The 72,089-nt window shown below is 36.3% G+C and overlaps 3 protein-coding genes, 2 long non-coding RNA genes and 1 pseudogene across 6 annotated transcripts; 4 read left to right on the forward strand and 2 right to left on the reverse strand.

Annotated features, from left to right (window-relative positions):
• Positions 1-17,431: 17,431 nt before the first annotated feature.
• Positions 17,432-21,283, reverse strand: LOC110911190 (annotated as a pseudogene).
• Positions 21,284-27,144: 5,861 nt separating this feature from the next.
• LOC110911193 (glutathione S-transferase T3-like) lies at positions 27,145-28,359 on the reverse strand. Its single transcript, XM_035983919.1, has 2 exons — positions 28,095-28,359; positions 27,145-27,881 (listed from the first exon to the last, which is right to left on the reverse strand). The coding sequence occupies exons 1-2, from the start codon at positions 28,357-28,359 to the stop codon at positions 27,145-27,147; spliced, it is 1,002 nt and encodes a 333-aa protein (XP_035839812.1).
• Positions 28,360-29,070: 711 nt separating this feature from the next.
• LOC110909868 (protein NRT1/ PTR FAMILY 5.10) lies at positions 29,071-31,319 on the forward strand. Its single transcript, XM_022154609.2, has 3 exons — positions 29,071-29,215; positions 29,329-29,543; positions 30,462-31,319. The coding sequence occupies exons 1-3, from the start codon at positions 29,086-29,088 to the stop codon at positions 30,825-30,827; spliced, it is 711 nt and encodes a 236-aa protein (XP_022010301.2). The 5' UTR covers positions 29,071-29,085; the 3' UTR covers positions 30,828-31,319.
• A 5,719-nt stretch (positions 31,320-37,038) lies between these two features.
• On the forward strand, positions 37,039-37,953 carry LOC110911194 (protein NRT1/ PTR FAMILY 5.5). Its single transcript, XM_022155795.1, has one exon. The coding sequence runs from the start codon at positions 37,039-37,041 to the stop codon at positions 37,951-37,953; it is 915 nt and encodes a 304-aa protein (XP_022011487.1).
• A 16,166-nt stretch (positions 37,954-54,119) lies between these two features.
• On the forward strand, positions 54,120-54,561 carry LOC118487333. Its single transcript, XR_004881403.1, has 2 exons — positions 54,120-54,242; positions 54,328-54,561. It is a non-coding gene; the product is annotated as an uncharacterized LOC118487333 (long non-coding RNA).
• A 6,517-nt stretch (positions 54,562-61,078) lies between these two features.
• On the forward strand, positions 61,079-61,994 carry LOC110913038. 2 transcript variants are annotated; one of them, XR_002578338.2, is made up of 4 exons: positions 61,079-61,313; positions 61,399-61,529; positions 61,629-61,812; positions 61,896-61,994. It is a non-coding gene; the product is annotated as an uncharacterized LOC110913038 (long non-coding RNA). The 2 variants fall into 2 exon arrangements; XR_004881404.1 differs by having other exon boundaries at positions 61,223-61,309.
• Positions 61,995-72,089: the final 10,095 nt, after the last annotated feature.

The following is a 72,089-nucleotide window of genomic DNA, read 5'->3' on the forward strand; positions in this document are numbered from 1 at the left end:
ACGGGTAGCCAAAAGAGTCATATACAAGTTCCCTGAGATAATATGCTTTAAATATGATATAATATCAGCAAGTTATGTTCTATTATGCCCCGAATAAATTTAAACTCAATTTATGCCTTATAAGGGCATTTTGGTCATTTAAAAGATTATAAAAGAGTTAAATTGGAAATCTGAGTTACAGGTCTGAGTTATACAGTAAATATACTTAATTTGACTTATTATAACAGTAGGGTATGACCCATATACAAAACTTATCATTTAAAATCAAACTATGCACCTTAGGGGTATTTTGGTAATTTCACAAGGGCTTAAACGGTCAAAACTGGAAATCTGAGTTCAAAACTTATACTTACTGTTATTTTATAAAAATATGCTAAATACATCAGTAGGTATAATCCTTATATGTTTAATATGGGTATAACGCATACTATGCGTTAAAAACGCTTAGAAAGGCGATTTAGAGCCGTTTCCGGGTTTCCAAAAGAAAGCTGAGATTTTTATATTTCCAGAATGCTCAAAATAATTTATTTAACAAATAAAATCAGTAGAAAAAGGTTTGGGGTCAAAAGGATGCATAAAACTCATTTTATGGCTTAAAAGGTCAAAACCGGTATTAACCGAATCAACTTAGAGACCTATGATACGATCAGCCAAAAATTAAATAAAAATCTTCAAAAATCCCAAAATATTATATATCATCAGTGGGTAAAAAGTTTTATATCAAAAAGTGGCCTTAAATAGGTTATACGCTAAATGCGCCGTTTATTTAACATAAAGCTATAGTTTTACGATATCGGCCATAACTCTTAATCTGGACCTCAAACTGATATCAAATTTTTGGTGCAAGTTTATAAATCAGTAATAAAGGTTTCTACTCTTTCACTTTTTCAAAAATCACGCTTTATAGCAAAAGGGGCAAAATAGTCATATTTAAGCTTAAATCGGTAACATGCATATGAATCGGACAAGTGTTGAACCAAGTTGTATAATCTCAGAGAGTTATACTTATATGAAAACTGGTCCAAAATAAGCTCTAAAGCAGATCTAAAACATGCATGCACGGATCCGAGTCGAGAGTCAAAGAAAAAGTCATTTTATAAGACTTTCGGTTCCGATCCGGGTTTATACTAAAAATTGTCGAGTTGATTATGATAAAACATATTCTTACCTTATTTACAAAGTTATTTTGATGATCAAACAGGTTGCATGTGATCTACACTGTTAATTATGCTAAATTTTGCAAAAACCCATTCTGTTGACTTTTTAAGAAAAGCTTTGACTCGACAATCATCATGCTTAAAGTGGGAATCTGAAAATACCCTTTTAAGGGTTTGTTACCCACATAAATACCTACGTGTAGGTACTTTTAATTCGAGAAATGACTGAGTAATTTCCGTTTAATCTCAAAGTCAAACTTAAATCACGATGGTTTAACTTTTGATTAAATAACTAAGCTAGAACGAATTAGAGAGGGTTAGGGATACTTACAACAGCCTTAATTACGATTACGGATCATTAGAAAGCCTGAGTTTGATCAGAGATCTTCAGAATTGTGAAATGCAAGTGAAGTATCAAGAGATCTTAGCTCCTTTATATAGTTTTCGGGACCTCACGAGATCGCGACATGTGTCGGGAGACCATATCCAGATCATGGCAAGTGTTGGGTGGTTTTATCATACCATGTGCCACCCCTAGAATCGAGTTGGTGGTATTTGGAACTAGTTTGCACATGAAGACAGCTGGAAACAGGCTGTTATAAGTTGTTTCTGCATCTGATCAGGCCATGCGGCCCGCTTAGAGAACCCAGGAAAGCCATGCGGGCCGCCTGGATGTATATAACAGCAACAGCAGCTTTAACTTATGACAGAAATGGTCCCTGCAAGTCTTTAATGACATTTAAGGCACGTTCAAGGCCCGTTATCCTCATTTTAAGGTTCCACCATGATATTTAAATATAGGGGACCTGAAACATGTTCAAAAACATGTCGGACAACGGTTCGTTTGGCCGTATGGTCACGATATGCGTCGAATTACGACGAAACACGGACGGATGCTAAAAACGAACCAAACGACGCGACGAAAGGGATTTTATCAAGGCGATCACTAAAATAAAATATTTTAGTGCTTAGATAAATTTTTGGGTGTCCGGGGATATTCAGAATGTGAGATATGCGCGAAAGTGCAAACTTGTGCCCTTTTTGACACTTTTAGTCCCTGAATGACATAAAAGTTTATTTTTGCGCACCGAACTCCTCTAAGCCTATACATAAGCTATAGGAATGATAATTAGGGCATGTTTAACTCATGGACACTTTCCGGAAGGTCCGTTTCCATATGAATCGACATACTTTTACAGTTTGACGCAAATAGTCCTTAAATTGCGCAAAGTAGCGCGAAATGCCGTTTAATGTTATTCAAGCCTTCCATGACCCATATTTATCCTTACCAAGCATATACTTAAATATTAATACGCTCTCGCTCGCTTAGATGGTCACCGAAAGGCATAGATTCAAAAGTTGACGCTTTAGGCCCTTCTATTGCGCAAACTTGCGCATTACAACATTTAATAGCATTGAAGCCTCATCTAATCCATATTAGGCATTCTTGAAAGTATTATTAAACATCACGATGCTTCGGGTTCGCTAGAAGGTCATTCAGAGGTATAATTAAACATATTGACACTTTTAGCCCCTCTAACTTGCAAAGTTGCGCGTAACTTTACTTATAGGCATAAAAACCTTAGATGGCCATCATTTGGCATTCCCGAGAGTATAATTAAATATTATTAAGCTCCCGGTTTGTTAGAAGGTCACTCGGAGGTAAGAATTAACATGTTGACGCTTTTAATCCCTTTATTGCGCAAACTTTCAATTAATTACGCAAACGACTACACTTATTCATCAAGTGGCACATTTGGGAATATAAACATCGTGAGAGGTTATTTGGAACTTATTTTAGGTATGCTAACACTTCCAGTCCTTTTATTATCAAAGTTTTCGATTTTTCGAAAAAAATTAGTCCCTTAAATTCAACATCGGACTTTATTAGGGTTTATTACACGTGTCAATATATCATTGGACGTGATTTTACGAGGTGTTACATATAGGAGGTTTGGGTTTTACAAAGGATGAGGTTAAGTTGATGTTGTTTCAATTTACCCTTAAAGACAAGGCATGCCAATGGTTCGCAACCTTACCTCCTGGGAGTATTTACACTTGGCAAGAGATGCAGCAAGTGTTTTTGGAGGAGTACTATACCATGAATAGAACCAGTGAAGCTCGGGATGCAATCAGAGCATTCCAGCAACATTCAGGGGAAGCGTTCCATGAGGCATTCACAAGATTTAAGGAGTTGCTTAGGAAATGCCCACATCATGAAATTCAGACATGGGAATTAATTAAGGCGTTTTATGATGGGCTACTTCCTGATGATGTAAGAGATCTCATCGCTATCAGTAATGGTACGTTTCTCATCAATACAGAAGCTGCAGATTGGGCATATTTGGAGAGACAGAGTGCTACTTCTACGAGACAGGCACAGTCTAGCCGGAGATCGAGATCAGCATCGACGAGATCAGTTGATTATGAAGCTGAAGAACGGGTTAAGAAATTAAAACAACAAAATTTGTTGTTAGAGCGACAGGTAGCTCAGATGAAGTTAGGAAAGGGAGCTGAAGTTAGGCTAGCTAATGCATTCGCAGTATGTATAGATTGTGGTGAGTTAGGACACCAGGTTGGAGAGTGTCACGCAAGGATGGGTCCGAATGAAGAAGTGAACCAAGTATTCGGTGAACGAAAGCAATATGATATGAAACCAAATACATATCATCCAGGTTTACGAAATCACCCGAATTTTAGTTATGGAAATACTTCTAATCAAATGAACCCTAATTTTCAGGTACCCATGCAAGGAGACCAGCAGTATCAGAGCCGTCAAGGTAATCACCCACAAGGAAATTACCAAAATCAGGGCCCATATAATCAGGGTAATCAGCAGGGGAACTCCTCCAGTGCTAGTGGTGGAACACGTGACGACAAGTTGGATGCTATTATGAAGTTCATGAAGGACATCCAGAAGGATAATGAAGTTCGAGACAAAACTTTGGAAGCAATGCAGAAATAGTTGGGGCAGCTAGCAGAAGATCTAGCTCAGCTGAGAAGAGATCCAGGTAAGTTGCCAAGCACTACCACAGTTAATCCAGCACATCAGTCATCTAGCTTAAAGAATGGAAGAAATGTGCACATCAATGCGGTAAGTGTTCGTCCAACTTTTGACACTGGTAGCATTGAGGTAGCTCCACCATCACAAGTAGTTGAGGAGGTGGTGGAGTATGTTAATACTGAATCGGATTCTCAACATGATCGGGACCTACCAAGGGATGAAAGGTGGGAAAGCTTTAAACAAGCTAAAATTAATTTACCCTAACTTGATGCGATTAAAGAGAGTCCCGATCATGTGGAGTGTTTGAAAGAGTTAAGTACCCAAAAACGACTTCACAAGTTTCCTAAAAAACTTGATTTGACTAAAACGTGAATGCCGTTTTATTGGGTACCCTTCCCCCCAAACTCCAAGATCCAGGAGCACCCATTACTTCCGTACAAGTGGGTGAATTTAAAATAAAAAGGGCACTGTTGGATCTTGGAGCGTGTGTTAGTATTCTACCAGGGAGTCTGTATGACCAATATGATTTTGGTCCGCTACAAAAAGTCAACACCACCGTGGTGTTGGCTGATCAGACTCCTATGTGTCCGAGGGGGATTGTAAGGGACGTAATTGTGAAAATAGAAGAGTGTTACTACCCAGTTGACTTCTTAGTTCTTGATTGTGCCACAAGTTCAAAGAACACGCACCTCCAGTCATTCTGGGTAGACCGTTCTTAGCGACTGCTCATGCAATTATAAACTGCATTGATGGAACGGTAAGTATGAAGTTTGGTGACCGCGAATTACGGTTAAATGTGTTTTCAAATGCTACTGATCCTTTTATTTCAGGTGATCGCTCAAAAGTTGAAAATGGTGATGAGGATGTCTCTTCTGCAAAGGAGATTCAAACAAAATATGAGTGCTTTTTGGTTGACAGGTTTGAAGTGGCAGGGAGCAAAGCAGTAAGGAAAAAGGAAAGTGTGGCGCATGAGGAGTTTAAAACAGACAAAGGGAAGCCACGAGGGAAGAAGAAGAAAAAGAAACCGCCTGAAGTTGATAATGCAAAAAGGAGGTTAAAGTTATTCGGTCTAATGTGGAAGATAGTGGACGACTTACTAGAGCATTGGCGGGGTACCTACGTAGAGGCCATGGGACGCAAGCATCCCACTCGACCACCATAAGGGTATATCAGGTACGGTCTGGCTGAAGACCTATAAACTTAGCGCTCTCGGGAGGCAGCCCGAGGATGTAGAGTAGTGTAAATTTGTTTTGTTTTTTGCGTGAGAACTTTTGCAGGTAATCAGGTTACTAATCTCTACGGATGTAATGGTCTAAGTGTGGGGATGTTTGGTGAAGTCCCAGTACGTTCTAGTTGCAGTTACGGACTATGCGCGGATTAGAGTTCAGTCAGAACTGTCCATACTCAATCTCCATTTGGACGGGGATGATCTGAACACTAATTGTAGAGATTGGCCTGGGTACTTGTTGGACACGACCGCGAATGAAATGCTATACGGTCGTGGTGGAACATGACGCATGATGCTTCTACACTTTTAACCAGGGGAGTCTGTTCCACTTTTATTATTGCATTTTTATTCGTGTTCTTGGTGGTGTTAAACTTTAGTGTTTCAGGGTATGTGTTTTTGCTAATTGTGTTAGGAACGGTCGCTCATGAGGTTTGTTAGTTGGTATTCCCGAGTTTTGTTTTAAAAGCACTATACATTGGGGACAATGTCGCCCAAGTGTGGGGATATGGAAACCCGGGAAGGGAAAGGTTTGGGATAGAGCTTGAAAGAGGTTGAAAGTGATTGAAAACGATGAAAACTGGAAAAATTGAAAATTTTGAAAATTTTGAAAATTTTAAAGAATTTCATCGCCTTAAGTGAACTAAATGGATATGAAAACCTTACGTTCCAATCACTGATGGGTTCCTTGTCGGTAGTAAACTAACATGGTCCCTTGTCATGGTCATTCCTTTAAGTTTCATGAGAGTAGGTCCGACAGGTGTTTTTAGGATAAAAGAATTGAGAAGAGATGTCTATTTAGGGGTAACATGCTTTAGATTGCATATGCTACATGTCGGCAACCTTTTTACCCTTTCTTTGGTGAGAATTTTGAGCCTGTAGACTGATAGAATGATCTACATTATGACTTCATTTGTTGAGAGCAGGCCACATGTTATTATGTGTTAGAACTTGTATGATTTGATACATGCTGAGACTGTGGTTTGATATGTGAATGTAAATGATAAAGGCATTAGGATATCCCTTACACCACTTGTTTGTTTGTTTTGTGTTTACCGAATCATCACCCTTAGTAGCCCTGTTGAGCCTATTTACCTTTCGTTTGTCCACCCAATGTGAATGTCTTGATATCGACCGTGAACGACGAGTTTTGAATAATTGAAAAAAAAAGAAAAAAAAACAGAGAAAAGAAAAAAATATAGAAAAAGAAAAAGGAAAAAATAGAAGTGTTGTGAATATCGTTTATGTTCTTGGGTAGAAACCAACCCGAATGTGTTAGTCGTTATGTGTTTGCAAATAAAGTTGTCATGGTTTGGTCGTTTGTTCGCCACATAAAAAAATATAAGCCAAAAATTTCCTACCCTTAGCCTAAGTCCAAAACCGAAAGTCCTTTTGATATGTGTTGTGTTATACGATACAGTGGAGGAATGATTGTTATACAAGCTTATGATTACAGGATTTCATGTTTGGTTTTGAGTGTTACACACACTAGCACATTACACGCTAGTTCATATTTTTAAACCGAGAGGAGAGTTGATTGTGAGGGGTGTGTAGCATGTGTTCTAATCCTAAGCATGTTAGTTTTGAATAGATAAGTCTTAAGTTTTATAAATTGCATCACTTGCTTGTCGGACTATCAATCTCGATTGTGTTAGTCTATGGGACGGGTATGACTTGGGATCTAATCGGTTGTATCGGTATAGGGGTTTAGAGGTATTGTTACGATGGTGAGTAATTCCGTAACGGTTTGCTTGAGGGCAAGCAAAGGTGAAGTGTGGGGATGTGACAGAAGGGTAAATAACCATGTTTTAACATGTGTAAATATAAGGTTTTAAGTGTTTATCATCATAAACCATGGTTACTTTGAGTGTGTTTCTATTTGTAGGTACCCAGAGCTTAACGGATGGATATTGAAGCTAAACGGGATGTTTTCGGGAAGATTTATGAAGGTTAGAAGCTTACACACAAGTTGGGAGTTGAAAAATGCAAAAAATGGTGAGAAACCAGTACTTGGCCCAAGAAGAAACCAGTTTGGCGCAACTTGGTGTCAGTTTGGGCGCAATACAGATGCTAGTCAGTCAGGGGCGCAACCTTGTGCCAGGGGGCGCAACCTTGCGCTGACAGCAGATAGCCACGCGAAAATTTGGGATTTCACTTTATTTTAAGATATCTTCAACCCCAAAACGAGATATTCACTAACCCTAGCCGTTTTCCACTTCCCAAGGACGAATTTTGGAGTTCCCAACCTCAAATTTCAGCAATCTTTCATGCAATCAAACATCCAAGACAACCAAGAAGATCAAATCATGACTATGAGTGGCTAGATTCTTTTGTGACCACCTCCGGGTGGATGGTTCATGTATGTGAAACTCAAACCTTATTTATTTAGTTTTTTGGATTGTTTTTCATAACTTGAAGAATACGTGTGGTTTAGTTTGTTTAAAAGAATTGTGAGTGTTGCAATTATTCATCTTTTACCATTCGCATTCGGTTTTCTTGCATCGTGAGTAGTTTGGTTATTGGGTGGGTTATTGGCACTTATGATTTGGTGATTAAATTGCATAGGTTATTATTAAAAATTTGTCTTTGATTATCAATCAAACTAAACCGTTAACAAGACCTTTTGGTATCTATCTAATTAAACAGGTTTGGGTGAATCATTGAACCGGAAATCCGGAGGGGGTTGCTTTTCTTTAAAATTGATAACTTTCTTAATTCTTCTCGATCAAAAATCTCAAAACGCAATCAAAGCAATAGTTTTTCTTAGTTTAGTTAATCTAGGTTTCTACAATCAACACTAACCACATATTCCCTGTGGAGACGACCCTACTTACCCTTGCTAGTAAAGGTACTTAGGACCAATTTTTAAACTTGTTTTTGACCGACCTTTCGACATCTATCAAATACGCCTTTTCCGGGTTAAACTGGGATGTTGGATAATACACTCACTCCTATCACTTTAAGTCCCATCTTATACCGAATTAGTTACCTGAGAGGTAACGGGGTATTAGTTGATAGCGCTGTTATGCTTGGCAACCTAACACCGCACCTGAGAAGACGGGCGTGAACTAATGACCTTAGAATCATGACCAATGTTTGATAGGGCATTGGGGACGGGCAAACAAACTGACGCCATCTTGCGGTACTCGGGTTATTATCAACATTGTTTTCAAACTGAACAAAACACTTGGCAACTATACGTTTTTACAAAACTATGAACTCGCCAGCTTTGTCCTGATACACTTGTTGCATGCTCGCAGGTTGTTAGATTCTTGGATATGGAACTTGCTGTCTAGAGTTGCTGAAGTAGTCATGGGTCGAGAAACTTGGAAACATGTGACAAGACTATTGGTTTTCATACATTTAACCTTTGCACATTGAACAATGATTTACATTATGCTTCCGCTGAACATGTTAAACTTTAAGTTATGTTTTGAGAACTCTATAACGTAATAAATGGGAACTTTCATATGATATCATGGTATTAGTTCAATGTGATTAGTGGCTGGATCCTGGTACGTCACACGCCTCGCGGGAGTTTCCGCATGTGGTATTTTGGGGGTGTGACACAAATCTTCCACTAATCAGGGTTGAAGGAGGAGAAGGTTTGGCTTGTACCTTTGCCTCAGCACTAGCACCATTATTCTCCACTGACCACTTATCATACTTTGCCAGGTTTAGACCAAGCTTTGCTCCACCAATGAAGACATTCCCCATGGATTTGAGGAACTCGTCTTTATCACCCACATTGTAGTATCTGACAAAGCCGAAAATGTTCCCAAGTTTATCTCTCTTACTTGACACATAGGTAGAGGCAAGGTCTCCAAAATGCCTGAAATGTTGTTTCAACTATTCCTCATAAATCCCCCCTTCTGGAATGTTGGACACAACGATGGAAGTGGAGGGCGTCTTTGGTTTCCAGATCTTCTTGGCCGAGTACTCCTTCTTTCTGGTGTGTCTGCTCTTTTGCGTTTCCTATTCTCCATCATCTTCAAATCTCCGGTTGCCCTAGCATCCATTGTTCTTCTCTAGTCTTCTCTCCATTTTTTCATAGACAAGCATATATATATATATATATATATATAGGTAAAGAGTAAAATACAAATGCGCTTATCGTACGATACGTACGCGATCATCCCAACCGTTCGATCAGGTGCAGATCTGGTGCGAATTCAATACATATCGCATGTGAAAAAATGGTTAGCATGGGGTAGTGTGAAAAATGGCATGGGGTGTGTAGATGGACAAAATTGCATGTGGAAGATTTGAATATCGCATGTGAAAAAATGGCATGGGGTAATGTGAAAAATGGCATGGGGTGTGTAGAATCGCATGTAGAAGATTGAATATCGCATGTGAAAAAATGGCTAGCATGGGGTAATGTGAAAAATAGCATGGGGTGTGTAGAATCGCATGTGGAAAATTGAATATTGCATGTGAAAAAATGGCATGGGGTAATGTGAAAAATGGCATGGAGTGTGTAGAATCGCATGTGGAAAACTGAATATCGCATGTGAAAAAATGGCATGGGGTAATGTGGAAAATGGCATGGGGTGTGTAGAATCGCATGTGGAAAATTGAATATCGCATGTGAAAAAATGGCTAGCATGAGGTAATGTGAAAAATGGCATGGGGTGTGTAGAATCGCATGTGAAAAATTGAATATCGCATGTGAAAAATCTGTGTGTGTGTGTTACTGTTCATCTTCTTCGATTGTTGGTCGATCATTGTCAGTCTTCTTCCCTTTGACCCTTACAACTCCCAAATTAGTAGTTCTTATTATCGATATCGCACTAAAAGGAACGAAGGGAGGTTGGGGAAGAAGATTTGCAGGTTTTTGAATTTGATTTAGGGTTTGATTTTGAACTATCATCGGTCAATTACAGAGATTTATGACCTCGCAATGACGTTTAACCTTCCTGGTATGATTTAGATATATTAAAATGATTAATTTAATCATTTAAATTAGTTTCGCTCGCGTTTGATCGATTGAAGATCGTACGGCTGAGGGCATCGCGTACCTAATGTATGATAAGAGGTATTGTACGTTAACCGGCCTCTCTCTCTCTCTATATATATATATATATATATATTGATTAGATACAACCTAACTACCACATACAAGATATCAATCTAACCGACTCAACTAATTGTGCTCATCTCTATACATCCAATATAACAAGATTTATGATTTTCTTGAAGTATAGATGTATAAGATAAAGGATGTTGGTTATGTGTCTGCAACAGATTTGATGCATGATGTACAAGATGATCTGCAAGAGCAAATGGTGATTCATAGTGAGTTATTCAGCGTCCATATCAAAATGCAATATTCAACAAAAAAAATAGTTGAGAGGGTACAAAAGTCATTATGCACGGTGATTAGAGGTCCAACCAAATAACACTGTCTGGCTACTGGGTCATAACCTCTTATCTAATCAGACCCCTTACTGGTGTAAAGGTTGCCAAACAATCCCTAAGGTAGTGTTTGTTTTTCCTGAAAAGGTCTTCAGAACCTCTTATGTTTGCGTTGCGCAGACCGCGCGCAGACCTTTGGGTCTGAAGACTGTTTGTTTTCTCGAAGACCTTTCATTAAAAAAAGTCTGCGAGACCACTTCTTGGTGCAGACATGGACCAATGTCTTCATGGGTCTGCAGACCTCTTCTTCTTCACAAAACCCTAGCACCTCTTCACCCCTTCTCCTTCACCCCTTCTCCTCCACCCACCGTCCGCCACCACCTCTACCTCTGCCGCCCCTCCACCTCCGCCGCCCCACTCCAGCCGACACCCACCTCCAGCCGACACCCACCCTCCTCCACCACTCTAGCTTCTCACCTCTTCTCCTCCACCACCTCTCCTCCACCACTCAAGTTGCCGCCGCCTCCACCATCGACTGTGGTTTAACCATCACTACCCTCATCTGCGTCAAATCCCCCTGTAACACCGTCGAACCCGTTGACCCCCTCCATCACCTTCGAAAAATTGTCCAACCCCCTGTAACATCGTCGAAAAACCCTCCACCGAAGCCCCCTGTAACACGGTTGAATCTTGAGGCGGCGGGATCTGAGCTGGTGGTGGTGAGTGTTAGGTGGTGGTGGTGGTTGTCTGAGAAGTAAAGACGGTGGTGGTGGTGTTGGTGGGTTTCCGGTGTTGGCAGTAAGACGATGGTGGTAGTGGGTGTTCGGTGGAAGTGAGATGGTGGTGGTGAGTGGTTGTCTGAGAAGTGAGGAGAGAGAAATGGATAGAGAGATATGAGAAGAGAGAGAGAGATAAGTGGTGTTTGTGTGGTGTTAAACAAACAATCTTCTCCCCGCAGACTGCAGATGTATGGTCCATCTCTTCTGCTACAGATGTTTGCGGATGTGGTTCGCAGACTGCAGACTGCAGAAGTTTTACCTCTGAAAAAACAAACAACACCTAAGTCTTTTAGTTTATTTTCTTGCTTAACTTTAAGCCTTCTTTTTTAATTTATTTATTGTTAATATTTCTTTTGGACTTTTTTTGTTTAACTAAACAATTTTTTTATTTAAAAATCATCCAACCCTTTCAATTCAAGGCTTCAATCACCATCTTCAACCCTTGTTTACACTGTTCAAAATCACCACTATAATGAAAACCTGTTTCAAATGGCGGATTTGTATGGCTGGGTTCAACGGTGGTTCGTCATAACCTAATTCAGGCAGTGGGTGCGTTGCTTCGTCGGAGCCGCTTCTCAGATCTAATTACCCCCATTGCAGATGTGAAGGGATGGGTTCAACTGAGGTGGTGGCCTGGTGGGTAGGTTTGGCGACGGTGGTGGTGCTAAGTGGTGTAGGGTGAGCGGTGGTAGGTGGTGTAAGGTGGTTGGTGGGGTGGGTTGCAGCGATGGCAGGTGGTATGTGGTGGATGGTGGGGGTTTGGTGTGGCTGGTGGTGGAGGTGGTGGTGGTGGGTGGTGGATGGTGGTGGTGGTGGTAAGTAGGAGAGGTAGAGAAAGAGGTTAAAAAGAACCTTGATTTTCTTTTATTGGAATATATCCATATATACACAAGTTTTTTAATTACTTTTTGTTTATTTATTAAAATATTTTTAAATAATGACCAAAAAGACTAAAATACCCTTATGTGATTTGACTTAACAAAAATAACTAATTGGGTTAGGCTCGAAGGACAACTCGTGCAGGATTTTGAAACATAAAGTACGAAGCACATCAATTTTAAAGATAAAGGACAACGCTTGAAACTTGGTATAAAGATAAAGAACAAAATTTGCAATTCACTCTGTATAATTTGCAGCGATGGAGGAGGGAACCAAAGAGAGGGGGAATTAGAGGAGGCTCTCCAGGTTGCAGCGACATTTTCTCCAGCCAAATTGCAGGGAGCCGTGGAGGGTGTCGAATTTGATTGTTGTAGATGATATTGGTGTTGGGTGGTGTATACCGGTGGAACTAGTTATGATCAATGTTTGGTTGTAGGTGGATTACGTCTGGCGGTGGGGGGTGTCGGATCTGATTGTGTAAGGTGGAGACGGTAAACGATCGCGGGGTTGGGTTTCCGCCCAAATCCACCACCTTCGCAGCAGCTAAATCCACCACCATCGTTTGAACAATTCTTGTCGTTGTTATGTCTTCATTGCCGAAATATGGTGGCCGGTGAGAGATTACGAGATAGAGGTTTAATGAGTGAGAGACAGAGGAGAGGTTTGGAGAGAGAGAGATAGAGAGAGAGAGAATTATTAGTTCTTATTTAAAGGTTAAAAGGAAAATAAAAAACAGAAAAAAGGATAAAATGTCTAAATTACCCATTAGTTAACACAAAAAATAAACAACGTTAGCGAATTGGATGAAAATGGCAAAAATTGCCAAACGTAAAAGGCACAAAGGTACAAAAAATCAATTTTTTTTGGATGAAACTGATAAATATGCCCAAACTCATGAACGATTTTTGCAATTTACTCAAAAATCTATGTTTACTTTCTTAAATCCCATTTCGCGTAGACGATCACTACTTCATCTCGTTTTCTTCAATCATCAGTTGAAATGAAATTGTTAAATCATTCGGTTCGTGGAATCGTTGAATTTGGATTTGGTTGATGTTTGATTCAGTGTTTCAACAAAGTTTTCTTGGAAGATCAATAACTTGGCCAAAGTCTCAACTTTGATTTATAAATTTTCTTTATAGATTGATTGACGACAAACAGGGGCGGAATCAGAACTTTTCGATCAGGTAGTCGCAATTCAATATTAAATGAATAACTCCGGTTGTAATACGGTGTAATATGGTATAAACTGAATAAATATTTACTAGCTTACGCCAGAGACAAACACCGTAACGCCAATTTTCTCGATTCTTTCTATTATAACTGTAATTGATTTTTAAAATTTTGATAAAACCTTATGGTTTTTTAAAACCTTTTATTTTTTTTTTCTAACGGCGAAGGTTACTCCTACCTATTTACACCAGTAATCTAAATTATTTCCTTACCCAAATTAAATTTTTAGTTAAACATCTTTCTAAAATATAGTTATATATTTACATAAGTGAATAAAAAGTTATATAAAATAATAATGTTGAATCAATAAACTTGATAACTACCTAAAATAATAATCCTTAATTAATATATCTAATCTAACTTATAATAAAAGACTCCAAATAATGCCACATGGTATTCTCTACTTCAACCTCATAAATTTTATTTATATTTGTTTAATAAATTTCTTTTAATATTAATATTAATTAATAACCAATATAAAGATAACACTTATTTTTATCCTTATCTTTATCTAAAATTAATAAATAACTTCAATTTTGCAATTTTGACCCTTTGTTTTTTTACCTTTAAACCAAAGTTTTTCATCTTTTGCACTTTAATCCCAACTCTTTTTTATTTTCAATTTTGATTCACCATATTTTTCATCTTTCCCAAGTTTTGCGTTTCGTTCTAAATTTTGCGAGTTAACGCACCGCAACGTGCGTGTGGGGTTCAACATTTTTTTCGTATATTTTTTCCCGTTTGACTGGCCCGTCGTGTCACATCTATTTTTCTGCGTTTGACAAGTTTGTCCAACACACAGATCCTGGATGGACTTAGTTATTTTTTTCTATGTTATGTGTTTCGGTTTGATTTCTCAGCAACGAGCGCGCGTGATTCAGAGATTTTACGTCTGCTTTTCGCTCGACGTTATTTTTTTTCCCATTTTTATTTATTTTGTTTTTACGAGTTTTTCCGGTGTTGGTGGTCGCTGACAATAGTATAGTATTGCTACTACTCAACACAGTTTTATAACAATCGCTGCAACGCATGGGACTTAATACTAGTAAGTTAATATAGAGGGCTTATTTTATTATCAAAGTTAACTAAGATAAAATTTCATAAAAGAAAATTCAATATTGAAATACTAGTGGTTGAGAAACAGGATGTAGGTTTTGACAGAGGGTTGTAAGTTTTTCAGATAGAGTCCTACTGATAATTAATTTAATGTTTCTATTATTATCTTCTTTTATGTATTTTCTCTGCATCATCGTTAGCATAGGGTTGTTCATGAGCTGAGCCAAGCTGAGCTAGGGCAAGTTTGAGTTTGGCTCGATTATAAACCGAGCTGGCTCAGCTCGGCTCAGATTTGAACCGAGCTGAAAATCTAAGCTCGGGCTCGGCTTGGTTTTAAACCGAGCTGGCTCGGCTCGGCTTGGTTTGGCTCGATTTTAAAAATAAAAATTAATACGAAGCTCTCAAAATTCAGTATTCTAAAATATTATTCAACACTTCAAAAGAACATATTGAAAATAAGTTTAACCTAATACATAACAAGCCAAAATCACGTCCAACAACGCAAAATAAGATGTATATTTCAAGTTAATACAATATTTGTTTATTAACACGGCAATCAACCTTTAAATATGTAATAGATATCAAACTATAAGCCTAAATACATGTAAATAATAATCAGTTTTTTTGTAATATATTTGATGTATATAAAAATAAAATATAGTATAAGTAAAATAGCTGGAGCTAAGCCGAGCCGAGCTACCAAGCGAGCCAAACCGAGCCAATTTGGCTCGTCAGGAGCCGAGCCGAGCTAGGCTCACTTTCTAACCGAGCCAAGCCAGCTCGACTCACTTTCAAACCGAGGCATATCGAGCGACCTTTTTCCGAGCTAAATCCAAGCGAGCTTCGAGCGAGTTCCGAGCCGCGAGCTTTTTGGACAGCCCTAGTTAGGGATGGCAAAAAAGCCCAAGCCCGACGGGTATTCCCGAAACATACGGGTCGGGTATACCCGAAGCCCAATGGGTTTGGGCAAGGTACAGGCTTAAAAATAGAAAAAATTCGGGTACGGTACGAGTATGGGATTTAGTGATACCAGCCCGATACCGGCCCATTTACTCGAATAATACCTGAAAGTATTATATTATAGATTTTCATATATATATAAACTTAGTACATGTACTTGTTACCTTCTCTATAGTCATATGTGGATATGTATATGACAAGTGTTTAGTGAACATATAACTTATTTTTGAGAATGTATATTGGATATGGAAGCTATCACCTTTTATTACCTTTATTATGTGGATGTTTTATGCAATTAGTTGGTTCTGATACAGTTACTTAATTAAGTAATCGTTTTAATTTAGTTTAGTATATATGGTCTGAATATGATATGTAAGTTATTAATAATATTTTCATTTGTTATAGTCATTAAAATAGTAAAATATATAAACATCAAAGTAAAAATTGCATATTTGTCGCAACGGGTATTTTTAAGAAATTAACGGGTATACCCGATACCCGCGGGTATGCCCGATACTTGACAGGTAATTACCCGAAAAATACCCTACGGGTAACAGGCCGGGCATGGGGCAAAGAATTACAACCGGGTACAGGCCTGGGATTACCAACACCCAACTTAAGCCCGGCCCATTGCCATTCCTAATATTCTTCTTCTTTATTGTACGTTATAGTTGCCGGCCGGAAAAATAAAACATGTGATATTCTCAATCTTCACTAATTTTCATTTCCTTTCACTTTAACTACTTTATAAACAAATATTTAAAGGGTCAAGAATCAGAAACATTTCTCCCTTGCCTACCCTGATCAAGTGGAAAATCTTGCCGGCCGGAGGATCAACTGACCCTCCTGTAGTTCCGCCCCTGGCGACAAATCCCCAAATTCGTGATTTCCAAATTTCACTAAAACACTATTTGACTATTTATCACCAAGTTCATTTGAAATTTTTAACGATAAATGTTACTTCTATTTTATTTTAAACGATTTCCACTTCATCGATCTGGCCGAAGTTTTGGCAAAGGTTTCTCAAAATTGTGATTATATCTATTACAATGTTTTTGAGATTGTTTGATTTCATGGCTTCATAAGTTTAAGAATGAGGGAGTAATGTTTACCTAGTTTAAGCCATCATTTATAGAATTTAATTATGTAATCGTTTCTTCTTTGTTGCATGGCCCGAATTTGTTTCTTATTATGCATTTTCTAATGACTTTGGTATTAGCTTTTTTTTACCCAGCCGCCTGATGCGGGCCTAAGTGTGGAGGAGCGGACCATCTTGTATTTGGAGGCCCAAGATCGTGTGACAAAAACGCTTATTTCTATGAGTTATTTTTCTTTTTATGTTTTTTACTACTTTTGGTGGACTTTTATTTTGCTCTCGCTTTTGGCCCAATTGTTTTCTGAGGCCCGTTTTTAATTTACATTGTTATTTATATGATTGTAATGGGAGAAAGCAGATCAGTTTTGAGTTATATGAAAAGTCATTTTTCTCCCCCAATTTTCGGTATTCTTCATGAATCAACGAATTTTGGAAGAATCGTTCCTGGTATTCTGTGCGAATCAACATGTCCGATTTCATATCCCGTTTTCTAGCCTACATCACCGCCCCTAATTGAATTAAAAAAATCTACTATTCAGTGATAGGCATCCGAACACCATATATTTCCAATAACTATAGAAAAAAAAAATCTTTTGTCCGCTACTAAATAACCGGAACCTTGCACAATATATTGTATTAGTTTGGAATTAAGGAAGTGATAATAATAACATATCACATAATTAAGCAAATTTTAGAAAATATAGCTCATAAAAGAAGGTTACGCTTGTCTGGCCAAAATGCCATATATATGTTATATATTGAAGATACATATTATTCAAAATGAAAACTAACTATTTGCATAACATAAGTCAGAAGTCACTAAAATCATTGCTTCTGAACACATCTTTAGTCTCATATTGATGTGTGCTACATGTAGACGAGTATACCCCGGGGGAGACCATGTCCTCATGATCTAACCCTGATGACATCATAGACTTAGGTTCCAGTGGAATCTGTATGGATTGTGTGACCTGATCCCATGTTGTGTTATAATTAGACAAAGAAACTTTGTTGTAGTCCATGCTTAAACAAGAAAAACCCTCCTCGGGTTTATGTTTAGTCGAGGAGGAGAAAGGACGAACTTGTTTTCTATTGATGATTGTATTTGTTTCAAAACTGAAAAGAACAGAACTGTCCCTAGAGTTTGGAGAATCCAAAATGATTTGATGCTCTCTTTGTGAATTCTTGCAAGTGTGGTGTCGATGGTATGTTGTCCTATACATCGGTGGCTCATCGTCGGTCTTTTGAACTTGTTTGGTTGCTTGACACCCTTGCTCAAACTTGTGCGTGCACCTATAATAATGCCTGCATATTAATAAATACATATTAGTAAAATGAGCAAAACAAGTTGTACTACATCAATAACTCTTTTGCTTACAAAAATGTTCAAACATCGTTAATTTCTTATAGTTTGACTTCGTTAATTATCTTGAATGGAGTAGTTAGCAAAATAAAAAAAGAATCGGTTGTGACATCTAGTTCAAAAGTTTTGGTTTTATCACATATTTCATACTAAATAATACATACATTTGGTATTTTGAGTTGATAATCACTTTTTCTCCCTACTTTCTCCAAGCATATCCATCATCAATCAAAGTAGACGTTAGCAACTTGAATTTTTTAAGGGTTAGATATGAATTTTCAATCTCATATGTAAATCAACTCATATCCAACACTATAAACATCACATATCATACACATCTTATTATTATTATTAAGTCTCGCATCAAAGAGAAATAGGGAACTTTCTAACTCATGTTTTTTAGTCAAATAATATTAATTTAAAAAAACTTCATATAATATTTTCATAAAATAATACGTTGAGACAAATAATAAGTTGAGTTAACAGTCATTTTGCTCTCTGTAATTTTGTCATTTTAACGGTTTTGCTTCAATAATTTCAAAATAGCTATTTTCCTCTCTGATCTTTCGAGTTTGTTGTCAGTTTGCTCCTTGGCTCTAACTCAGTTAAAACGTTCAATTAAAAGTAGGGGTATTTTGGTAGTTTACTCCCTGGCTCTAACTCAACTAAACCATTTAGTTAAAAGTCGCGGTAGTCGTGGTCGGCAGGTGGTGGTGGATGGTTATGGATGGTAGTGGACGGTAGAAAGAGTGGTTGGAAAGATGGGGGATCGGAAAAGAATTACTTATATACATGTAAATAAACAAGTTATAGGTTTATTAAGGTGAAAAGACTTACATTCCTTTGCTTTTATCTATAAAATTACCAAAATACCCTTCTAGTTAATGGATTTTTTGGATGGAGTTAGAGGCGGGGAGCAAAATGACGATAAGTTATGATGAAACAATGGTTAACCGGGCAGGGTTAACTCACTGATCTCGTCAAGAAGGGTTAATCCCTTCCTCCCGAGGATGGCTGGCTGGATAACCGGTGGGTTGATCTCCTGCACAAGGAAACAAACCGTGACTCGTAACAAGGAGGGTGGGGTGGGGGTGCTCGTTGTTACCACTCTCCGGCGTGAGAATCAGTAATCTGCTTGGGAAGCAAAGTATGATAGTAGTAGTAGTGAGAGAGTTGTGAAGAAGATATCTCAAACCTGGTTTGGGGTTGGTATTTATAGCCGAGGAGTGAAGGAGCAGGATGATGGACAGACTAACGACGTGCTGCACCTTTGCAGGTGTGTCATGCTTGTCGGATGTGGAGGTTACGCCACGTCAGTCTGTTGCTTACGTAGCTCTGACAGGTGACTGTCATTGGTGCTACTTGCACTGTAGTGTCAGTCCCACTTGTTGAGCGTACAGGATGCGGTGCGAGCCGTATCGCTGCCTGCGGTAACATCTGATGTTACCGCGTCCCTTGCTTGTGATCAAGAAATACGCGAGATGCGGTGCTAGCCGCATCGTCGTCCGTGGAGACCGTTTGCCTGCATCCCTTGTCGTGACGAAAATGCCCATATGATGCGGTGCCAGCCGCATCGTTATGTTCATCTATTTCTACGCACAAGGTAAGGCTTCTCATCCTCAGACCGATTGGATTCAAAGGATGTGACCGCATGGGTGCGGTTTGCTACTGGTAGGGGTTTGTTTGATATGGGTGATGGTCGATTTAGGACCATACCCCTTCAAGTTAGAAAAATCAGGGAGGAAAATAGCTAGTTTTAAACTATTGGGGAAAAACCGTTAAAATGACCAAATCACAGGTCTTGGGAAGACTTAGTTTTCATGAGATTTATAGTATATAAATATTTAATAAATATTTATATAAAAAAAACATATAAATATATTGTTATCATCGCGTTAGACGTCTCACGAAGTCGTACGTGTATAAAAAGAATATTTATATGAAAATTACATATAACAGACTCGTATTATGTATCACATATGATATTTGTCGAAATATATATGTACGTCGTTTAGGCGTATGAAATAAATATAAAAGTTATATTTATCCTATAAAAGATTCGTCGAGTTGTCTTGTTTGAAAATAAAAACGACTATATTTATTTTACAAAAGAATTCGATTTTTTGGTGTCGGAAATAAATGTATAGCTATATTTATTTTTATAAAAGAATACGTGTTGTCTGATATTTAAAATAAATATATAAGCTACATTTATTTTTATAAAACGAATTCGTGTCGTTTAATATTTCAAATAAATATATAAACTATATTTATTTTAGTAAAAGAATCGTCGTGTTTTTTATTGTTGAAATAAATATACACTATATTTATTTTTATGGAAAGAAGTCGTATTATTCGTCATTCGAAACAATATAAATAATTACATTGATTTTATAAAAGTTTCATCGAATTTTCAAGGTTTCAAAATAAATATAGTAACTATATTTATTAGTTGTGAATATTATCGAATCGCCGTTTTTTGTGAGTTGTAAAGTATCGTCAAAAGAAATTATAGGTTAGTATTTGTTTTTCTAAAAGAGTATTCGAATGCGATAGTTTATTTTATAATAAAACGCGTTGTATATTACGGATTTTCTCGAAAAAGGGGCAAAGTTTCCTCTGTTTTTGCATAGCTCCGACAACTAAAGTGTCGTTATTTTACCAAAATTCAATCAATTTTCAATTCACAATCGTTATATATAAGATTTTGTTGAATATGTAAAGATATAAACTATATTTTTAATCGATCGGTTCGAGCTCGTTTTCACTAAAATAAACAAAACTGTATAAATAACGAAATGTTCGCGCCATTAATCTTTACCAAAATCTCGTGTCGTTTCGCTGAAAAAGCTGGCTGAGTTGACCGGGTCAACTGAGTTGACCGGGTCAACTGAGTTGACCGGCTGAGTTGACCGGTTGAGTTGACTCGTTGAGTTGACTCACAGAGTTGACTGAGTCTGACCGAGTACCGAGTCGACCGAACCGCCTCATAATCTGACCCGAAACTGAACCGCACTTGAGATGAAGAAGCCTGTTGAACCACATGTGAACCGAATCATATCTTGAGCCAAATATAACCCGAACCCAAGTCTGAAACTGAGCCGAGTCACCACTTTCCTCCGCCACCGTCGCCGTCGGACCACCTCTATGTCGCCGGTGTTGCCGTTAACCATCATAATCCTCCTCGGGGTTTGAAACCCGTCGGATAACGGCAAGGACCGCCGGATAAACTACAAAATCCGTCGGATAAACGAAATGACCGGCGGAATCGGGACGTCGACCGTCGGACCGCTGGTCCGAGACACCGACCGCTGGTCTTTTTCTTTCTCTCTCTTATTTCTCCTGGTCTATCCGTCGCTCACCACCACCCGACAGTGGTGGTGGTGGTGGTCTAATCTTGATGAAGCTAAAGAGAGAGGGGGTCTCCATCGGGAAACAATCCCAATCGACAGCAGGTACGACGGCCGACACCGCCTGAGCTCGTCGCCAAACCTTTCACGAGTCGCCGGAACCTCCGATCACCGGAGAATAGGGATTAACAGGGGGTGGGGTTAGGGTGTGGTGGGTGTTGCCGGAAAGGGGAACCGAGAAAGGGGGTATTGCAGATGAGTGTCGCCGAAGAAGGGGAGTCACCGGCTCCACCGATTCACCGGCCGCCGGACATCGACGAGGGAGAGAGAAGCCGAGAGGTGTGTGTGTGTGTATAAGAGGTCTGCACAAAATGAAGATTAAAAGAGGGATATGGTCCTTTATATACTTGGATTTATGGTTAGTGGCCCGTTATTTCCAACGAACCGTTTCCGCACCCGAGCTCCGTAAAATATGATAACGTATATTATTATATTTATTTATTTATTTATTTATTTGAAATCACGTAAAATAGTGCCGGTAGGTGTCATTTGCGCGTTCGTTCGTCGATCACGGTAAAAATTCGCGTAAAACCGTGTTGTCGTCGCTTTAATGCGTTTTCTAATCCGGTTTCGACTGTAGTTGCTAAAATTTCATTACGGAGCTAAATATAGCGTATAATGTAAGTTCTGAAGGTGACAAGCGTCTTCATTGCTTCCGTTTCGTTGCCGATACGTTTCCTACTATCGCGTTTTTAGTTCACGTTGCATTTGTGTCGCACGGAAGCCCAATAAATTCACAAAATTAATTTCTTAGACATAAAATATTTGTGTGACATTCATACTTGTCGGCGTTGTCAGTATTCTGTACGGTATCAGTTCGTTGTCGCGTAATATTCCGCAGATTTTTCCGTAAACCACCGTTCGCGCATAGTAAAGTCGCATAGACGTTCCTAGGCACTCCAAAGGCCTAATTAAATTAATTTGTGTCTTAAACACTATTTATTGTCGCGTTAATCATCTGTTAATCACGTAATTAGGGGCCGCAAATCACCGGTTGTCACACTCATGCCTTTATCACTTCCCTGGATTCCTACCCGATTCCCAAGAATGTGATGATAACTCTGGCTCACCAAGGATGGCGTCAAGCCATGGAAGACGAGATTGGGGCGTTACGAGCCAATCATACTTGGGATCTTGAACCGCTTCCTCCTGGTAAGCGTGTTGTTGGTTGTCGTAGTTAAACTTACCCTGATGCTTCCCTACATCGTCTGAAAGCTCTTTTGGTAGCTAAAGGCTACTCTCAATCTTATGGTATTGATTATGACGAGACTTTCTCCCCAGTTGCCAAAATGCCCTCTGTGCCTTTTTGTATTGGTCTTGTTGCCATTCATCATTGGCCGCTCCACCAGCTTGATGTCAAGAACGCCTTTCTCAATGGTGTTCTTGATGAGGAGGTTTATATGGAGCAGCCACCCGAGTTCATTGTTAAGGAGGAGGCCTCAAAAGTATGCAGACTACGCTGCTCCCTATATGGTCTTAAACAGTCTCCAAGGGCATGGTTTAGCCATTTCTCTAGTGTTATGGGAGAGTTTGGAATGGTTCGTAGTGCATATGATCACTCTGTATTCTTCAGACATCATCGGGGGCGGAGAGTCATTCTAGTTGTTTATTTGAATGATATCATAGTTCCAGGGGATGATGAGAACGGGTTACCAAACTCAAACAGTTCCTACAGTCTCAGTTTCAGATTAGTGCTTAGGTCGACTTCAGTACGTCCTTGGCATAAAAGTATCTTGTACCCACAAGGTATACTCCTTTCTCAGCGGAAATATGTCCTTGATAAGTTAATTGGGTGTGGCTTGCTGGGTTGCAAGCCGGTTGACACCATATGCTTCCTACGAGGAAGCTCCTTCCAGAGAATGGAAGCCCGTTAAAGGATCCCGAGTGATACAGACGATCGGTTGGAAAGCTTAATTATTTGACAGTTACACGACCAGATATTTCCTTTGTTGTCAGTGTCTTAAGTTAGTTCATGGCCACTCCATACACTGGACACTAGGATGTTGCTATTCGTGTCTTACGATATCTCAAGACCACACGAGGTCTAGGGATCTTATATTCTGATCAGGGTCATTGCCATGTGAATGCTTTTACAGAAGATTGAGATGGACGTATATCTGGATTATCAGATGCAGACTGAGCAGGTTGTCCTATTTCACGACGGTCCACAACCGAATATTGTGTTTTTGTTGGAGGAAATCTTGTGTCCTGGAAGAGTAAGAAACAACATATTGTATCCAGCTCGGGTGCTGAATCAGAGTATAGAGCTATGGAAGATGTTACATCAGAGATGATATGGGTTCGTCGTCTTCTCAGAGAACTCAGGGTTACCTCTGATGACTTGATGCGAATATACTGTGATAATCAATCAGTTGTACATATAGCTAAAAATCAAGTATTGCATGAGAGAACTAAACACATTAAAGTTGATTGTCACCTAATCAGAGATCAAATAGTAGGCACTCAAAAGGATCCTCCATCCATTCCGCCAATTCATGTTAAAACAGAATTCCAACTAGCGGATATCTTCACAAAACCACTCTGGAAGGTTCAAATAGATTTCATATGTAGCAAGTTGGGCATGATTAACATCTATGCTCCAACTAGAGGAGGAGTGTTAGTTGGTAGTTGTATTAATTAGTTTATGCCCTAGCATTTTATTTTTATTTATTTGTTAGTCACTCTCTCCTCATATATAGAGAGAGGCTCATTGCTTGTACATAAGCACTTCTTCATTTCAATACAAGTTCAGGTTTTCTTTCTATTTCATACCATTCTTATTTACAATAAACATTAAAATCAGGGCCGGTCCTAGAATTTTGGGGGCGCAAAGCAAATTAAAAATTCAAGACCCTTTTTAATTTTTTTAGGCTCGTAATTTCGGTTTGTATCTTACATGAAATATATTATGAATAAACTTATAAAGCACTTAACCATTATATAAACTAGATGAAAATGTTGGGATCTAATACATAAATCAAATCTAAGTTGGTCAAAAGAGTTTAACCTAACAAATAACAACTTACATTATGTGTGAAAGTAACTAAAACATGCTACTTATTTTAAGTATACTACTGTTATTAGTTAGAAACGATTTTTTTAAATAAAATTTTACATGAACATTAGAAATTGAACGGACAAAATATTTTAGTTTATTAAAATAAGAGAGGTGATTAAAAAAGATACATTTATTCCTATTTTAGTCGGTTGAGGATTCTTGTTTTTGTACTTTAAACAGAGGCTAGCTGGGGTTGATGTACTTTGGTGTGGTCTTTAAATATTAATAATAAAATATATAGGGTCGTGATCTTGTGATTGGGCCACAAATAAGCGTGATATTCGGATTATCATATTCCAACAAACATCAAAGCACCTGCAAAGAAGCTGTGATTGGGGAAACTCGAAGGTTCATGAATATTATTATTCATGAGACTAATCCTAATACAACTATACAAGATATTTACCTTACATTTGAGATGACGTGGACAACCACTTTCCAGTTTTCCCGTTGGAGAAATGGAGAAGACACGTCTCTACGTTCGTAATTTTTTGTTAGGTGGTGGGGCACATCAGCCAACAAGGTTTTCTTTCTTTTTAGTTTATTTCAAGTGTATTATAAACTTATACTTAGACTTTAACACCTTGTATATATGATATGTATGTTAAGATCTAAAATTATTTTAGAAACACTAATCTATAAAAAACTTTAACTTATATCATTTGCTTATTCACAATGTATTTATTTGTTATAATAAGTTATATAAATTAAGTGGTGAACAATTCATTAATGCCCACTGTATAAGTTATTAATGTTACTAAAAAAGTTTATCTTTTAAATTAAGTTATAAAAAGAATTTTATTATGAATAGTAGTTGTTAAAATTGGTGATAATGTGAAATGTAAGTATTAATAGGGATGCATGTATGGTTGGAGAGAAGATGAGTGTTTATGAATTTGTATAAATATGATTTGTCAGCTGACTGAACGTGTTCGTTGGTGTATTTAGCATCTTCCACTCGCTGTGGTGGGGATTGATGGTGGTTGGTGGTGGAAAATGACCATTTTAAACTAGAGCTAACTAAGTTTTTTAGAACATCCACAATAGACATGTTTTTTGGTGTTTTTAAAGAGAGAGAAAGTGAGGTGGAGGAGAGAGGGTGTGAGGTGGAGGAGAGAGAGTGTAGTTATGTTTGTGAGGAAAAATGAGATAAAATAGAGGGAGTAAAGTTATGTGATGTAGGAGAGAGGAGAGAGAAGAGAGAAATAGTGTTTTTTTGTGTATGTGAGTGGGTTAAGAGAGAGAAATGCTCTCATTGGTTGGGCAGGTGCCACATTAGCACCAAAAAACACCACCAAAAAACACCTCTATGGATGATGCTCTAATTGATATTAGTTTTTTGGACTAAATCACATATTTCGAGAATGTTAAGGGAGGAAATTATGGTACAACTTTGAAATTTAGTCTCAAATTATACCTAACTCTAATTTAACTAAAAAATATATTTTTCAAAATTTATCTATTATTTTAAAAAACAATCCATCTATCATTTTTATCTTTATCTTACTGATTATAAATATTTATTTTTATGTTTCTTATTTTTATACACTCAAAATAATTTTATCATATATAGGGGTAAAGAAATGGTTGATGGAACGTCGTGAGTTTATGTTTTATTTTTTTTAGTTTTTATTAAATTTTAAAGATATGGTAGGGGTTGATTGATGGGATGTGGAATGCTCTAGATGGACCAAAGAAGATAGTTCCAACTAGTTTTGGTCCTCTTGTCCGGTTCAGTGGTTGTATGTAGAATCTCAATCACACATCTTGAAAGTGTAGTTGAACCCTTCGTTCGCATCCTTAAAAATAATTCATGTGTCTGCCACTGGTTTGGACCGAATTATGCTCAACTCTGCTGCCCAACCAATAAAGCTAACATGACCGAAAATCAGACGTAGAATCACATCAGAACAAGCACGGGGAATGAGGGATTACATCCCCTAGCCAAGCGACCCATAAGCTCAAATTGCTTAAACATCTAAAAAAGTTATCTGTGATTAAATCCTAGTACCTTTCCATAAAACTGAAGCAGGGCTTTCAAACTAGAAATTTCTTCCACAATATGAACATATTTTATTTTGCCGGTTCGAAAAGGAATTAACAATATTTACTATAAGTCATTTGAAAGAATATAAAACTTTATTTAGGTCTTGAGTTTTAAATTTATTTAATATCGCCTATATATATATAGGCCCATTCTATGCACACCCCCCTCCTTCCTGATTACACCCCCCCTTGTGAGAGGAAAACTGTCGGTACCACGCAGGCCCCACCTGTAAGTATGTGAGAGGAGGGGGGTGAAAAAAGTAAATAGGGGGGTGTAGAAAGTAGCACCCGTGGTATGCCACGTCACCCCGGGGCTTTATGGGGCGTTATGCAATTTGAGGCCATAGTCATAAAGCCCCTGTGTAATCATTACTCATTTTTTAATTTTTATTTTTTTAATTCATTTGTAAGTTTTTTAAAAATAAAATTCATTTCATTAAATAAAAAAAAGTACAATAAAATAAAAAAAACATTAAACTAGAAAAAAAAACATTAAACTAGAATAAAAAAAATTACACAATCAAAGGTTGTATTTTTTTTCAATCCGGTCCTTTTGTGCCAAAGCCATTTTCAAAGCTTTTCCCGTTAAGTAGTCATGCGGTTTCGAGTAGAACTCAAAGTCGTGAGCCCATTGTCTATCCCGCATAATCTCCGTAACTTCGCGGTTCTCCTCCAAACGTTTATTACCGAGTTCGTGTATGTCTTGAAGTCGCTTGTTTATCTCCGAAAATGCGTTACTCATATCCGTTCCCATAGACATCGACGACGACTCGAGTTTTTTCGCCCGGCTTTTTCTTCCGGGCGGTCTTGGTAGCTCCTCCATCGGCTCGTCATCCGGAATATCCTCGTTCAAGTCGGTGTTTCGAGCGTCGGAGGTTGGCGTTTCGGGTTCACCCGACTCGTTTGTTTTGGACCTCTTTGATGGCCGTGTATTTCCCGAACGACCACTCGGAGTAGATACAGTGGCCCATTTGGGGCTATGGCGAAGGATTTGCCAACACCTCATGTACGGGAAATGGCCATTAGCTTCCGTATACTCGACCAATGCCGCTTGCGTAATGTCTTCATCGTTACTTTCACTTTTCCATCCGGAAAACAAGCGTTGGTACACGGTTTGAAAGTTTGTGCATTTCCTGTTTATATCGGTCCACTTCCCCGATATAGAGTCCGGTAGGCGGTATTCGTCTCCTCTACCCATAAGATCGAAAAAAAGTTCTCGTATTCGGTTCCAAAATACGGTTTTACTTTGATTGTTTGCTAAAAAAAACAAAATATAATGTTAGTCTAAAATTTAAAAAAATAAAAACAGAAAATAAATAACAAACAGAAAATAATTTTAAAAACAGAAAATAAATTTAAAACAGAAAATAAATTTAAAACAGAAAATAAAAAAAAAACAGAAAATAAATTAAAAAACAGAAAATAAATTTAAAAACAGAAAACGGAAAAAAAAAAGAAAAAAAATCATACATATGACCGGGTCCTCCGAAACATCGATGAAAGCGCGGGTTAACACATACTCCTCTTCGGGCTCCCACGTTATCACATTTTTTTTTCGCTCGGGTGGTGGTTTCCACTTTCTTTTTATGTGGCCGTTTTCCTTTTCCTTTTCCTTTTTGCGTCTCCGGTTGCGTATCCGGTACCTCGGGTTGCGTCTCCGGAACAACATCGGGTTCGTGTAGTGGGGAGCCGAAAGCTTGAGCCGACCCAAACGCTTGAGACGACCCCATCCCATCCGTGTTTTAATTCGGGTTCCACACGTAGAGATTAGGGTCCCATGATAGCGGTTGGTTCAAAAGATTCATAAACCCGGGACTTTGTTGATTGTAATCGAGAAAACCGGAGCCGAAAGGGTTGGGTCTAGTGGGAACCGGCGACACGGGGCGAGTAGGATTACCACTTTGGTTTGGGTCCGCACTTGATCGGGGAGGAATGAAGCCACGGTTGAATGGATGCATTGTATAAAATATCAAGATTTGTAAAAAAAAATGGAAGAGATGAGAGTGTTTGAGTGTGTGTGGTAAAAAAAATAGGAGAGGAGGTAATGATTTAAAGGAAAGTTTGAAAAAAAAAATTGATTTTTTTTTATTAAAATGACCGTTTACAACGGTCAAAAATTCAATTCCACAATTTAAAACGCCGTTATGATTATAGTGCTTTTAAATTTTTTTTGGGCATAGCGCCCTTGGTTTTGGTGTGCACGACGCCATCTCGGCGCTATGGGGCTTGGTCGCGCCCATTACGTATGCTCTAAACGTTAGAACTTAAAACAAAATCTAAAGTTAAATAATTATACTGGGAGCACAAAAACCAGATAACTTTGGAACTTAAAACAAAGAGTATCTTACCGAGTAAGGCAGCCTTGCAACTTCCCACGAACATTCCAAACACTAAACACGGAATTGTGAACTATATAATTAAACACAAAAGTGAATTTACTCGAACAAAGGCCTCATATTCTATGGAATTTATGACATTATCATTTGGTATTCATGCTTGGGCTTCTTGCCCGTCTCTAGCTACTTTAATTCCAGTGTTGTTCTGGAAATCTTATTATTTTCTCTACAGTCACCGTCTCCTCTTATTTATTGGTACTTTTTTATCTACATCAAACTAGCTACTTGTGTTGGCATCATGTACAACGTGTGATACCTAACTTTATACCGTTTATATTAATTTGATGCGCGAATTTGTTGTCATGCAGGTTTGGTGTTTAGTCGTTCCTTGACGAACAATGCAATTGTGAGTGTATTATCATGGCTTTTAACACCAAATGGAGATCATATTGTGAAGTCTGCAATTTTAACAAACGCACATGATGTATTATCTTTGGTTTTTTTGGTATTTATGGCTTACGCAGCTGACTCGTTTATTGGGAGATTCAACACACTCTTGTTTTCAAATGTTGCATATATCGTGGTAAGCATCGGTGATCAACAGACATATCTATATAACTAATAAGCTAATCTTCTATTTAAGACGAAAAAGCCATATATAGGTTTCGGGGTTTTAGTTTCTCTATATTTTGAGGGTTTTCCCTCCATTGTAATTACAAATCAGATATTAATTCTCTTTTACATGCTATTAGAGTTGAGTCTCTACAAATCCTAGCCGACGTCACTTCTGTCTTCACTTGACCCGAACCGCCAAAACCATTGTGTTCACTTCCATTGCTTCCATCGTGTTCGTAGTACTCCATTTTGCAAGAATATCTGCCAGAACCTTTATTACTAGTTGCTCGTTTATCCCTGGTTGCGGTGGCTATACCTATCTCCAGATTTTTTGTACAAACGATCTTAAATACTTGAACTTAGCTGTCTACAGAACCACTTGACCATAAATGTACTCAGTTTTGGATCGATTAATCCCTAAACCCATTCCCTCTAATGTTGTCTGCCACTCCTCTATCCCCCCCCCCCCCCAACTTCCAGTCTCTATTTAGCCTCCGCCACTAACACAATATTATATGCAAAGAGCACGCACCACGAATTATCCTTTGAATCGATTTAGACAACGAATCTACAACAACCACAAAAAACGGACTGATCAAAGCAGACCTTTGGTGGAGTCCTACCTCCATGGTGAAGGAATCAATTTCCCCTAGACGCGCACGAACACTAACTCCAGTCCTACCATACAAGTCGATCATTTCCCATCTTCCTAATTGTTGTGCTCACCTCTCCTTGTGTGATACGTGGATAATAGCGGTTATTTTGTTGTCGCCTTTGACTAGTGGGGTTATATTATGTTACGATGAGTCTTGAAGTAATGAATTATGCTCTCTATGATCTGTATAACTATAAGTCATAACTAAGATTCACATGTTTTTTGAAACAGGCTTTGGTCCTTTTTTGGAAGTTCCATCCACATGATAAGATCTGGGTTCTTTTGGTAACACTTGCTCTTCTAGCTCTTGGAACATCAGGATACAAAATTCTACAAGATGCACTTCGAGACTTGGTAACGGACATTGATGACTCATCAGATCCAGATGAAACACGATCTAATGCTCGTGCAACAATTTGGTATCGTGTAGCATACATGCTTGGTTTCGTGTTAGCAATATTCGTATGGGTTTTTTTGGAGTTTGATTCATCTTGGAAGAGTGCAATCTTTATTTGCATAATCACAATGACATTAGCTGTAATTATATCCGGATTTGGTCATCTTGGCATCTTAGGGTACTTCTTGAAACCAAGTTAATCTCTTAACACCATGTTAGTTAGTTTAGAATAGATAGTTTAGTTTATTATTACAAGGCGGTTACAAGCGGTTATGAAACTAAGGGACTAAAGTTGACAAGATGGAACTTGTTAACCACCATCATTTAGCGAAGAGGTGTGTCCCTCACACACACCCATTCGGAGATCGACATCAAGGAAGGAAGAAGGAGACATGACGGTTCGAATGAATGGCTGAGAATCGACATACCCCTTCAAGATCAATCATAGCCACACAATCCAAGAGACACACCCTTTCACGAAGAGTCATGTCTTTTCATTCGTACCTCTTAGAAACTATAGATAGAGATAGTTTGATTTCATTTGTATTCACTACTCTCATTCGATTTGTATGTATTACACTTATTCGATTATTATAAAGTTGTTATTCAAGTTATTCACGCTCGTTAGAGATCAAGATCCAAGTTCGGGCCAACAAAGTGGTATCAGAGCATCAGGCTCTAGGCGTGGGAATCGCAAGGCATCGCAGGGAATTCGCGATCAGGTTTCAATTTCGTTTAAATTCGCAAAGTTTCAATTTCAGATTTTATTTTCGGTTCTAGGAAGTCGGTTGAACCGAACGGTTAGGAATCTAGGGTTCGTTTGTTTTGATTCCGGGGTTATAGTGCGAATTAGTTTGATTTGGTTGTTTTGGTTATTACACGATTCGGGGAATCGGGGTTGTTAAGAATATATTGAAACCAAAAGAAAGTTTATTAGAAAGTGAAGATTATTCGGAAAGAAGATATGTCAGGATCATCCGGGCAAAATCAGATAAATGGAAATTCTCTTTCCCAGTTTCAGTGTCCGATTCTGAAACCAACAAACTATACGGTTTGGGCTATTCGTATCAAGACGATTCTTGAAGCGAATGGTTTGTGGGAAACGATTGAACCGGCAGAAAATGCAACGGTAGACACGAAGAAAGATAAGTCTGCCATTGCATATTTGTTTCAAGCAATACCAGAGGACGTTGTATTGCAAGTTGCAAGTTGTAAGACTGCAAAGGAGATTTGGGAAAATCTAAGGATTAGACATGTTGGCGTAGATCGGGTACAAAAGGCGCGTATGCACACGCTAATGTCAGAATTTGAAATGTTGCAAATGAGGGAAGACGACACTATTGATTCCTTTACCGCAAAGATCAATAGTATCGTTACCCGAGCAACAGAAGTAGGATCGACTATGAGTCAACCGACTCTAGTACGCAAACTCTTAAATGGCGTACCGGATAGGTTTACTCAAATCGTTGCCTCTATGGAACAATACTCCGATATAGAAACCATGACGCTACAGGAAGCGGTCGGAAGATTAAAGACGTATGAAGAACGTCTCAAGTTAAAGAAAGGAACTCAAGGAGAGAGCCAAGATAGGCTTATGTTTACACATCAGGATAACAACAGAGGAAGGCAATTTGGAAACCGCGGTCGTCGTAGGTTTAACCAGACGCGTGGAAATTGGCGAAACAATGGAAATAGGCAAAGTCCCAGAAATGAAGGATCTACATCAAGGCCCAGAAATGGAAATTCAAGAAACTGGAGGAAGTTTGCAAGAACCGACTTAAGTAAGATCCAATGTTTTAAGTGTCAGAAGTTTGGACACTACAGGAAGGATTGTTCTGAGAAAGACGAAGTGCAAGAACATTCAAACCTCGTCGAGGAAGACGAAGCACCCGTATTGTTGATGACAATACAAGAAGAAAATGTTCAAGAAAGGGCTCTGCTAAACGAGGAACAGATAAAACCGGCAAGTTATGCCTCAGGAGACGAAAATCTATGGTACTTAGACAACGGTGCAAGCAACCACATGACAGGAGTGCGAAGTCACTTCAAGGAGTTAGATGAAACGGTGACAGGGCAAGTACGTTTTGGTGATGGGTCACACGTAGAAATTAAAGGCAAAGGTTCAATACTACTGGAATGTATGAATCAAGAACAAAAGATTGTTTCACAAGTATACTACATTCCAAGTCTGAAGACCAATATATTGAGCCTCGGACAACTTACAGAAACTGGTTGCAAAGTGGTTATGGACGGAGACTTACTGACTATCCGAGATCGAAACAGAAAGCTACTAATGCGAGTCAAAAGATTGAAGAACAGGCTGTACAAGGTCAAACTGAAGACAGGAAAACCAATCTGCTTACTATCAAAGACGGAAGACATAGCATGGTTATGGCACGCGAGGTTAGGCCATTTACACTTCGACGCTATTAAAGAAATGACTCGTAAGAACTTGGTACATGGAGTTCCCCAAATAAGTCATGCTAGTCAAGTTTGTGACGCATGCTTATTAGGAAAGCATAGTAGGGCACCATTTCCAAATCAGGCAAAGTTCAGATCTTTAAAACCTCTGGACCTAGTCTATGGAGATTTGTGTGGTCCTATAACTCCACCAACACATGCTGGGAAGAAGTATATATTCTTACTTGTAGACGACTGTACTCGCTACATGTGGGCATATTTACTAACTTCCAAGGATCAAGCATTCGAAACATTCAAGGAGTTCAAAGAAAATGTGGAAAAGGAAGCGCAGACCAAGTTAAAAATGCTAAGGACGGATAGAGGAGGTGAATTCACATCGGCTGAATTCAACAAGTATTGCAAAACAAATGGCATAGCAAGACAGCTTACAGCACCATACTCCCCACAGCAAAATGGAGTAGTAGAAAGGCGAAACAGGACGATGTTATCCACTACTCGCAGTATGTTAAAGGCAATGAACATGCCACAGAACTTTTGGGGTGAAGCAGTACGACACGCGATATATGTACTAAACAGAGTTCCGACAAAAGCCCTGGTAAACAAGACACCATTTGAAGCACTGAAAGGAAGGAAGCCAAATCTAGAACATTTGAAAGTCTTTGGCTGCACTGCTTACGCTAAGGTACTACCACTTCAACAAAAGAAGTTAGATGATAGAAGCGCACCTATGGTTTATCTTGGAATAGAAGAAGGATCAAAGGCATATAGATTATATGATCCAGCAAAGAACAAGATATGTGTCAGTAGAGATGTAAAGTTCATGGAAGGTCAACCATGGAACTGGGATAGTTATATGGAAACGGTAGATTCAGGGAATCCCGAATGGACGAACTTTGTCATTCATGAAGATGACATACCACCAGAGTTAGAAGAAAATGAGCCAAGTAGTCCAGGCAGTAGCGGACCAGGCAGTAGCGGGCCACATCATGACGATTCAGGAGTAGATCAGACAGAAGAACAAGACTCCTATGTAACCCCGCCAGCATATTCATACAATCAGAACTCAGCAGGAAATTCAAGCAACATACAAAATGGAGGTCCATCCACTTCTGAAAGTACAACAGGAAATATCAGCAATACTCCAGTAAGACTAAGAAGTCTCGAAGAACTGTATGACGAAACAGAAGAAATTCAGTTAGATCCACATGAATTATTACTCGCTGAAGAAGAACCAAGGAATTACAAGGAAGCATCTAGTGACAAAAAGTGGATTGAAGCAATGAAGGCGGAGTTAGACTCGATAAACAAGAATAACACTTGGAGCTTGACGGAATTGCCAAGAGATCACAAGGCAATAGGCTTAAAGTGGGTATTCAAGACTAAGAAAGATGCAAATGGAAATATTGTCAGACACAAAGCAAGGCTAGTTGCAAAAGGATATGTTCAGCAACATGGAATAGACTTTGACGAAGTCTTTGCACCAGTAGCACGTATGGAGACGGTACGACTAATGTTGGCTTTAGCAGCATATCAAGGTTGGGAGGTACATCATCTAGATGTGAAATCTGCATTCTTACACGGAGACCTCAAGGAAGAAGTTTATGTATCACAACCAGAAGGATTTATAAAGCCAGGAGATGAAAGAAAAGTTTACAGACTATCAAAAGCACTGTATGGATTGAGACAAGCACCAAGAGCTTGGAATACGAAATTAGATCAAACCCTAAAGTCACTTAACTTCAAGAAGTGTACTTTAGAAAGCGCAATCTATACAAGGACGAATGAAGCCTCTACACTAATAGTTGGAGTCTACGTTGATGACTTGATAGTCACTGGAACATCAAAGAAGGAAATAGACATCTTCAAGTCTCAGATGAAGAACAAGTTTGATATGAGCGATCTAGGATTGCTAGCATACTATCTGGGAATCGAAGTAATTCAAGCAGGGGGTGAGATAGGCATCAAGCAGACAGGATACATCAATAAGATACTCAAAGACGCTGATATGTTATCCTGCAATGACACAAAGACACCCATGACTCCAGGAACTCAACTAACAAAGACTGAAGAAGGAGATCTAGTAGATGCAACACACTACAGAAGCCTGATAGGTTCTCTCAGGTACTTATTGCATACAAGACCAGATCTATGTTACCCAGTCAGTCTACTAAGTAGATTTATGCAAGAACCAAAGGAGCAACATCTGAAGGCAGTAAAGCAAATACTACGTTACATCAAAGGAACTAAAGAGCATGGAATCATCTACAAAAGACAAGGAGGATGTAAGATCACAGGTTATAGCGATAGTAGTTTTGGAGTTAATACAGACAAAGGAAAAGGAACAACTGGTCTGGTATTCTACTTTGGAGAATCACCTATAACCTGGTGTACACAGAAACAACAAACAGTGGCACTCTCATCATGCGAATCAGAATTTATGGCAGCCACTGCAGCAGCATGTCAAGCACTATGGCTTAAAAGATTGTTAAGTGAAATCACAGGCTGGAAGGAAGAAAAGATAACACTCAGAGTTGATAACGTTTCAGCAATAGCACTCATGAGGAATCCAGTCTTTCACGGAAGAAGCAAGCACATTGACACACGCTATCACTTCATAAGAGAATGCGTGGAAAACGAAGATATCACTGTGGAGCACATAAGTGGAGAACTACAACGGGCAGATATACTAACAAAGGCACTAGCAAGGATCAAGTTTGCTACAATGAGGGAACTGCTCGGAATTCAAGATTTAAAGCAACTCATGGATGTTCGAGATTAAGGGGGTGAATGAAACCAAGTTAATCTCTTAACACCATGTTAGTTAGTTTAGAATAGATAGTTTAGTTTATTATTACAAGGCGGTTACAAGCGGTTATGAAACTAAGGGACTAAAGTTGACAAGATGGAACTTGTTAACCACCATCATTTAGCGAAGAGGTGTGTCCCTCACACACACCCATTCGGAGATCGACATCAAGGAAGGAAGAAGGAGACATGACGGTTCGAATGAATGGCTGAGAATCGACATACCCCTTCAAGATCAATCATAGCCACACAATCCAAGAGACACACCCTTTCACGAAGAGTCATGTCTTTTCATTCGTACCTCTTAGAAACTATAAATAGAGATAGTTTGATTTCATTTGTATTCACTACTCTCATTCGATTTGTATGTATTACACTTATTCGATTATTATAAAGTTGTTATTCAAGTTATTCACGCTCGTTAGAGATCAAGATCCAAGTTCGGGCCAACACTTCTTAATTCTCTATCTTTTCTCTGATTATATATAATTTCCAAAGTTTATATAGTTACATATAAACACAATAAATTGAGATCATAGCATATATATATGTTGGTAATAATGTGAGAAAGAGTAAGGCTAGCTATGGCCCATTATTTTAATTGGTTGAACCATGACCAACATGAGAATCTTGATCCAAATATATATTTACAAAAAAAAAACATATCACTTGCTCATTTTATATTATACTCCCCTTTTCAATATAATTTTTTATCGTCAATTTTGTTTCTTTGCTCTTGTAAATGTGTATATTAGTTGTTACATTTATAAGCATGGCGAAATATAAATAAAATATTATAACAATTCTTAGATCTCTAATTGCAGAAAAAAAATCCAACATATTTACACTTAAAAGTATCAAAATGAAGAAGTATGAGGAATTTACTTGTCACGGATTTTTCTAAGTTACACACGCTTCAAGTTTACACAAGTACATTTTTATAAAACTAAAAGCGTATTTCGTCGAATCTTTCCTTACACTTATATATGTAAACATCTTGTACACCTTTACAAACACAAACAATTTAACAATATACTTAGCAATTTCTAAAAATGTTTGAGCAAATGAAATATATATTACAACTAGTTACTTTTACAAATATAAAAAATTGAATCACAACATACTAACGTGTGATCGACCAGGTGCTTAAAGATTTTTTCAAGACAAGAAAGATCTACAAAGATTATGGATATAGAAAAGGGAGGAAATGAAGGGAAAACACCGGAAATATCAACACGACACTTGGATGTCAATGGGAAAGAAAAGAAAAGGAATAGTTCTTATAAACAAGAAGATCATAAGATGATTCTCAAGAGCGTTTTAAAAATGATTCCCATGTGCGTAGTATTTTCTGTGTTGTCGTTAATATCAGCAACCGGGAGCACATTCTATCTACAACAATACAACAACCTAAACACCGACAGCGTCATAGCAATACAATTCTACAGCTTGGTTCAAGATTCTTCCAAGTTTGTTATCCCGTTCATATACGGTTGTTGTTTACCAAAAAATGAGAAGGTTAAAATTGGGGTAGGAATAGTTTGTGGAGTTGCAAGTTGTATTTGTGCATGGCAACTAGAGGTTTATAGGTTAAAAGAAGTCAGTCATCTGGTTGATCAAGGGGTAGATGATGCATATACTTCCATAAGTTTTCTATGGTTAGTACCTCAATTTTGTTTGCTTGGGTGCATGGAAGGGCTTATCGACGAAGGGCTATTAAAGTTCTACTACTCGCAAACAAAAGAAGAACAACATCTTCCTTATGTGAAGGAATACATTGCACTTGTGATGGGCATAGGGAAGTTGCTAAACATTTTTCTTATCTTAGTATTTAAAGGATGGTTCCAGGACACGGTCAATCGCAGTCGGCTAGACAAGTATTATTTGGTTTTGGTAATTCTTAGTTCAGCAAACTTCATAACATATTGCTTCATTGCAAGACTCTTTTACAAGGTCCAAGAGTTGACTAATGTTGACCAGGACTTCAAAAATGATGAATTACCAGAAGAAAACCAATTAGAATTGGATGAAGCTGATCAGGAACAAGGAGAGTCTGTTGGAAATAGTCCCGATCTGGTTAAGGTCGTTAAGTTTAGTTAACAAACTTTGTTAGTGTAGTTAGCGCCCTAAATGTAAATATATGAAACGTTGGGCTAATATTGTAACTAGTTATAATTATAAATAGTACGTCGTGTATAAATAGCGCCGGTAGGGATCATTTGTTTTCATTCGTTCAATATAGAAATAGTAATACGAATCATTTATTGTCATATGATCGTGTCTTTATCTAAATTTTCGTTTATATTGTGTTCATCGATACGGTTAAGAGCCATCAAATTGGTATTAGAGCAAGACTTTGAAGAAACTGGTCTTTCAATCACCACTGGATTTGATAAATCCTCTGCTAAATTGCTATTGATCAATTTCTTTCTGGGTCAAATCTATGACCTCCTGTTACTTGCGATAACAACCCACAAGTTGGGTTATATATAATACACTAGTATTAAGCCCCTGCGTTGCAGCGCTTGTTTTAAAACTGTGTCAATTAGTACCAATGCTATACCAATGTCAGCGACCACCAACACCGAAAAAGCTCGTAAAAACAAATTAAATAAAAACGAAAAAAATAACGCCGAGCGAAAAGCAGACATGAAATCTTTGAATCACGAACGCGCGTTGTAGAGAAATTAAATCGAAACGTAAAACATAGAAAAAAAATACTAAGTCAATCCAGGACCCGCGCGTTGGTCGAACTTGTTAAACGAAAAAAAAAATAGATGTACTGCGACGGGCCAGTCAAACATGAAAAAATATACGAAAAAAATGTTGAACCTCACATGCACGTTGCGGTGCATTAACTCAGAAAATTTAGAACGAAACCAAAAACTTGGGAAAGATGATAAGTATGGTGGACCAAAATTGAAAATAGAAAAGAGTTGGGATTAAATTGCAAATTAAAGATGAAAAACTTTGGGTTAAAAGTAAAAAAAAAACAAAGGGTCTAAATTGCAAAATTAAAGTTATTTATTACTCTTTAGATAAAGATAAGGATAAAAATAAATGATATCTATATATAAGTTATTAATATTAATATTAATTTTAAAAGAAATTTATTAAATAATTATAAATAAAATTTATGAGATTGAAGGAGAAAATGACATGTATCATTATTTGGAGTCTTTTATTATAAACTAGGTTATAACCCCGTGTATTACACGGGTTGAATAAAAAAATTTTATATAGTAAATAATAAAACAATATATCTTTTAAAACCTCATTTATTGCACGGGTTGAATAAATATAATTTTATTTATTAAATAATAAAATGTTATATTTATAAGAACAATATTGTACGGGTTGAATAAATGTAATTCTATATACCAAATAACAAAAAAAAAATACATTTTTAAAAATATGTGTATTACACGGTGGTTTGAATAAAAGTAATTTTCTGTACTAAATAATAAAAAAAATTATATATATCCTTAAAAAACCTCGTGTATTGTACGAATTGAATAAATCTAATTTTATACATCAAATAATAAAAAGATATATCTTAAAAAACCTCATGTATTACACGGGTCGAGTAAATGTATGTATAGTGAAAATAAAAGTATTTAATATATTAACACAAAGTTTAGTTTTCGTGATAAAAATAGATTATTCTGTATTTGAAAAATTTGTTAACAAAGTCTCAATAAATTTAACCCTTTATTTAAAACTCCGTAAATGTATAAATGGTATATAATATTAGTTAATTTTATTTTAAGTTTCGTAAAATCTATTTGATACCAAACTAAACAAAATGTTCAAATTTATAGTTAATATCAAATTAGATAATTAAGTTTGAATTTGAAGTAAATAGATAAATATAAAAGTAATATTAATTCAAATAAATAATATTATAAATGAGAAGAAGATTAAACTAAATAATAATTATCCATAAGATATTAAACTAAATAATATTAGTAGGTGGGTTATCTATAATTAATTAGAAGATATTAAACTAAAATAGTAGTAATCTATACTATATAATAAAAGAAACCTAATTTTTTACACGTGTCATTCATTGAAGATGTCTACATTTGTAATTTCCTACCTTTTTATACTTAATATTATTATTTATCAAATTGACACTTTTTTATTTAGTTTACCCTTATCTCATATTTTATGAAAAAAAAATCTCTTCTAAAAAAAATCATAATTATTTATGTGGCAAATTCAATGACTAGCTTGGAACTTATATTTTAGTTAATTTTGGTTATTAGATTTTAGTTATTTTTTATCTTATCTTTAGGGTCATGGTTTTTTTTTTTTTTTTTTTTTTTTTTTTTTTTTTTTTTTTTACTAATTTTGACTTATAAGAACCTAACCAAGCTTACCAACTTAGAACTTAGATTTTAACTAATTTTGATCAATCGTAACATATATTATTGTATAGTATGGAATTGTATTCAATGTTATCATGATGACTTAAAATCTATCTATTATAATAAAAGAAACCAAGTTTTGGACACGTATCATTTATTGAAGTTATCCTCACATCTATACTTAACTTATATTAATCAAATAAATTAATATTAAAATCTTATCGTACTTTAATAAAATATTATCCTGAAATCTAAATTGTTAATTTAATATATTTTTAAAACAAATACATCTCTTTCCTACTTATATTATGTTCAATATATAAATAATAAGTTAATATTAAATGTTATCCTAATTTATTAAAAAATATATCTTTTTAATTATTTGGTATACAAAATTATGTTTATTCAACTCGTGTTAAATGCGGGATTTTTAAAAATATAATTTTTTTTATTATTTACTATTAATATATTTTTTTATTATTTACTATACAAAGTTACATTTATATAACCCGTGTAATACACAAAGTTTTTAAAGATATAACTTTTTTATCATTTGCTATGTAAAATTAGATTTATTTAATACGTGTAATACACATGGTTTTTTAAGGATATAATTTTTTTATTATTTGGTAGATTTTCAACCCGACTATACATGAGTTTTATAAAAATATGACGTTTTTAGTATTTAGTATACAAAATTACATTTATTTAATATGTGTATAGACATGTTTTTTAAAGATATAACTCTTTTTTAGATCTATTCAACACGTGTAATATACAGGGTTTTTAAGAATGTGTTTTTTATTATTTTGTAGATTTATTCAACCCGATTATATACGGATTTTTTTTTAAAGATACGACGTTCTTAGTATTTAGTATACAAAATTACATTTATTTAATCTGTGTAATACACATGGTTTTCAAAGATATAACTTTTTTACTATTTGATATATAAAATTACATTTATTTAACCCGTACAATATACGGGGTTTATAAAGATATAATTTTTTAAAATCTTTAATATATAAAATTACATTTATTCAACCCGTGTAATACACGGGGTTCTAACCTAGTTATCTATAAGAGATGTTCTAATATGAAGACAAGTGTCCCTAAAGTGGTTTTTTAATTATATAGTAAATATTAGATTTTCATTATAAATTCAAGTTACTGTACGTTTTGAAGCTGCCGCAACGCGCGACAAGTAAAATTGCTAATTGTATAACTTTTCGTGCACTAAACATTTAACATTTTCTTTTACTCCAGGGACACAAGACGTGTTCATCTATCATCACAAAAAATATGGGTCAACCGAAGTCTTTTCTTATATTTAATCCTAATAAATAAATAACGTGTAATAATTATGTGAGACGAATTAATTTTTTTGGGTTCTCCTATTTCACATCTTTGAATACTATTTCATATGAGTAAATTACAAGTTTTGTCATCTATATTTGTACCAAATGCAGACGGTATCCTTTATCTTTAAATTTGACGAGTTTTGTCGTTAATGTTTCAAAATCCTGCACATTATGTCCTTTAGCCCTAATTCAGTCAATTTTTTTGTTAAATATGGTCATGTGCCTTGCACATGAGGGTATTCTTGTCATTTTATCTATCCAGAGATGAAGGGGTATGGTTCCAAAAACCTTGCGCAGGCACATTGGACCGTACCACAACTTCACCACAATAAACCTCTTTCAAGAGAACCCTGCGAGGCTGCGCACTGGTTCCAGAAGAAGAAAACTTAAAAGAAAGCAGCCTTTAACATCCGCGCGCCGAGATAGAACTAATAACATATCCTTGCGCAGGCTCATGCAACGTAATAGTTAAGTTATAGCAAAACCCTGAAACATCTCCGCACGATTACAACCCAGACTTAAACAGAAAGTGACCTTTCTTTTACAATAGAATTAACATGAGGCAGAGGCATAGAGGATTACAGCTGTAAACCTTCTAGAAGGCCCCATTGTGCACAACAATTCGGTTATAACAATTCGGCCCCGTGTACTGCTTGGTTGATTCGGTCGTATTCAGTTTTGATTTTGATTGTTCATACTATACATCATTCTTTTGTTATTGAGATTTGCAGGTTTATGTATCAGGAAATCATAAAGAACAACAAGCAAAATTATGACGCTATCATGATATACGAACACAATTGATCGTAATTTTGAGTGAGAAATGTGATCCTGAAATGACATAATGTGAACGATAATGCGTATAATCACTTATTATGTAAATGAAAAAGTGATTATGATCTTAGGGTTTAGTGGTTATCTGAAGGAGTTGAAGAATGTTATGTGGATGGTAGAGACAATGTTGTTCATGTGATTATGTGTTTTGTATATGTTATGAGATTGAATTACTTAAAATCGATGAAGTTTTGTATGACTAATTCCTTTTACTTTCAATCAAATGAATTATTCCCATGTGTTAAATATAATGTTAGTCACACATTAGTCATTACCAAGAATCCTTCATATCTTCAGTTTAGAGTCTTTTGATTATTCTTTATTTGACGATTGAAGATATGCAAAATTAGTGATTGAGTTTTTAAGTATATTGAATTTTGAATTACTATTGACTGGGGATATTACGGATGATTATGGAGCCATCATTATGAAAACCTCCAAAGAAAAATTCTTTAAATTCTAATTCAGTACCGAATGCCGAAATACCAAAAAAAGTTGGTACGGATACAGTATTGTATTTTACCGAATATCTGCATTTGAGAAATCCTAATACCAGTACCGATTAGGCTATGTCCTATATCGGTCAGAACATGGGCGTAGCTTTGAAAGGGCCGGGAGGGGCACCCGACCCCCCGAATTTTTCGGTCAGTAGTGTTATGTATGTACGTTTCGTATAGAATTTTTTAGATATATAATTTTTTCGATGTTCACCCCTAGCCATTGAGTTAGTTATTAAAGTTCAGTCAGTCATAAAACATTGATGTTAAGATCCTAATTAAAAGATTGTGCTATTTTGTTTAACCAAAACATATCATCATATGCATAGGATATGTAGAAGCATATGGCCTTACAAAACATTTTGATCTTCACCATGTGAATATTAGATTTTTTTTTTTTTCCGATTAGTGAATTATAACTTACTTATTTGACAACACTCAAAATATATGATTTACCTTGCAGGAATGTTTATCCTAAATATGCATATTTTTCTTTCTATTGTTTAGTTTCACAATCACTAACCCGCAGACCCATCCATTTTACATCTCTCCCGAATCCTTAGATGTAATAATCATTCTTCAAGAAAATGACCCTTCTAGCATAACAAAAAAATATTGTTTTCTCATACTTCTTAATTTTACATGTGCTAAAGGTATTCATAATCAACATATAATATAGTGATACTAAAGGCATCATAATTAACATCCCGCCACAACGCGTGGGTTGGCGTCAACTCGTTGTTTACAATCACCAACGAAGAATGCGAAGAAAATGATAAACAAACTAGTTCTCGTGGGTGAATGATGAAGAATCGTCTGCATGTCACTATTTGTAAACTTGAATTTGGAAAATATAAGGCGCGTATAGACCTATACTCAGCGTATACCTTTATTCACGTGCCTAGACAACCTTGTACCATAGTCAAATCAGACAGATATACGCGTCGTATAGGGTTGTACGCAACGTATAAGAGCCTCGTATAGGCCCTGTACATTGCGTATTTGTGACTGATTTGACAATGTACGAGGTTTGACCACTTAGTCGGAGATATAAACCTTATACGCATCATACAGGTCTGTACGTGTGTATATAGGTTTGGGTGTGCAAATAGGCAGATGGGTATCCAAATATGTAAACCCTTATAAAACCGTAAAATGTGGGGTCGTGAACTCACCTGGAATGGATATGCTAACAAATAACCCAAAGTCGTATACGTGATCTAAACTTGCCCTAAAACAAGTAAGAAGACCTTAAGGTCTAATGAAATACCTATACCATGTAAGTTGGTCATGTATAATGTTCACCCAACTAGCTAGACTCGATAGAAATTCTTTGCTGGTTTGAAATACTTTGACTCGATGAGCTGTTGGTGATATATATCTTTGGCTTCTCGAAAATGTATATTTAATATATATTATAAATGATAAATGTAGGATCGTTTGGCGACCTGACGAGTCGATCAGAAGAGTACTTAGACAGAATCAGAGGCGAAATTCATTGATTCGGTCTTCGTGTAGCTTGATTTCACTATTTAACGTCTCGTTTATTGATTAGCTGACAAATTACAAGTTCCGGAGACAAACTGGCAGAGCTTCGCCTTTACATGCACACACTGATTACTGATCCGCTCTTATGACTCTCCTATATATAGGCTACAGGGTTCGCTTATATGGACATGTCCATATAAGCGGACCTCTCATCTTGACAGATAAGCGAACCTATATAGTGACGAATAAGCGGACCTCCTGATATGACCTATAAGCGGACCTATCTATTATATGATTTCTCGTTTTCCATTCACTATACAATCAGCCCTAGCCTAAGACTCGAACTAAGATGTAGTCGACAGACAACTGCACCAACAGACTCCCCCTTGAATGTTGACGGAATCTTCAGTGAGAGTCTTCAAACATTTACAGCTCTTCAATCTTGATCGGTTTTCTTCAGGAACTCTTCCTGGAATTATATGCCTGGATCTTTCTCTGGCTCTAACTTTCATCAGACTCCCCTTATCATCATGCTGGGATCGCCGTCTGGAAATCGTTATCACCATTGAAATCAACTCCTGGCTTTATCAGATTAAACTTCTTCTCAGGTTTTGTTGTATCTCCTGGCTTTCCGTAGCAACAGGATCAGAAACCTGCACAACTCATACACTCTATCACAAACCAACATAATTGTAATTCAACTTAATGAATCAACTAATTATTTAAGAATATTCAAGAATTTTTCACATTTAACAATTTATTAAACTTTCCAAAATCTGATTAACCATTTCAAATCACTTTAACCAAACCAACTATTCATCTTGTTTAGCCTTTGAGATTTTGAATTTCAGCTCTCCAACATCAGTTGTCGAAAATCTTTTTGGATTTTTCAAATATGAAACACAAATGCAATAACATCAATTAAAATGCAGAAATGAAATATTTACAAACATATTTTTGTGAGTTCGTGCAAGAGTATCATATCAACTGCTGACTAAACACTAGCACCGTTAAGCTGTTATTTCATTTTAAGCTTTTAAACAATTCGCGTAGATTGTCGATATATTGATCCACTTAAATTCTCACAAAATGTTCAACTCGTTCGGGATACAGATTTAGTGTTTTAGAACTTAAAACATCTACATGTGTCCCACCTCAGTATATACTCCCGTATCCAGACCCCAGTATTCAGTCTTACAGGTGAGTATACCATAGCTGATATCTGTTAAGGGGTTATGTGCGAGGGCCGTGAGAGCTCAGGTCGATACTTCCGTATACGCAGAGAGATGACGGCTTCGACTTTAAGGTGGGTCCCCTTTAGAGGATCTTTTTTACAACAGCAAAGATTATCAATTTTATTGTTTAATCAAATTGCTGAGGGTGAGCTTCTATTTCACAGCTTTTTGCAGAAAGTATTATCCGGGGACTAGGTCAGTACTTCCATACAGCAGAAGTCCCGGGATAATACCCCAGATATCACTGAGCATAAAGACCTAGTATCTCAGAATATTGGGACCCTTCAAACAGGATTTCAGGGGTTACCTATATATCCTGGAGGTGTTCCCCACGTAGACGCAAGTGAAATTTATGTTTGTATCCCAAACTGATCTACTAATTCTGTAAAAACCTACCGGCACATCTTTAGCGAGACTGCTTAATTGCATTTATGCATTACAAATCTTTAGCGTATTGTGCCACTCTAGCTGATGTACTATCATTTCTCCTATTTGCACCAAAACTCATTTTCATTTTTCAATTTTTTTTACATTTTCAAATTTTCTAATTTTTTTTAAATCTTACTCCCCCTAAAATCAAAATATGTTTCAATTTTGATTTTCTGGGAAAATTTGAAACAAACTGTACAAAGGTTACAACTTGATGAAAATTGCATCAATTCTCCATTCACATGGCGTAAAACAATCAGAACTCCCCCTCTCAACAAACTATTTTCCCATAATGATTTCAAAACACTTAAGTTTGTTTTAATCAGAAAGGTTTTTCCAGAAAATAAGTTTAGTTGTTTTTAACTTTTGTAAAATTGGGGATCAAATCATCACATTGTTTTACCAATCTTCTGAATAATAATTAACTCAAGTTCAATTTAATGACCTTGATTTAACTACTTGTAAGATCAACTGGTTCTCATTCTGAACCACTTATAACAACCACAAACATACAACCACTTGTAGGTTTAGCAATTAAGCTTTTCAAACCTGTTTTTCAACCAATTACCATCTTTTGGTTGAATTCTCAAGGTGCCGATTCCTACTCCTCGCTTACAAACCTGGGAGTTCCGACAAGTCCTGCAAAACCTCAAACACAGATTTAGAAGGATGCCGATTCATGATCCACAATACCAACTTGGGATCTCCGGCAAGTCAGGTTTTTCTATTTGAACAGATTCACCCAAGCTTGACGGTCCTTGGATGATTTCGAATTCTTATTCAACAATGGTGGAAAATTTGCATCATCCATTGTTAAATTTGAATTCTCCTTTTTTTACCTCAACCAATGGCTCCTCTGGCTTTGACGAACCAGACTCATTGCCTGCAGGTGGCTTGTCTGACTTTGACCTGTCAGATTCATCGCCGACCATTTTCTTCTTCCTCTTTTCCTCTTTTGTCCTCAAATTTGTATCTGATGAACTCATCTTGCTTGACTTTGCAGCCGAGGAAGTTGATTCATCAGAACTCTTATTCTTTCCAACGGATGAACCCGAAGACAAAATCTTCTCGAGATACTCTCTCGCCTTCTTTCTCTTTTTCCTTAGTCTGTCTTTCTGCCCCTGTGAAAGTTTAACTCTCTTTTCTTGAATTGTCTGATCTTGAACTTTAGGTTTTAGAACCTTCTGTTCATGGGGCTTGACTTTGACTGGAATCTTTGCCGATTTCTGAGAATTAACCCTCAATCTTTCATTCGATCTCCTTGGGCATTCTCTGGCAATGTGACCTTTGATTTGACAATTGTAGCATCTTCTGGTCTCATAATTCCAACCCTGGCAGTTAACAGCAATGTGTCCTTGATAGCCGCATCGGTAACACACTCTGTTATCATACCATGGACCACCTTTTTCACACCAAATACTCAGATCATAACATTGTTTGGCTTGGTGGTATTCCTTTCTCAAGTTTGCTGGTTTTGACTTTTCAGCACTGTGATCCAACCTGCACCACTTATTACCTACACTTTTTGAGTTTTCATTTTTTACTTTTTGTAATTTTTCATTACGATTGGATGATCGATCTGATGAACTTTTATTATCTTTTTGTTTTTGTTCCACTTTCTTCTTCAAATGTCTTTGTTTAGAACATTCACCTTTTTCAGTCGATTGTAGAACAGTTTTCTGAAATTTTTCTTTCAAATTTAAAAACAATTTTTGTTTTTCTAATTTTTCATTTACATCATCAGATTTTTCATCACAATCTTCAACTTTGACATTGTCAAAGTTTGTGACATCTTCACTTATTGGAACTGAATTGATTGGTTTTGGACAGGGAAATTTCAAACTATCTGAAGCAGTCACAAAACCTATCAATTTCTTTTCAAGTTCATCAATCTTGCTTCTGGAATTCTCAGCTTCTTTTTCAAACTGAGATATTCTTTCAAGATGAGACTTGATTGAATTTTCATTCACATTCTTCAAGTTTTCAAGAACAGATTTTTCACTTTCCAAAACTTCTATCCGTTCTTGAAATTTTGTCTCATTAGCTTTCAGATTTTTGTTCTCTAGTTTTATCCAGAAATCTTCATTTTCTGAGGATTTCTGTTTGCTTTCAAAACCCTTTACATTTTCTTTCAAAACTTTGTTTTCTGATGTCAAACTATTCAAACTACCCAACAGTTTGTCATTTTCAATTTTCAATTTCTCACAATTTTTCTGTAAATCCAGAATCTGCTTTTCATCAGTTTGCTTCTCATCTTCCAACTTCTTAACTTTCGATGTCAAACTTTCCGCATCTTTCGAGAGTTTGTCATTCTCAGTCTTGAAGCTGTCACATTTGGAGCACACTGTTTCAGAACATGAAATTTCATTCTTCACAGATTCTTCAACCTTTGGCACTTGTTCTTTCTCTATCTTATAAGTACCTGCACCAAAGATTGTAACAAAATCAATAGGTTTTTCATCATCATCAATATAACAACCTCTTTTCATATCATATATCAAATTTCTTTTTGTGTCCAACAAACATTGATTCTTTTGTTTATTTCTTTTATCACATCTAAACTCAAATCTTCCAAATTCATTATTATCTTATCCAATATCTCTCTCTTCTTTTCATACTTCTCATAATCGTGATTTTTAAGTTTTCTAATGAATTTATTCAGGGATATTTGTGAAAAATCATAATTTTCTCTCAAATTTTTCAAGCAATCATCCCATTCAGCTTATAATCCATTAGCAAACTTTGATATCTTATCAGCTTCTGTTATTACTATTTGATTTTCCTTCAAATAGTCAATCAACCGATCAAAACGTTTCTCCAAATCATCCAATTTTTCATCTTTCTTGCTCAGAAAACATTCGAAACGTTTACCCCAAACCTCTTTGGGCAATTTCTGATAAGAACTACTAAGATATCCTCGATACCAATCATTCAACCTTTTAAGATCATTGTTTTCCTGCTCATCAAACCTCATTGTCATTTTCAAATAATCCCGACAAGTATCTGTTGTTCACAAAAGCGAAACAGGTTATGATCACAAAAGCGGACCACCTGTAAAGTTCACAAAAGCGAACTTGATTGTTCACTCGAGCGGACCTACTTGGTTAAATAAGTGGACCTGGTTTGTACACAAAAGCGAACCAGAATCAGTCCTATGAGCGGACCTGATCACAACCCAATGAGCGAACCAGATAGATGTACCCAAGAGTGAACCTGATAAGCGAACCTTCAACAAACAAGTGTCTATGAGCGGATCTCAAAAGCGAACTAGCGACAATTATGTACCTAAAAGCGGATCTCGTGAATGAACCAAGATGCTATTTGGAGTGGATCTACTAAAAGTGTACAAATAAGCGAACTTAACTTGTTCACAAAAGTGGATCTACTTAACTGTCCGAAAAAGCGAACCTATGTTCGAAGCTGTTTTGACCCATTTTTAGTCCATAATTTGGTCCGAAACTTTCAAGGGTTTGTCTTTGTCCAGTAACACACAATCTGTGAGATTTTGATCCAATTTTAACCGGTAAAACTCCCTGATCTAATGAAAGAAGGTGTAGAAATCAGAATTTTGAGTGAAAATCGAGCTAAACGGTAAGAACTCTTCCTCCTGAGCTCTGATACCACTTGTAGGATCGTTTGACGACCTGACGAGTCGATCAGAAGAGTACTTAGACAGAATCAGAGGCGGAATTCATTGATTCGGTCTTCGTGTAGCTTGATTTCACTATTTAACGTCTCGTTTATTGATTAGCTGACAAATTACAAGTTCCGGAGACAAACTGGCAGAGCTTCTCCTTTACATGCACACACTGATTACTGATCCGCTCTTATGACTCTCCTATATATAGGCTACAGGGTTCGCTTATATGGACATGTCCATATAAGCGGACCTCTCATCTTGACAGATAAGCGAACCTATATAGTGACGAATAAGCGGACCTCCTGATATGACCTATAAGCGGACCTATCTATTATATGATTTCTCGTTTTCCGTTCACTATACGATCAGCCCTAGCCTAAGACTCGAACTAAGATGTAGTCGACAGACAACTGCAGCAACAATAAAATCATCATAACCTGTCTTTGTATTCTCGTATGAAACTCATGTTCGGGTCTATAAACAAACAATTATCTTAACTTGAGTTGTAACTCGTCCTGATCGGTAATAAATATATAAAAAATTATATATATTATTTTAGGGAAATATATCTGGAAACACAACACGTATTTATGTAAAATTTATATATATATATATATCTTATAGTTCTACATATTAGTTTCCTAGAAATAACTCGTTCCCCACAAGGTATACTCCTTTCTCAGCGGAAGTATGTCCTTGATATGTTAACTGAGTGTGGCTTGCTGGTTTGCAAGCTAGTTGACACTCATATGCTTCCTACGAGGAAGCTCCTTCCAGAGGATGAAAGCCCACTGAAGGATCTCGAGTGATACAGATGATTGGTTCGAAAGCTTAATTATTTGATAGTTACACGACAAGATATTTCTCTTGTCGTCAGTGTCTTAAGTCAGTTCATGGCCACTCCATTCATTGGACACTCGGATGTGCTATTCGTGTCTTAGGATATCTCAAGACCACACCAAGTCTAGGGATCTTATATTTTGATCAGGGTCATTGCCATGTGGGTGCTTTTATAGAAGATGGAGATGGACGTATATCTGGATTCTCAGATGCAGACTGGGCAAGTTGTCGTATTTCACGACGGTCCACTACCGGATATTGTGTTTTTGTTGGAGGAAATCTTGTGTCTTGGAATAAGAAACGACATACTATATCCGAATCAAGTGCTGAATCAGAGAACATAGTACAGAGCTATGGCAGATGTTACATCAGAGATGATATGGGTTCGTCATCTTCTGAGTGAACTCGGGTTACCTCTGATGACTTGATGTGATGTGAAATACATATAGCTAAATACATATAACTAAAAATCAAGTATTTCATGAGAGAACTAAACACATTGAGATTGATTGTCACTTAATCAGAGATCATATAGTAGACACTCAAAAGGGTCTTCCACCTGTTTAGCCAATTCATGTTAAAACAGAATTCCAGCTAGCGGATATCTAGACAAAACCACTCTGGAAGGTTCAAATAGATTTCATATGTAGCAAGTTGGGCATGATTAACATCTATGCTCCAACTTGAGAAGGAGTGTTAGTTGGTAGTTGTATTAATTAGTTTAGGCCCTAGTATGTTATTTTTATTTATTTGTTAGTCTCTATCTCCTCCTATATAAAGAGAGGCCCATTGCTTGTACATACATACTTTTTCATATCGATACAAATTTAGATTTCCTTTCTATTTCATACCAGGTTCATTTACAATAAACATTGAAATATTAAAAAAAAGTACAAAAATGCTCAACAGACGCAACAGGAAAAGAGAAGAGGGGTCTTGTTAGGAAGTCAAGATTGAGGGAGGGAATGGATTAGTGTTTAATCTCGATTTATATATATGGGATTTGAAGATAATTAATAATGGTGAAGAGTTCAAATGAGAAGAAAAATTTTGTAAGAATAAAAAGAATAAGTTCTAAACCAATAGAAATGCTCCATTTTACTTTATTTAATATGTGTATTTAATGTTATTAATAAGGTCATATAGGTAAATTTTAATTGTAATTAATTAGCTAACTAATTAAAATTGTAACTCACTTTCAAATATACTCTTTCAAGATAAAATAATTTAGGATGAATGACAATTTTTGACATGTGTAGGATAAATTTTAGTATGTGTAGGATAAATTCTTAAATGTGTATGATAAATTTAGATGTGCGTAGGGCAAATTTCGATAAGTGTAAGATACATGTAGGATAAATTTTGAAATGTGTAGGACAAAATGTTTTTTACTTTATTAATGAGAGATAACATAATTAATGGGAGGAGTTATAAACTATTTAATGTTTTACCATTATGCCCTTTCTTCTTTTTATTCTTACATTAAATTTCTTCTCAAATGAGACTTCCCCATTAATAATATTGGATTTAACTATTTAGTTGTTTGGTTTAGTGATTTATTTCCTATTTTAGTCGGTTGTTTTTCAACTATTTTAAACAGAGGCTAGATGGGGTTGATGTACTTTGGTGTGGTCATTAAATATTAACAAGTGGAAAAGACGATATTACCCTCTGGCCGTTAACAAGTGACGTTGGCTTTAAACAGATTTTAATACCGGGGGTAATATTGTAGCGTTTTTCAATAGTTGAGGGGTAAGACACCAAGATTTTCGTTTTAGAGGGTAAGGTGGAAAACTTGTAAATGAGGGGAAATCCCTTATGCCTTGGCCTATAAATAGGAGCCTTATGTTAGGCTTTAGGAACTTTTGGCCATTTGTGACATTTTGGAGCTTGGGGCTTAGAGAGAGATTCTAGAGAGGGAAACTAGTGCTCAAGGTGAGTCGTGGTGTAATACTTGTAAAATCATTGAATAGAATCACGTTTGTATTACGTTCTTGTGTTCGGTCCACACATGTGCACAAATTCTGCACGTCGTACGTGTCATACGCAATCGTTCGGGAGTCAAAACCGGTCCTATAAACCCCACTGTTACGTAAGATGTGATCCTGAAACTCCCAAGATTGAGACCTGTAAGCCATAAAGGCATAGGCAGCTATATCCCGGGCCTAGAGAAGGCCCAACCCACCAAGCCGGATCGGCAAGGTCGCGATCTGCCACTAGAGTTCACCGAAAAAAGGCCCGCCACATACGAAAATGTCTTCTATTGCCTCCTAAAGACCTTTATCAAAACATGAAACAACATCATCCACCAAGGGGGGTGGCATGTTCGCAAACCAAATAGCAACTTTGTAACCCCCATACAAGATCTAAGCAAGAGGAGTTCGCTTTGAGGATCCCGCAACAAGGGAAGGTGTCCTATAATGTCAACTGCCCGTGTTGCCCTCTTAGCCGCTAGACCACTAATAAAACTGGCATCACGGCTGACTGCCCCTCCTAACAGTTTGACACCTCTCTCTAGCCTCCCAATCTCACTGAGAAAAAGCCTTGGTCGGACCTCCACCCTGTTGCATGTCGGCCAAAATATCTCAGTTTTTCTAATATTAAGCCGTAGCCCCAAGGTTGGACCCTCCGAACTGCTGATTTCAAGAGCTTTAGCAACCTGAACAACGTCCCTGATAAACGTCCCGTCATCCAGGTACCAAGCATGGAAGGGGAGTTTGCAGTTTTCCTACACCTGAAGCACTAAGGGGTGTAAGGGTAGGGAAAAAAGAAAAGGTCCCAAGGGATCCCCTTGTTGGACCACTATGAACGCCCCGATGTGGTCATTCCCCATGTATAGCCTAGCAGGCTGGGCATATATAAATTGAACCCATGAGAATATGGAGGGGCAATGGCGATGGACCTCGTGAAGCAAAACTGAACGGTCAACTAACTTGAAAGCGTTGGAAAAATCAACCGTGAGCATGACCAGCGAGCCATCTGAATGAAAAGAATTAAGAAAACTGTTAGCGCTTTGCAACACCGGCTCCCCCCATTGGGGACCCCCATCCCAAATTGGTAGTCCCCCAAGTACTTAACAACTTCTTTCCCAACTTTCTTGATGGCAACTTTGGAGACTAATCTTCTCCAAATTGCCCCCACAACAATATTAAACCTTTAGATATTATTAACTCTTAATATATATATATATATATATATATATATATATATATATATATATATATATATATATATATATATATATATATATATATTCAATAATTTAATATAATATGTAAGTTATTCTGATGTTATATATAGAATTATAGATGGTAACGCTTAAAAATATCAAATATTTTGAGTACACAGCTTAATACTAATATACTTTTTACCACATATATATGCAACTTGTAAGATTTGAACTTCCACCTCTTGAATAGATGAGATGGCCCTTTCCATCACAACATATCATTGTATATCACAACTCAAAAATAACGCCTTGATTTAAGCAATATATGAGAACATGCATAGTAGATGATACTCAATTGTGCATATAAATATAGTTCTGTCTCCACTATTATAATACACACTATTTTCATTCTTATCTATATTTAATAGGAATAATAGATTGAAACGTCATACAATGGCGAGGCTCATGAAATCACATGTGAGGGTCTTCTGCATAAGCTTTATATTTTTATTTGTGTGTTATTGCTGTAAGTTCAACACGCACTACCATTTTATCATGTTACGCTTTTTAGATAAACATATCAATTGATGTTATTAGTTTTGGATCTATAGGTGAAAGAAATGAACACCGTCATACGCAAGCATTTGGAGTTCCACAACCAAAAGACTGTACTCCACGTTGTAAATTAATTTTAAGTGATTGGTATTGTTGCGATAAATACTTTGGTGAGAGTAAAGATTTGTGCGAAAGAAACTGTAAGGTAATAAAAAGTTGTTGTAAGGTAAAAAAATAAAAATAATTGATCTTGTTAAGGATTATTTATATTATATAATAAAAATTAAATATAACGTCAGTCTACACACATTGTTAGCGGATAAGTATGCAACACAGAAACTATTTATTTAAACACATAATTGTGTTACTAGTATTTCTTTGATCTTAGACTGTACATATAAGCACATCTCAGACAAATAAGTAACTAATGCAAGTCTTGTTATACTAATAAACTCTAACCCCATGAGTTTTATTTATTCATTGGTTACATGCAATTACAAACAAAATACCTAAATATGGTTGTCTGAAATGAATTATAACTCACATAGTGTATAAATACATGTTATTGGTATCAATTAAAACACATAAAACAAATAGGATATGTTTATAAAAATATTATAGCTTGATTTTTGTCATCATAAATATTTAGTCCTTATCGCCGTCATGTAAAGGAGACAGGTAAACATGTCCAATTAAATTAATTCTGATCGAATCGAAGGTTGCTATAGGTTTCTATGTTGTGTAATTCCCCTTGCCTCCTCTCACGTTTCTTCTCTCACTAACCATAACACATTAACACCTGCCATAAGTGAATGGTTTACCCCATTTCCTTATTATAAAGAACTAGTGTAATTACTTCGTGCTTTGCGCGGTAAGTCTTTATACATAGTAGAAAAAACATTACATACCGGTTTGAACTAGGAGTGCAAATATATCGGAAAATGCCAATGCAAACTCATATGAAAAAAAAATCATAAAAATTGATAACTAAATACTATAAGGAAAAATCAGTTTTACTACGACCATGCAATGATCCAACAATTGCTTTCTTAACATATCAACCTAAACTTAGAATTAATAAGTGCATCTTTTGAAAAAAAACTATGTTATGGTTTTTTTTTAACATAGAATTAATAATTACATCACATGAAGAAATTTATGCTAGAAAACAATGTTAGACCTTCTGTGAATCATTGGCCATGAGCTAGTTAACAGACCTTTCCACAGTAAATCTAAAATCGCGAAAAGACAAATTTAACACACAACAAGTTTATGAGTAGTAGGCTGGAAAGTTTTACACGATCCGCTTACATGACATAAGATAAACAGGTTAGGGTAATAAATGGCTTGACACACTTATATTTATAGTTTTTTTTTCTAAGATTTGAAATGATAATAATTAGTCCATCAAGTGATATATGTTTACGTTATGTTCTCAATAGTTCGTATTACACTTGTAGCCCACGTTCAACATTTTTCGACACTTCTAGTAAATTTACACATGCATTTAAAATGGATAATGGATATAAGTAACCAACGTGAACATTTCACATACACACATGCCGTCTCTCGCTCTCTCTATCTCTTTCTCACACACACACCCATATATCTATATCTATATCTGTACTATATATAATAAGCATATCCTAAGGATTTCTTAAAGCAATTTGCCATTCCCTTAAAACACCCTTAATGCGTAATGTACAAGTCTTTTAAACACAACAAACACATTTATAACCTCGCTTTCCACATATACCCTTACTAACTCAAACAAAGACACACAGATCATGATCTACCGTCCATCACTTCACACAAATCATGTCTATTAACTTCACATAGATCATGATCCGCACATTCACTTTTGAAAGTTGTACCATTCCTCTTTGCACCAAATTCCTCTCCCTGCAGTTGTGTACTTGCAAGATCTAGATCTGCACCAAATTCCTCTCTCTGCATTTTCTAAATTTGAATTCCCAAATGAAAAGAGAGGAGAGGGAGACAGAGAGAGAATGAGAAATAGAGAGATATGGATTCCCTTGTTTGGTAACCGTAGAGAGCTTATGATGGACGAAGCACACAAGTCTCGATACTCTGTTCACTCAGGTTGGGATAAGATGTATCAGGACCTCAAAGTCTTGTATTGGTGGCCGAAGATGAAAGCTCACATCACGACTTATGTGATTAAGTGTTTGACCTGCTCGCAAGTCAAGGTAGAATATTAGAAACCCTCAGGCTTACTTCAGTAACCAGAGATACCCTTGTGGAAATGGGAGCAAATTGCCATGGATTTTGTCACTGGGCTACCTAGAACTCAAAACGGGAACAATACCATTTGGGTGATCGTTGACCGTCTCACGAAGTCTGCGCATTTCCTTGCAATCAAGGAAACGGATAAGTTCTCACAATTAGTTGCTGTCTACCTCAAGGAGGTGGTTTGTAGGCACGGGTGCCGACCTCTATTATCTCTGATCGTGACCCGCATTTCATCTCAGATTTGTGGCAGTCGATGCACAAATCACTCGGCTCGCGTCTCGACATGAGCACCGCTTGTCACCCACAAACAGATGGTCAAAGTGAACGAACCATCCAGACGCTAGAAGACATGCTGCGAGCATGTGTGATCGATTTTGGTAAAGGCTGGGAGAAACACTTGCCGCTGATAGAGTTTTCTTACAATAGCAGTTACCATTCTCTTATACAGGCGGCCCCGTTCGAACCATTGTACGGACGGAAATGTCGTTCTCCTCTTTGTTGGGTTAAGGTGGGTGACAGCCAAGTCACAGGTCCGGAACTTGTTCTTGAAACTTCAGAAAAGATTGTCCAGATCAGAAATCGTATGGCAGTGGCTCGCGACCAACAGAAAATCTACGCCGACAAGTGTAGGGAACCCTTGGAATTCGCGGTAAGCGATCGTGTTATGTTGAAAGTCTCACCCTGGAAGGGTGTGGTGCGTTTTGGAAAGCGCGGCAAGCTTAATCCATGCTATGTTGGGCCATTCAAGGTTTTGGATCGTATTGGTGAAGTGGCCTACAAGCTCGAGTTACCTGCTGAGTTGGGTAACGTGCATGATGTCTTCCATGTTTCACAATTAAAGAAGTGTTTGTCCGATGAAACACTTGTGGTGCCACTCCAGGAGCTAAAGATCGACGACAAATTGCATTTTGTCAAAGAACTAATAGAAATTATGGATCGGGAAGTCAAGGTTCGTAAGCACAGTCGAATTCCGATTGTGAGAGTTCGTTGGAACTCAAGACGTGGACCGGAGTTCACGTGGGAGCGCGAAGATCAGATGAAGCTGAAGTATCCTCACCTTTTCCCAACTAAACAATCATCCTGATGCAACCTAGGAATTTCGGGCCGAAATTCCCTTTTAAGTTGGGGATGATGTGGCACCTGGGGAAAATCCACAGTCATCCTGATCTAACACCTTGTTGTTTTAGGATTGCTTGTCAAATTTCAGGACGAAATTTCTTTCAAGTTGGGGATGATGTGACAACCCGATATTTCAAGATCATTCCTCCATGCGCCTCTTGTTTTACAATACTTTTTTATAGTTCGTTTTACATTGTATTATTATATTATTTTCGAATGATTAAGAGTCTATGTTTGGTGGTTAATGTTTAAAGTTTAATGTTAGTATTTACTGAAAAACTAATGTGACGAATAACCCCCTTTGACGAAAGATGGGTCTTTCGCCACAAAGTTGCTCGACGAAAGATGGGTCTTTCTTCACCTACGGCCCAAATGAAGCCTAGTTGGGTGGCTCGGCCCTATTCACATTATATAAACCTGCGTATGTGCGTAAACCTAAGGATTTTCATCAAACCCTAATCCTCTGGACGGCAAATTTCTCTCAAGAGTGAAGTCTCTTTTCGGTCCTAACGTTATTCTTCATCTTGTGAATCGGTTAGTATTCACCACTGTTAATCGTCAGAATTATTGTGTGATAACTTTATGTGAAACTAGGGTCTTGTTATGATGTCGTGCAGTAGAATACATGAATAATTATGGTACTTGTTCATGTTGGTTTTAGCGGATTAGAAACTTGTAAACGATGATTGAATATACGTAATCCTGGTTCCGTAATCAACTGCTGTATCGCTTGATTAACAGTGATGATTGTAAGATAAGTTGTTAACCAGATTTGTGAAATCATGTATGGTGAAACTGTATGTTCCGGATAGATTGTTACGGTGAAGGATTATTATAATTAGGGTTCTTGAGCATGATTAGAAAATGTTGTATGATCCGACTTGGGAATTGTTGAACTTGTTAGCATAAGTTACATCTAAAGTTTAGGAAATGTAACTGATTGTTACGTGCAACGACGAAAGACATCTTGACGAAGAACATGGTCTTTCGTCACCTACATTCTCGGCGAAGAACAGTCTTTCGTCATTAGGGTATTTCGCCGTGGATTGAACAAACATAACAGTGTTCACAGAACATAGAGTTTAAATAGTTCCTGGTGCATATAATGATGAATGTGTTTGTCATACGATTACATCTGTTGCATGTTAACACCCTTAGTGAGAAATGAGGAATGCGAACTAACTTATGTGAATAACAAATCCATCTGTTAAATGTTATTAAGTGTCAAGTACATGAGTGTGGACTTGTATGAGTAACTGTTGGGTGATATATGATGATCCTTACTATGAATGCAAATTGTGAAAATTATGTGACTTGGATGATTACGAAACTGATAATATTTGATAAATACTGAGCAAATCCAAGGTGAGTTCACTGCCTTTTTCAAGCGTACGTCCCGAGGAGGGATATCGGGTAACGTTCCGGGGAGGAATGTCGGGTATTGGGTTTGACTGGAATGTTAAACCTGGGATGTTGGTTATTACACTCATTTCTATCATTAAGTCCCATCATATACCGATTGGTTGCCAGGGAGGTAACGGGGTTATTAGTTGATAGCGTTATTAGGTTTGGCACCCTCACACCGTACCGGGGAGGACGGTCGTGAACTAATTACCTTAACTACTTGACCAATGTGTGATAGAGCATTGGGGTTTGGGAAAATAATCTGGAGCCATCTGCGGTAATCGAGTTAATAATAACATCTAATATCTGAAATGTTTTATACTCATATCTGGTAACTAAACCGTGTTAACAACCTTTGAACTCACCAGCGTCGTCTGACACAATTGTCTGCATGCTTGCAGGTCGTTAGATTCTTGGTTATGGACTTGCTATCTGGGAGTGCTGGAGTAGTCATGGTCGAGACTCTTGGATACTTGTTTCGTTGGTTTTGAACACTTGTTTTGAAACAGTTGATTAACATTTTACATTATGTTTCCGCTGAACGTTTACTTTGGTTTTAACTTATGACTTGGAATTATATTATGAAATGAATGGAATGTTTTTTTAAATATTTATTATAGTTTAATGTGATTAGTGGCTGGATCCTGGTACGTCACATGCCTTGCGGGGGTTCCCGCGTGTGGTATTTTGGGGGTGTGACAATATCGGAATATGCCAATGCAAACTCATATGAATAAAACAATCATAAAAATTGATAACTAAATACTATAAGGAAAATAAGTTTTACTACGACCATGCAATCATCGACCAATTGCTTTCTTAACATATCAACCTAAACTTAGAATTAATAAGTGCATCTTCTTCTCATAAAAAAAACTATGTTATCGTTTTTTTTTAACTTAGAATTAATAATTAAATCACATGAAGAAATTTATGCGGGAAAACAATGTTAGACCTTCTGTGAATCATAGGCCATGAGCTAGTTAATAGACCATTCCATAGTACATCTAAAATCCCGAAAGGACAAATTTAACACACATCAAGTTTATGAGTAGTAGGTTGGAAAGTTTTACACGATCCGGCTTACATGACATGAAGATAAACGGGTTAGGGTAATAAACGGCTTGACACACTTATATTTATAGTTTTTTTCTAAGATTTGAAATGATAATAATTAGTCCATCAAGTGATATTTGTTTACGTTATGTTCTCAGTAGTTCGTATTACACTTGTAGCCCTCGTTCAACATTTTTCGACACTTCTAATAAATTTACACATGCATTTAAAATAGATAATGGATATAAGTAACCAACGTGAACATTTCACATACACACACGCCCTCTCTCTCTCTCTCTCTCTCTCTCTCTCTCTCTCTCTCTTTATCTCTTTCTCTCACACACACACACATATATCTATATCTATACTATATATAATAAGCATATCCTAAGGACTTCTTAAAGAAATTTTCCATTCCTTTAAAACACCCTTAATGTGTAATATACAAGTCTTTTAAACACAACAAACACATTTATAACCTCACTTTCCACATATACCCTTACTAACTCAAACAAAAACACACAGATCATGATCTACCGTCCATCACTTCACACAGATCATGTCCATTAACTTCACACAGATCATGATCCGCACATTCACTTTTGAAAGCTGTACTATTCCTCTCTGCACCAAATTCCTCTCTCTGCAGTTGTCTACTTGCAAGATCTAGATCTGCACCAAATTCCTCTCTCTGCATTTTCAAAATTTGAATTCCCAAATGAAAAGAGAGGAAGGGGAGACAGAGAGAGAATGAGAAATAGAGAGAGAGAGGCGATGGAGAAGGAGAGATGACGGCATGAGAAACCATAAATTACAAAATCGTTCAGATCTTCAAGGATTTCCGATACGAAACCTTTGTTAGGGGACTACAATCGAATGGACAAAAGATTAAGAGGTGTCAATTTTGTCATAATCGAGAGAAGGATGAACAGGCAGCGACGAACTGGGTTTCGATAGGAGTTTTAAGGGTAAGTTTTTATTGAGTTTTCTTTTGCTTTTTGGCTCGATTGAAGCCCTAATTTGTTGTTATTTCTGCTTTGGTTTTGATTTCAATGATGGATGTTTGATTTGAGGATTTGGAAAGGCATAGCAAGTGTTTGATGAAATGTTATTTAGGAGATTTTGAATATTTTTTTTCGTGCATGAGAATCTTGTGAATGAAGCACAACTTGAAAAAAAAGCAAACCCAGGGAGCTTCAAAATAGAGTTAGTGAGTTAAACGATTTTGTTCGTCTTCATTGTAATTTAAATATGAAGTTTTGTATTCTTCGGCATATGAATATATACCGTTGCAGATCAAAAGAGGCTAAAATTACAGTCCACGGGGAAGGCGGAAGACGTGGCCGGATTGTGTGGTGATTTTTGATATTGAAAGGAAGAGTTTTGTGATTTTGGAAGCTACCAGGTTGCAGATTCCTATTATAGCGTTAGTGTTGTCATTTTGTGTTTATGAATTATAGATTATGAATTATGATGAATGTTTGAATTTAAGTGTAGAGTTATGGATTTGAGTGTTTGATTATAGGCTGGTGGACCTGAGTATGCCGTTGGAGAGGTTTAAGAAGATTACGTATCCTGTTCGGGCGAATGATTCGGTGCAGTTTATGTATTTGTTTTGTAATTTGATTATGAAAAACGATCCAATATGAGCAGAAGAAGCTCGCTGCAGCTAAAGGGAACGTGGTTAAGGAAGTCGAGCCGAAAATTGGGTAAGAAGGTGTATAATGTTTGTGTATAAATTTGATGTTTAGATAAATAATAAGTTTTGTTGTGGTTGAATTTTGGATTGAAGTGAGGCGGCTTTACCGGCTGGTACGATTAAGATAGATAGTGTAAATGATGAATTGACGGTTCTATCGTATGAAGGGTTATCTCCCGCTTTTGATGGTAATTGTGTAATTTGTTTTACTTAATAATCATTTATGACTATCTTTTTATGCACATGTGATATATTTCTGAATACATATCCCACATAAATCAAGGAGCTTTTGGAATAACTTGTTGTCGTTAAGATCAATGATAATAAAGGGACCAAGATGGGTTTTGATAGGCAAAAGTATGGGTTTATTATGACCATCAGTTCTATCATTCTTCCACATCTAAGTTCTAGGATCACAAAGGTAACCTTTAAACCCTAAAATGTCTAAATGTTACCAGAGAGGCTCGATTCCCTTTCGTTGTTCGTCTAATATGAAGAAGAAGGTCCCATTTGTTCTTAACAAGTAATTTCATTAGGGTGTGAGTGATTGTTGTTCACTGGCTTAACAAGAATCAAGTGCCGTTATTTTGAGTTGTTTCTCTCTTTGTTTTTAGGGTTGTTTGCTGCCACATATGAGATACTGGGATCCTCAGTTTCAATAACATCAATAATTCGGGTATTTTTTCTCCGAGCTCGTCTTTTTTTCTGAATTGAGAAGTAATGTTCCTCACTCTATTTTCCTCCTCTCAAAGAAAACCCTGTGGTCCACTGGTTTTGACTTTTTTGACTTCTCTTCTTTAGTCGATTCATGTTTAATGTACATATGTTTGTGGGGCTGTTTGGATGTGGCTTTGACTGATCGGAGTGTCGCGCTCCGGTCAAAGATAATATTTATAAGCCCAAAATACCCTTAACGATGTGTTAGTGGTAGCAAGGGGTCGAACCATGAAGAGTATGTGGTTTGTGTGTGGATTCGATTGAATTAAAACAATTGTCACGTTTTATGAAGCTTACTAGAATATCTTTATTTTTTTGTTTAATTGAGAGATGTGAGTTTAAACTAAGTGAATAGATTAAATTGAGTAACAACTAAAGATTAATGATTACGAGAAAATTGGTTACTAGAACAATAATAAGAAAAAGGAATCACACCCGGTTTCGGTAATTGCTAACTTAGGATTTCTACAAGTTTTAGATTCAACTCAAATGCATATGATTAGCGGATTTAGTGTACCGTGACTAAGGTGCTAATAACTATCAACGTCCCGAAGAACGGACAAGAATACACTTTGTAATCAACACAAGTAAATCCTAACCACGACAATGCACAATTACATATCACCATTTCGCAAAGTCATAACTTTTAACATCGTTCGACATTTTACGAATTCGCAACCAATGTAACACTATTATCATAGGTTTCAAAAATCAAACACAAATTGTCACTAAGTTGAAACAAGAACAATTCGAAACCCTAAAATTAACAACTACCTACACCGAGGTGAAACCAAGATGATTAGCCGCTCATGGTTGAAGAAGCTTGATCAATGGATGATTGGAATGAGAATGAAGTCATCTTGAATCTTGTGAAATGGTAGAAGGATGAGGATTAGGGTTTTGATGGATGATGATGGTGAAAGGAAGGATGGATTGGATGAACTAGGGTTTGGATGATAATTGTGAAGAATGATGGTGATTTTTCTTGATGATGAATTCGAGTTATAGAGATGAAGTTTGGTGAAATTGTTAGGTGAATTAGGCTCCAAGATGCTAGATTCAAACTCCCCAAGAGTGTAACTTACGAAATCAATGCCCGAGAGACCAATCAAAATCGAGTTTTTTATTAATTCACTCAAATTTGCGTTTCAGGAAAATCTAACCCGTCGGCGACGGGTTCCCCTTTACACTCCTCCGTCCGACGCCTTAAGTAGCTGGATACGGCTATCTATGGCCGACGGGCTTAACCAGAACGCGTCGCCGACAGCTTGGGACCCGTCGGCGACGGGCTCTCAAAACCTCGTTCCTGATTTTTCATTTCTTCGCTCCCATTTGATCCGTAAGGCTTCACGGTGGTCCGTTTATCGCTCCGGTGTCCCGTAAAGCTCTCGAAAAGCTCCTTAAACTTCATTAAACCTGCATAAACACAAATCTAATTAAAAGTAGGCTATTCAAGATTAAAACTCATATAAGAATATAAAGTTAAACGACTACGAGCACCGATTTTCAACCACGTATCACATCCCCACACTTGTCTTGTCACACCCCAACCGATGGCGGAAAGATCGGGATGAGACGTACAAATTGTCCAAAGACATCATAACACTAAATGTGACAATATAATTAAGTTTCATTTATTAAAATACCAAAGTTTCATACATAATCATAAGAAAGGAAATAACAAAACATCAAACATAGATTATTTCAAGGTGGGTTTCTAAGCCATCCTATTTATTTCTTGAAATCTTGATTCCTCATCCTGCAGTATGCATTTAAAATAAAGTCAACAAAACATGTTGGCGAGTATACAAGTTTGAATATAGTATAATATGTTTGAAATAGTTTAACATGCTCAAATCCACGTGACTACATGATTTCATATTAACAGTTATACTCGTAACGATGAAATCTATGTGTTCAAACCAAAGTTTAACGCAATTAACATAGCCTAACCCTAGAAGGGTGGTAACATGAGTAACATAGAATAAACCTAACAATACCCATAATATTATGGGAGGGGCGTTACAACCTACAGCGCTGCCATTGTTAGGGGAGGCTTGCAAAGTTAATGAACACACAGTCATAAATGTTTAACAGTAGCATAACATCATTAACATGAGTCAAATAGATTCACATGAAATGTGGATTGATAGTGCAAAAATGTTTAACATAGTGTGTTTTGATATAGAAATGCATACTACACCCAAAAGTGTAAAATAGAAAATGGGTCATGTATACTCACCTTAGGTTGCGTTGCGTTTTTCTTGGAATAATTAAGAATCAGGGATTTCCCAAGAGGATGTGCACAAGAGAATTACCCTATTAATTTTGAGGATTTGTTAATTATTGGGAATTTAGAGGTTATTAAATAACAAGGCATTTTATAAAAAGAATCATTTTTACAATAACAATCATATATCTCATTTTGTTATATGTAAAGGATCCTATAAAAAGTGCCCAAAGTGTGAGAAGGGTAAGAAATAATGTGGTGATGACAAGTGTCCTATATCTAAATTAATTCAAAAGGGTGAATTAGTAATTTTCTATTTTCTTTAAATTAATTGATTTAAAGATAACTGCCCAAAATAACTTCCACCCTTTATTATAGGAATTCGATTTTAGGATTTAATCTACGAATCTGTGTAGTGTTATATAATTTTGTAGTGCAACAACCATTCAGAACTGCATAGTGTTATATATTTTTTATATAGTGTTATATAGTGTTACTTGGTGTTATATGGTGTTATAATATGGTTTTTGGTGTTATATAGTTCTGTGGTGTTATATAACTCTGTAGCGCAACCATCAAAAAACACTATATAACACCATCAATTATTAATTCTGTAGTGCAACCACCATTTAGAACTGTATAGTGTTATATATTTTTTATATAGTATTATATAGTGTTACATGGTGTTATATAGTGTTATATGATGGATGCATAGTGTTATATAGTGTTATATTTTTCTGGTCGCATGCCTATGATGGATATATAGTGTTATATATTGTTATATAGTGTTATATGATAGATGTATAGTGTTATATAATGGATGTATAGTGTTATACGTTTCTTTGCAGCAGTTACATATTTTTCTATTTTTAGAATTTAGGATCGAGATAATTTAGCAATTAAATTTGAATAGCTAGTTTTTAGGAGATTGATGGAGGTTACCATATTTGAAACATTGGAAAAGACACTATTGCCCTTTAATTTTACATAAGGTCCTTCTAATTAAAACACAGTTTACATTTTATACCCTATTGATCTCAACCATTAGATCAAATATCCAATGGTTTAAAACACTTCTTACCCTTCTCACATTTTAGACACTTTTTACCATATCCCTATACATGCCAATTTATTTTATAAATGGGTAAATAACAATAAATACTGATTTTTATATACTATCTTAATAATATAACTGATTTTACCAAGTATTATAAATATTATTACTAAAATAAATAATTATCATGCACTTAAAAATAATAATTTTGATATGCATATAAATATTATAGATTAATAATCTAAAATAATAAATCTGATTATTATATATAAAATAATATTTCTAATAAAATAGTAAATCTATTTATTATATAATTCTGATTATAAACAAAACAGAAATATTAATTTTGTTTATAATATTTCAGGTTTAAAAAATATATTAATGAAACTGATTATTAAATAATTAACCGTAATATTATTAATAATAATATTAATAATAGTAAACATAATAATAATAATAATAATAATAATAATAATGATAATAATGATAATAATAATAATAATAAACAAAAAAACTGAAACTGTAATAAATAAATAAATAAAAAAAAGAAAAAGGAAAACGAAATTCGGAAAGGTTACCGGTGGTTCGACGGCGGCGAGGTGGTGGCTAATGGTGATGACAGACGGCGGTCGGGGGTTCCGGCTAGTGGTGCAGGATTCCGGCGAAACGAAGGTGTGAACGATGCTCGTTCGGTTTGTTTTCGGTTTGATCGGTTTGATTGGGACGTCGGGTGTGAAACGAAAGAGTTAGAGATGTTGGCCGGGCTTAAATAGAAGTACAGGTCGTCGGTTACCAGAAATGGATGGTCGATGTCCGGTAATCAACTCAAGAGTCGGAGGGGATGATGAACAGTTGATGGCGGGTAACTGGTTTGAATTCGGAACATTTAATGAGATGTTAAATACAATACGAGTCCTTGTTTCACCGGATGTTGCATGCCCGGCCGAGTGGTTAGTTTGTTGGTTGCTAAGGCAAAGGTCACGAGTTCGATCCCCGGTTCAGCGGTTCAAACCCCCTTTTTTTTTAAATCAGTTAACTGACTAACTGGGTTAGTCACTAACTGAGTTTTCTAACTCAGTTAGTGCTGCCCTTTGATAAAATTAACCCAGTTAGCTGATTTAACTGGGTTTTCACTAACTGAGTTAGTTTAATTAACCAAAATAATCAAAAATTAATAAAAATTTAATAAAAATATTTATTTATTTAATTTTAATTATTAATTTATTTATTTAAAATATTAATAAAATAATATAAAAATCATTTTAACCCAAATTTTGATATTCATACCGAATTAACGTATAAATTCCCAGTTTTCGTACGGTTTAGGGTAATCTCTTGGCAATGATGAATTTAAGAGCTGAGATTAAGATGTAATTTCCCTGTTTTTCCGTGTTTAACATAGTTTCAACATGTTATCAATTGTTTTGATAATACATAGCATTCAAACACAAATATGGATAAAATGATGCACTTTCATTATGATTTCAAGTCTCGAGTACAATTTGGGAATAGAATCAAATGCCACAAAGGTACAACTTACAAAAATAGAAAGTACAAGCAGACTTGCCAAAAATGGAAAGATTGAAAATACGAGATGTCACAGTCTCCCCTACTTTAGGAGATTTCGTCCTCGAAATCTTAAGAAGAGGACTGCTTCGTGTTCCCAAACTTGAAATGAAGATAACGCTCAAATATAAAGTTTCGTTGAAAACGAAAAAAAGAGTTGGCAAATACCTCTGAGGTAAGGAAATCACCCCTGGCTCATTGGTGAAGTTGAAAGTTCAGAGAAGCTAATCGTCAAGGTAAGGAAATCACTCCTATCTTGATGATATTAGCATAAGATTTAGAACAATCCACATGACACACTTAGTTAACAAGATTAACGTATCACTGGCATGTGAATAAACATGTCAATCCATCGTGTACCGCAATTGAAAGACTTAACATGACCACTAGAATACGGGCGGGCGCTACTCCTATAGCACTACGCATAGTGCTATACATGTTAAGGTGTGGGTTAAAAGACAAGTTCATCACATAAGAATAGCCCAGTAATCACGAATCCAGTATAACATATTAGTATGCATGTATTAAAGTGAAATTATATAACGTACAAATGTAGAACACATGAAGAAAATGAGATAGCATAAAAGAGATTTAACGTAAAACATAATAATAATTGAGATAACATAAAAAGAGATTTATCATAAAAACATGGATTGTCACAGAACGTAACATAAGACTATTCCAAAGTGAGTCGAAATCCTTTTCGAATTAAGGAGACGTGCTTTGGCCTAATAGACAAACACTCTCATCGAGGAGCGACTAACGATGTTTGTCCTTCCAGTTACTACACGTCCTTAATCGATTGGGAAAATCGAAACTTTGGCGAGATCGAAAATCAAGGAATGGGACTAGTTAATAAGATGCGAGTTTCACCTCTAACTTGATAACATCGTACCCTGATGTGGTTGGTACTCATCCAAAGATGAGGGTCCACTAGAATATGAAATGGAAATTCCCTTCAAGGTATGGATGTCACTCCTAACTTGAGGGTAGATTTCGTGCAAAAATCAAATTTAAGCTGAATGAAAATCATCACCAAATATGGGAATCACCCCTGTTTTGATGAATCATTTCGATTGCATTACATGAGTGTCTTCACAGCTTCCATGTGTGTATTGTGTTAGCCTTAGGAAAGGCTTGTATATTAGAAGTCCAAAAGAATAGAGGGAAGCAAAGAAGAGAGAAGGAAATATTGTCTTAAACAACAAAAAAATGAGAAAGCTCCTAAACTATAGACTAGGTAAAAGCATTCCTACTTTTCCTAATTCCTTATAGTTATGGCTCTGATACCAATCTGGTATCAGAGTACTCCTACTAAAAGTAAGGCAATCCTACCTAATTCCCTATAGTTATGGCTCTGATACCAATCTGGTATCAGAGTACTCCTACTATAGACTAGGGAAAAGTATAGCAATTCTACCTGATTCCCTATAGTTATGGCTCTGATACCAATCTGTCACACCCCAACCGATGGCGGAAACATAGGGATGAGACGTACAAATTGTCCAAAGACATCATAACACTAAATGTGGCAATATAATTAAGTTTCATTTATTAAAATACCAAAGTTTCATACATAGTCATAAGAAAGGAAATAACAAAACATCAAACATAGATTATTTCAAGGTGGGTTTCTAAGCCATCCTATTTATTTCTTCAAATCTTGATTCCTCATCCTGCAGTATGCATTTAAAATAAAGTCAACAAAACATGTTGGCGAGTATACAAGTTTGAATATAGTATAATATGTTTGAAATAGTTTAACATGCTCAAATCCACGTGACTACATGATTTCATATTAACAATTATACTCGTAACGATGAAATCTATGTGTTCAAACCAAAGTTTAACGCAATTAACATAGCCTAACCCTAGAAGGGTGGTAACATGAGTAACATAGAATAAACCTAACAATACCCATAATATTATGGGAGGGGCGTTACAACCTACAGCGCTGCCATTGTTAGGGGAGGCTTGCAAAGTTAATGAACACACAGTCATAAATGTTTAACAGTAGCATAACATGATTAACATGAGTCAAATAGATTCACATGAAATGTGGATTGATAGTGCAAAAATGTTTAACATAGTGTGTTTTGATATAGAAATGCATACTACACCCAAAAGTGTAAAATAGAAAATGGGTCATGTATACTCACCTTAGGTTGCGTTGCGTTTTTCTTGGAATAATTAAGAATCAGGGATTTCCCAAGAGGATGTGCACAAGAGAATTACCCTATTAATTTTGAGGATTTGTTAATTATTGGGAATTTAGAGGTTATTAAATAACAAGGCATTTTATAAAAAGAATCATTTTTACAATAACAATCATATATCTCATTTTGTTATATTTAATGAAATACATGCCAATTTATTTTATAAATGGGTAAATAACAATAAATACTGATTTTTATATACTATCTTAATAATATAACTGATTTTACCAAGTATTATAAATATTATTACTAAAATAAATAATTATCATGCACTTAAAAAAATAATTTTGATATGTATATAAATATTATAGATTAATAATCTAAAATAATAAATCTGATTATTATATATAAAATAATATTTCTAATAAAATAGTAAATCTATTTATTATATAATTCTGATTATAAACAAAACAGAAATATTAATTCTGTTTATAATATTTCAGGTTTAAAAAAAATATATTAATGAAACTGATTATTAAATAATTAACTGTAATATTATTAATAATAATATTAATAGTAGTAAACATACTAATAATAATAATAATAATAATAATAATAATAATAATAATAAACAAAAAAACTGAAACTGTAATAAATAAATAAATAAATAAAAAGAAAAAGGAAAACGGAATTCGGAAAGGTTACCGGTGGTTCGACGGCGGCGAGGTGGTGGCTGATGGTGATGACAGACGGCGGTCGGGGGTTCCGGCTAGTGGTGCAGGATTCCGGCGAAACGAAGGTGTGAACGATGCTCGTTCGGTTTGTTTTCGGTTTGATTGGGACGTTGGGTGTGAAAGGAAAGAGTTAGAGATGTTGGTCGGGCTTAAATAGAAGTACAGGTCGTCGGTTACCAGAAATGGATGGTCGATGTCCGGTAATCAACTCAAGAGTCGGAGGGGATAATGAACAGTTGATGGCGGGTAACTGGTTTGAATTCGGAACATCTAATGAGATGTTAAATATAATACGAGTCCTTGTTTCACCGGATGTGGCATGCCCTGCCGAGTGGTTAGTTTGTTGGTTGCTAAGGCAGAGGTCACGCGTTCGATCCCCGGTTCAGCGGTTCAAACCCCCCTTTTTTTTAAAATCAGTTAACTGACTAACTGGGTTAGTCACTAACTGAGTTTTCTAACTCAGTTAGTGCTGCCCTTTGATAAAATTAACCCAGTTAGCTGATTTAACTGGGTTTTCACTAACTGAGTTAGTTTAATTAACCAAAATAATCAAAAATTAATAAAAATTTAATAAAAATATTTATTTATTTAATTTTAATTATTAATTTATTTATTTAAAATATTAATAAAATAATATAAAAATCATTTTAACCCAAATTTTGATATTCATACCGAATTAACGTATAAATTCCCAAGTTTCGTACGGTTTAGGGTAATCTCTTGGCAATGATGAATTTAAGAGCTGATATTAAGATGTAATTTCCCTGTTTTTACGTGTTTAACATAGTTTCAACATGTTATTAATTGTTTTGATAATACATAGCATTCAAACACAAATATGGATAAAATGATGCACTTTCATTATGATTTCAAGTCTCGAGTACAATTTGGGAATAGAATCAAATGCCACAAAGGTACAACTTACAAAAATAGAAAGTACAAGCAGACTTGCCAAAAATGGAAAAATTGAAAATACGAGATGTCACATGTCTTTTGCTTGTCCTCAAGCAAATCTGTTTTTCACTTTCACATGGGTCGAACAACAAATACACTTCCCATTCCCGAGACAAAGGTTAAGGTCTATTTTCATACAAAAGTTCACATTCTTTACAATTTCCACATATTTACCGGTCAAGTGAATAATCACATATAATAATGGTTATCCAAGATTAACCCGCCCGTAAAACTAACAACTCATGCATATCCCTCACAATGTTCTCTCCATTCGGCTTATAATTTGGCTAATGTGTATAATGTATTAGCACTTCAATCGATTAATCGCTCAAAACCAATTAGAACACGTACCCGCATAGGCTTGCAACTCAATCATTCTCCACCACCGATCACGAATACTAAGCACAAGTCATAAGGTCTTTATAAGGGTTGTAACGGGGCTAGGTTAAGGGTAGGAAATTGGATATTTTAAAGTGGTTAAGGTGATGAAAATTCGATTTTTATTACAACGCAACTATTCTAAACTCAAGTAAACTATAAACATCAACTACAAGGCAATGATTTTCGCCTTTTGTTCAACAACTAGAAACACATATTTTTGGATTTTTCTCAACGGTTTTTTTTTCATTCTTTTTCGCAACATTTTCTGAATTTTTTTTTCCAAATAAATCACAACTATACAACTTAAACTCCTATAATCGAATTTTCATCACACGGGTTTAAAAAGAAAAGGATTATGGTTATGGGCTAAATGGGTTGTCAAACGAAAGGTTTAGGCTCAAAGTTGGCTACTAGGGAATAATTTTTTTGGGTAAGGATATGAAAATGGTGTAAAAAGGAAAAGGTTTACCTAATGCCTTATTCATTCTCGTGCCT

This window comes from Helianthus annuus, chromosome 15 (assembly GCF_002127325.2).
Source record: "Helianthus annuus cultivar XRQ/B chromosome 15, HanXRQr2.0-SUNRISE, whole genome shotgun sequence".
Lineage (NCBI taxonomy): Eukaryota > Viridiplantae > Streptophyta > Magnoliopsida > Asterales > Asteraceae > Helianthus > Helianthus annuus.

What these genes read in the sequence shown, in the direction of transcription:
- LOC110909868 (XM_022154609.2), top strand. Translation starts at nt 29,086, where the DNA reads ATGGAATTTATGACATTATCATTTGGTATTCATGCTTGGGCTTCTTGC. An exon ending in CCGTCTCCTCTTATTTATTG is followed by an intron (nt 29,216 to 29,328) that starts GTACTTTTTTAT and finishes GTTGTCATGCAG; the next exon opens with GTTTGGTGTTTAGTCGTTCC. An exon ending in CAAATGTTGCATATATCGTG is followed by an intron (nt 29,544 to 30,461) that starts GTAAGCATCGGT and finishes TTTTTGAAACAG; the next exon opens with GCTTTGGTCCTTTTTTGGAA.
- LOC110911194 (XM_022155795.1), top strand. Translation starts at nt 37,039, where the DNA reads ATGGATATAGAAAAGGGAGGAAATGAAGGGAAAACACCGGAAATATCA.
- LOC110911193 (XM_035983919.1), bottom strand. Translation starts at nt 28,359, where the DNA reads ATGGGATGGGGTCGTCTCAAGCGTTTGGGTCGGCTCAAGCTTTCGGCT. An exon ending in TTCGGAGGACCCGGTCATAT is followed by an intron (nt 27,882 to 28,094) that starts GTATGATTTTTT and finishes TGTTTTTTTTAG; the next exon opens with CAAACAATCAAAGTAAAACC.